Source organism: Silene latifolia, chromosome Y (assembly GCF_048544455.1).
Source record: "Silene latifolia isolate original U9 population chromosome Y, ASM4854445v1, whole genome shotgun sequence".
NCBI classification, from domain to species: Eukaryota; Viridiplantae; Streptophyta; class Magnoliopsida; order Caryophyllales; family Caryophyllaceae; genus Silene; species Silene latifolia.
Genome location: NC_133538.1, coordinates 285,993,074 through 286,065,162, shown reverse-complemented (window position 1 = coordinate 286,065,162; position 72,089 = coordinate 285,993,074).

The window sequence follows — 72,089 nt, the reverse complement described above, 5'->3', positions numbered from 1 at the left end:
TCCACGACTTAACTAATGAACTGAATGAGATTAAAACTCGAACAATCGACCTATACATTCGTAACAAACTTTCTGCAGAAAATGAAATTTTAGTCAACAAGATCCGCAACTTAACTAATGAACTAAATAAGATTGAAGCTGTACATGCTACAAGTTCAACCACCTACTCTGAGATTTGTTCCAAGTTCGACAGACTTAATTCAGATTATGATGCTCTCCTCATCAAAAACAAAGATTTGCTATCTCGAGTAAGTAACTTGGAAGTTGATTTGAAAACTGCTCGTAATGTGGCTGCTAAATGGGGAGGAAGTGGAGTGGTGTTAGATTTTCTAGTGAGTCAGTCTAAAAACAACAACAAGCTTGGATTAGGCTATGACTTATGTTCCGATTCCACGCAATACGATCATCAACATCGTACTGTTTGGGTCCCTGAACAGAAAGTAGACACTCCTCGTGACTGTTTAGAACAGTATGACTCCTGTTTCGCTAGCATCAAAAGACCTAAACCATATGAACGAGACTTTCGCAAACGTAAATATGTGGGCCTGCCTGAATATATTCTTTGCAAATTTTGTGGTAAGACGGGACACGTATTTAATGCTTGCGAAAAACGATGGCATTATTTAGATCAGAACTTTAGAGTCGTAAAGAAGATATGGATTAGGAAAGATGTCTTGGATTTGGTTCGTCACAAGAAGGGACCCAAACTTGTTAGGGTTCCTAAAACCTCTAACTAATTTCTCTTGTACGGCCCTAAGAGAGGAAGCAATGTTGGTATCTAGATAGTGGTTGTTCACGTCACATGACAGGTAATAGAAACCAATTTCTCTCTTTATCGGCCTATGACGGTGGAAATGTGGCTTTTGGAGACAACAAAAAGGGTGAGGTTATTGGTATTGGCAAAGTCGGTAAGTCTCTTTCACTTTCCATTGATGATGTGCTGCTTGTTAGAGGTCTAAAACACAATTTAATTAGTATTTCCCAATTATGTGACAAAGGCAATAAAGTTGAATTTCATACAAACCTTTGTTATGTAATCAAAGAAAGTACTAATGAAATTGTTCTTCAAGGTAAGAGAGAAAATAACATTTATGTGGCTGAGTTAGGAAGCACTCCTAGGGAAACCATTAAATGTTTGTCGGTATTGCAAAACGACCCTAATTTATGGCATAAACGATTTGGACATATTCGCTTTTCATCTCTAAACAAACTTTGCAAACTCGATTTAGTGGAAAGCCTACCTTCTATGAAGTTTGAAATTGACGGAGTTTGTGATGTTTGTGCTCGATGCAAACATGTCCGAAGTTCTTTTAAATCTAAAAGGTTCGTTAGCACCACCAAGCCTCTAGAACTCATTCACATGGATTTGTGTGGACCAATGAGAATTAGAAGCCGAGGTGGAAGTCTTTATGTATGTGTTCTAGTGGACGATTATTCACGGTTTGTTTGGACTTTATTTTTACATGCTAAAAGTGAAACTTTTGAAGAATTCCAAGTTTTGATTAAGAAACTCCAAAACAAACTCGGTCACAAATTGATCTCCATTAGAACTGACCATGGAAGAGAATTTGAGAAAGATTCGTTTATATCTTTTTGCAGGGAACATGGTATTGATCATAACTTTTCTGCTGCTAGAACACCGCAACAAAATGGTGTAGTGGAAAGAATGAATAGAACTTTGGAGGATATGACCAGATCCATGTTACTTTGTAGCGAGCTACCTAGAAACTTTTGGGCCGAAGCTGTGAACGCAGCTTGTTATATTCGTAATCGTGTTGCTATTAGATCTATCCATAAGAAAACGCCTTATGAGCTTCTATATGGGCGAAAGCCAAACATTTCACATTTCCGCTGCTTTGGATCAAAATGTTATGTTCACAACAATGGCAAAAATAATTTGAGAAAATTTGATCCAAGAAGCGATGAGGCGGTTTTCATTAGATATTCAAACGAAAGCAAGGCCTATAAAGTTTACAATAAAAGAACTATGTGTTTTGAGGAAAGTGTACATGTAATTTTCGATGAAACTAATGTCCTTAACGTTGAATTGCAGGATGATGATGACTTTGAGATTGGATTTATAAGAGATGATCCACCTGAATTAGGGAGAATCCCACGTCGTTGGAAGGAACAGTGCGAATGTCCCACGAATTCGGGGAAATGAACAGAACAAAGAACTGTCCGATCCGGAAAATCACTAAGTTCAGCGTCTCGAGCAGAAGCTGCACGGTCTAATGAGACAAATCAGGCCTCCAGAGCTCAAATACGTCGAGAAAGACAATTACGGATGTTGAGCGAGAATCGAAGCAGAACCCGATCTTGTTTCGAGAAATGACATCTGAACGTCGAGCGAATCAAACAACCCCGATCTTTGTTTAATCTACACCAAAAGCAAAACATTTGTTCCTCGACGTTGGAAGCATCAAAGTTCACATCCAATGGATAACATTTTGACTGACATTCATGAGGGAGTCAAAACTAGATCCTCTTTAAGAAATTTTTGTACCCATTATTCATTCTTATCAGAATTAGATCCCTCTAACATTAATGATGCTTTAACTGATCCTGATTGGGTTATTGCTATGCAGGAGGAGCTTAACCAATTTGAATGAAGCAAGGTGTGGCACTTAGAACCACGTCCAAGGGATCGTTCCGTCATACGAACGAAATGGGTATTTCGAAATAAATTGGATGATGCAGGTGTGATTGTGAGAAACAAGGCTAGACTTGTAGTGCAAGGATACAATCAACAGGAGGGGATTGATTACGATGAAACCTTTGCACCAGTGGCGAGACTTGAAGCCATTCGTCTCCTTATTGCTTTTGCCGCTCATATGGGTATCAAACTCTTTCAAATGGATGTTAAGACCGCGTTTCTTAATGGCTATTTGCAAGAGGAAGTGTATGTTGAACAACCTCCCGGTTTTTAGATAGTAATTTTCCTAATCATGTTTATAAATTAGATAAGGCACTTTATGGTCTTAAACAAGCACCCAGGTCTTGGTATGATAGACTATCAAAGTTCCTTATTGAAAATGGCTTTCAAAGAGGTTCAGTTGACAAAACACTATTTCTAAAACCGGTGAAGGAGGACTTATTAGTTGTTCAAATTTATGTAGATGATATCATTTTTGGAGCAACTAATGATGTTTTATGTGCATATTTTTCAAATCTTATGCAATCGGAGTTCGAGATGAGCATGATGGGCGAGCTAGGATTCTTTTTGGGTCTCCAGATAAAGCAAACCACACATGGCATAATGATCCATCAAAGAAAATATATCAAGGAGATGCTAAAGAAATTTGGTATGACTACAGCTAATCCATTCCCTACACCTATGTGCTCTACACTCAAGCTTGACAGAAACGAAAAAGGTAAAAGTGTAGATGAAAAGGTGTATCGAGGTATGATAGGTTCACTTTTATATCTCACAGCTAGTCGTCCAGATATTCTTTATAGTGTTGGTTTGTGTGCCCGGTTTCAATCAAATCCCAAAGAATCACATTTAACAGCTGTAAAGCGTATTCTTCGATATTTGATTGGAACTCAGGACTTGACTTATATTTATGGTATCCTATGGATTGCAATTTCACTCTCACGGGGTATTCAGATGCAGATTATGCAGGTTGCTCAGTTGAAAGAAAAAGTACATCTAGTATTGCCACCTTTGTAGGACCGTGTCTCATCTCTTGGGCTTCCAAGAAACAAAATACGGTTGCTCTATCTATTGCCGAGAGTGAATATGTTGCTGCTGCCCAATGTTGTGCTCAAATCTTATGGTTAAGACAACAGCTGCGGGATTACAGTATGATAATTAATTGTGTTCCTATTCTTTGTGAAAACACGAGTGCAATTAATATTTCTAAAAATCCCGTTCAGCACTCCAAGACAAAACATATTGACATTCGTCATCATTTTCTTTGTGATAACGTAGAAAAAGGGAACATAAGCTTAAAATTTTGTAAAACTGAAGATCAGTTGTCCGATATTTTTACTAAACCATTGGCTCGAGAACAATTTGAGAAAATCCGATTTGAATTAGGTCTTTTGAATAGCAGCTCGTAGTATCTTTGGTCCCAAAAATTAATACCTCAATGATTGACTAGGTTGGAGATGTCGTGATTATTTGTCAATAATTCAACTCATGATATTTTAAGTTGACGTGCATTCTGCTTACTCTAGTCGGTTTCTTTCATATAGACTAGTTATAAGTTGATTATCTATGAATTGTTACTGTCTTACGTAATCAAGCTTTTTTTTTCCTGGCAAAAGATAAACTCAACAATTCCCAAACCTATCATAAATCTACCCAACAAGCCAAGCCCATATGATCAAAACCCAAATAAACCCAAATAAAGTCCATATAATCCCCACACCCGTCAAATACCCTCTAACCCAAATCAAAATCCCCAAATTTAAACCTAAACTCCAAAAATCCCCAACTTAAACCTAAACCCCAAAAATCCCAAATCACTCCCCTTGTTCCGCGGCGACTATGGCGAAAAAGAAAACCAAAGCCGCCTCCAACCACTCCAAGCTTCCTTCTTCAACCATTCCCACCTCACCGGAAACCACACCCACCACCTTAACCCAGCCGGAAACAACCCCTATACCCACATCAACTCCACCTAAATCAAAAGCCCCAACAACTCAACCAAATAATCCCTCTACCACCATATCCACTCGTTCTAAAACAGTGCATGCAACCGGTTTTGCGCCGCCAGCTACGGAATTTGAGGAATCGCCATCTCCATCTGAAGCACCTAAAGCTTCCAATCGTTCCACAAGGCTTAGAAAAGGGGTCCGGATATGTGAACCCGAGAATGGCAATCGGGTTGTTCCCGTGTGTGTGTCCGGGAAAGGTAAAGGGAAGATGGTGTATGGGGATGATGAAGGATCTGAGGAAGAAGAGTGGACTACTGATCTTTATAAGAGCTTGAAACCTTTGGACCAGTTGAAAAAGGGAAAGGGGCGGTCTCTTAAAAGAAAATGCCCGGATTCTCCGGACGATGATGCTACGGCAGATGGTGCTCCCGTCCTGAAAGCTACACTGCTGTCTGCCACAGATAATGATAAGGTTCTTGATTTTCTTCCGTCTGTGGATATGTCTGACACGGAGTTCAGTATGTGTCAAAGATTACTTGCTCATTCTATTCTCTCAGGCCGTTACTACCCGCTTCCATGGTTAGACTCTAAACTCGCCTTTTCTTTTTTTCTTGATCTCCTTAATGCCCAAAAGTGGACTTCCATGTTTACTGCTCATTCCGTAGTATTTATCCCGGAAATTCTGCAATTTTATCAATCAGTGGCGGTGAATAACCAGGGTACTCTCCTATCTGCTAAAATAAATGGTAGGACTTTTGTCTTAAGAGCCGCTGAGCTTCCTCAAATGTTTAACATTCCCTTTATTGGTTTGGATATCCTTCCTCAAAATTGTTGGCCGGGGTTGGCTGAGCTGGATGCCCTCATGATTCTTCAATATTTTGATCCCACTGCTACTATAGACGGTCACATTAGACCGAGCATTCTTGATGCTCCTCATCAGTTTCTATATAATGTTATCCGTCGAACCGTCACTCCCCATCCTCATTCACGTGGTTATTGTCAGATCTCTGACCTGCTGCTTATGTATCATCTTATGATGAAGAAACCCGTCAATTTGGCTGTTATTATGTTTCATTATATCCGTGAGATTGCAGCTGAAGTTCAGAAAACAAACAGCAAGAAGGCATGGGAATTGCCCTATGGGATGTGGTTGAGCCATGTGTTTTGGCAGTTAAAACTTTTGTCAGATGATAGTTTCTGTGTTGCTTTGGATGATCGTATGGGAGATGGGCTGATGGGTCAAATGCACATTCGGGTTGTTGATGATCAGCTACATGGGTTGCGTAGTAACGCTTCGAGTGCTGCTGGGACTAGTACAGGTGGTTTTCGTGCTCTTGGATTGAAGATGGATGATCTTTCGGATACCATGGCTGGTGGCTTGGGCACGCTTTTAGATGAATTGGTGGCTCTCAGAGAACTCCTTGAACAGCTCACCGTTATTCCTAACCTCCTCAAACAACTCTTAGCCCGTCTTCCCAACTAGACCCCCCTGCCCCACCCTTCTTTTACTTCCTTCTTATTGCTGGTTATGTATTATTCGTACTTTTCTTGGTGGTCTGTACTTATTTCGATGATGTCTTTTGACTGTGTCCGGTAGGTGCACTGACACTTAACTGACCGTGGGGCGATGCGTTGACATATTTTGACCGTCCTTCTCCTTTTGATGATGTCAAGAGGGGGAAAGATTTAGGGACTCTAGTGTACTTAGTAGCTGCTGATATTAGACCTATGCCTATGATAATCTCGACTATGTTTCATGAACTTTGGTTTAGTAGTTATTTTACTGATCGTATTGTTTCCTATTTCTATTCATTATTACTGTCTTGGATTTTCTTGAAGGAGTATTCTATTGTTGAGGGGGAATGTTTTTATAGCGACTTGCCATCATCAAAGGGGGAATTTGTTGCACTTTGAATATTGATGATGACAAGTCCCTCACTTATTTAATCTCCCTTTACTTGTGATGTTTGCTAGATTGTGCATGACAGGTTTACATGAACAACGTTTGACGCATGGAGCTTGTTTCGAGTTGGTTCAAGTTGGTCCAAGTCTAGCAAAGTGTAAGGGTATAAGATTTGTATTCACTCTTTTGTTCGATCTATAATACACGGCTTATTCTTTCCTGACTAAAAGATTTTGGAGAAAATCTTTTCAAAACTTTTTTGGCAAAAAATAGTTGGTTAAAGATACTCCTTATTTTATGCAAGATCACATCTTTTATTTATGAGAAGGAGTTTGGTGGAAAGTGGAAAACAAGTTGGAATAAGTTACACGGTTAATTTGTTTTGAAGAAAAATATAATTGTGAGGATTTTGTTTCTTAACCAAAAAGATTTGGATTTGGTCAACCTGAGAAAGTATAAAAGGTGGGCTCTTGATTTCATTGAGGATACGACACAAGGAATAAACAGAGTCTTCTCAAAAGTTTTAAGAAAGTTTTTTGCAGTCAGATGTGTGCCTTCAATCCTCTTTTTTTTGCAAATTGATTTTGAACGAGTCCTTAATTTTATTTTTCAAAATCTATAAGCCGTGTTTGTAAGATCGTGTTTGAGCATACAAGTTCTTATATTCATAAGACTATATTTGTTCTCCATTGTTCTAAATTATTGAACCATATAAGGAGACAAAGTGTGTTGTAATCTTTCTTTTGTGAGATAGTGTTTTTGGGGTACGGGGTTGTACTCGAGTCGCACGATCGGGGTTGATCGTGGGGGTTTTCTTTGTAATCGAGTTTGGTTATAAAAGAAATAATAATAAGAGAGAGGGTGGACGTAGACCTTTAGAGAGTAGGTCGAACCACGTTAAAAATCGTGTGTCTCTTGCTTTCTTTATTTCGTTTGCCTTTGTTTTTATTTGTTTTTTCCTTTTTGATTCACGTATTCACTCAAACGAACAATACAGCACAACTCTGATTGTTTGAACAGTCACCGAGACTGTTCAATTAGCCTGTGTATTGTTTCAGAAGGAAATTCGTCAACGACCTAGTGCTTTAATTTCGCATTTATTTTTAAAAGGGTACTTGATTCACCCCCTCCCCCTCTTAAGTACCGGATCGATAAACTCAACAATTGGTATCAGAGCCTCATGCTCTTGATTGCCTTTCGGCAAAGAGTTTGATCCTTTTTGAGTTTATTTTTTTGTACTTTATTTATTCATGAATTCCAAATCTGTCAAATGTCCTGTTTTTGTTGGCACGGACTATGGCTGGTGGAAAAATCGCATGATGCACTTCATTCAAGGAACAGACTATGAATGTTGGGTAATCATTCAGAATGGTCCTCTTTCCATCACTACCACTAGTGCTACCAATGTGGTCAGTGCAAAGGATCCAAAGGATTACACTTCTGATGACTATAAGAAAGCAGAGAAAAATTCAAGAGCTATATCACTTCTGCAATCCGGTATCGGCGAATCCGAGATTAGCCGGATTACGGGGTGTAAAACAGCCAAAGAAATTTGGGATAGTTTAGAATTAGCATATGAAGGAACTGATAAGGTCAAGAAACAACGCATTGACATTCTTATGACAAAATATGAGTCATTAAAAATGAATCCAAATGAGTCTATAAACAGTATGTCTTCACGCTTTTCAAGCATTCGTAATGAACTTGCAAATCTTGGTAAGACTTTTGAAACTGAGGAAATTATTAGAAAAATATTAAGAAGTCTTTCACATAAATGGTTGCAAAAGGTCACGGCCATTGAGGAGGGAAGAGAATCGAGTTATGAAGCATTGATGGGGAATCTTATGGCACACGAGTTAAAACTCGAAGGACATGCCGATGAGGAACCTAAAGCTAAGGGAATGGCCCTCAATGCCTTCTCAAGTGATAACGAAAGTTATCCTGAGGAGGAAGTAGTCTTGTTGTCAAAACGAATTGCTAGAATTATTAGAAAACAAAATCAAGGAAAGGTTGACAATTTTAAATCAAGAAAGTCTGGCTCTTCAAATTTTTCAAATTCTTCATCTTCTTCTACCTCACGATCTGTTTCTAGAATGGGTTGTTTTAAATGTGGCGATCGTGATCACCAGATCCGAAATTGTCCAAAATGGGATGAAGAAAAATCTAGAGACAAACGTGAGAGAACTAAGCAGGAGTACAAACGTGCTATGATTGCTGCTGTTTGGGGTGAGTCCGATTATGAGGACGATGAACCTCCCAAAGAAAAAAAAGAAGATAAGTTTTGCCTCAGGACTACATACAAGCCGAGATCACAAAGAAAGACTCAAAATGACTCTCTAAGATGTCTAATGGCTAATTCAGAAGCATCAGACAGTGAATCAGATGATGAGGTAAGTCTTTCAAATCTTAAAGTTCAAATTAGGACCTTGTCTAGAAATCAAATTATAAAATTATTAGATGAGACACTAGACACTAATTATGAACAAAGTAGACGTCTTGATGCTATGCAAAATGAAATAGAGAGTATTGCGAGTGAGAACATTGATTTAAAATACGATCTGAAGAGTATGTCGAATCAAACAGTTGACCAGTCTGTCCATGATAAGCTTTCTGCAGAGAACGAAATGTGAGTCAACAGAATCCACGACTTAACTAATGAACTGAATGAGATTAAAACTCGAACATCGACACAATACCCATTGAACAAACTTTCTGCAGAAAATGAAATTTTAACCAACAAGATCCGCAACTTAACTAATGAACTAAATAAGATTAAAGTCATACATGCTACAAGTTCAACCACCTACTCTGACGAGATTTGTTCCAAGTTCGAATGACTTAATTGATTATGATGCTCTCCTCATCAAAAACAAAGATTTGCTATCTCGAGTAAGTAACTTGGAAGTTGATTTGAAAAATGCTCAAAATGTGGCTGCTAAATGGGAAGGAAGTGGAGTGGTGTTAGATTTTCTAGTGAGTCAGTCTAAAACAACAACAAGCTTGGATTAGGCTATGACTTATGTTCCGATTCCACGCAATACGATCATCAACATCGTACTGTTTGGGTCCCTGAACAGAAAGTAAACACTCCTCGTGGATTTAGAAACAGAATGACTCTGTTTCGCTAGCATCAAAAGACCTAAACCATATGAACGAGACTTTCGCAAACGTAAATATGTGGGCTGCTGAATATATTCTTTGCAAATTTTGTGGTAAGACGGGACACGTATTTAATGCTTGCGAAAAACGATGGCATTATTTAGATCAGAACTTTAGAGTCGTAAAGAAGATATGGATTAGGAAAGATGTCTTGGATTTGGTTCGTCACAAGAAGGGACCCAAACTTGTTTGGGTTCCTAAAACCTCTAACTAATTTCTCTTGTAGGGCCCTAAGAGAGGAAGCAGCCGTTGGTATCTAGATAGTGGTTGTTCACGTCACATGATAGGTAATAGAAACCAATTTCTCTCTTTATCGGCATATGACGGTGGAAATGTGACTTTTGGAGACAACAAAAAGAGTGAGGTTATTGGTATTGGCAAAGTCGGTAAGTCTCTTTCACTTTCCATTGATGATGTGCTGCTTGTTAGAGGTCTAAAACACAATTTAATTAGTATTTCCCAATTATGTGACAAAGGCAATAAAGTTGAATTTCATGCAAACCTTTTTTATGTAATCAAAGAAAGTACTAATGAAATTGTTCTTCAAGGTAAGAGAGAAAATAACATTTATGTGGTTGAGTTAGGAAGCACTCCTAGGGAAACCATTAAATGTTTGTCGGTATTGCAAAACGACCCTAAATTATGGCATAAAAGATTTGGACATGTTGGCTTTTCATCTCTAAACAAACTTTGCATACTCGATTTAGTGGAAGGCCTACCTTCTATGAAGTTTGAAATTGACGAAGTTTGTGATGTTTGTGCTCGATGCAAACATGTCCGAAGTTCTTTTAAATCTAAAATGTTCGTTAGCACCACCAAGCCTCTAGAACTCATTTACATGGATTTGTGTGGACCAATGAGAATTAGAAGCCGAGGTGGAAGTCTTTATGTATGTGTTCTAGTGGACGATTATTCACGGTTTGTTTGGACTTTATTTTTACATGCTAAAAGTGAAACTTTTGAAGAATTCCAAGTTTTGATTAAGAAACTCCAAAACAAACTCGGTCACAAATTGATCTCCATTAGAACCGACCATGGAAGAGAATTTGAGAATGATTCGTTTATATCTTTTTGCAGGGAACATGGTATTGATCATAACTTTTCTGCTCCTAAAACACCGCAACAAAATGGTGTAGTGGAAAGAATGAATAGAATGTTGGAGGATATGAACAGATCCATGTTACTTTGTAGCGAGCTACCTAGAAACTTTTGCACCGAAGCTGTGAACACAGCTTGTTATATTCGTAATCGTGTTGCTATTAGATCTATCCATAAGAAAACGCCTTATGAGCTTCTATATGGGCGAAAGCCAAACATTTCACATTTCCGCTGCTTTGGATCAAAATGTTATGTTCACAACAATGGCAAAAATAATTTGGGAAAATTTGATCCAAGAAGCGATGAGGCGGTTTTCATTGGATATTCAAACGAAAGCAAGGCCTATAAAGTTTACAATAAAAGAACTATGTGTTTTGAGGAAAGTGTACATGTAATTTTCGATGAAACTAATATGCTTAACGCTGAATTGTAGGATGATGATGACTTTGAGATTGGATTTATAAGAGATGATCCACCTGAATTAGAGGAGAATCCCACGTCGTTGGAAGGAACAGGTGCAGAACAGTCCACGTATTCAGGGGAAATGAACAGAACACATAACTGTCCAGTCCTGGAAAATCACTAAGTTCAGGCGTCTCTGAACAGACCGTTGCACGGTCTAATGAGACAAATCAGGCCTCCAGTAGCTCAAATACGTCGAGAAAGACAATTACAGATGTTGAGCAGAATCGAACAGAACCCAGTACTGTTCAGTCAACATATACGAACGTCGAGCAGAATAAAACAGAACCCAGTACTGTTCAATCTACACCAAAAACAGAAACATTTGTTCCTCGACGTTGGAAGCATCAAAGTTCACATCCAATGGATAACATTTTGACTGACATTCATGAGGGAGTCAAAACTAGATCCTCTTTAAGAAATTTTTGTGCCCATTATTCATTCTTATCAGAATTAGAACCCTCTAACATTAATGATGCTTTAACTGATCCTGATTGGGTTATTGCTATGCAGGAGGAGCTTAACCAATTTGAACGAAGCAAGGTGTGGCACTTGGAACCACGTCCAAGGGATCGTTCCGTCATACGAACGAAATGGGTATTTCGAAATAAATTGGATGATGCAGGTGTGATTGTGAGAAACAAGGCTAGACTTGTAGTGCAAGGATACAATCAACAGGAGGGGATTGATTACGATGAAACCTTTGCACCAGTGGCGAGACTTGAAGCCATTCGTCTCCTTATTGCTTTTGCCGCTCATATGGGTATCAAACTCTTTCAAATGGATGTTAAGACCGTGTTTCTTAATGGCTATTTGCAAGAGGAAGTGTATGTTGAACAACCTCCCGGTTTTTTAGATAGTAATTTTCCTAATCATGTTTATAAATTAGATAAGGCACTTTATGGTCTTAAACAAGCACCCAGGTCTTGGTATGATAGACTATCAAAGTTCCTTATTGAAAATGGCTTTCAAAGAGGTTCAGTTGACAAAACACTATTTCTAAAACCGGTGAAGGAGGACTTATTAGTTGTTCAAATTTATGTAGATGATATCATTTTTGGAGCAACTAATGTTGTTTTATGCGCATATTTTTCAAATCTTATGCAATCGGAGTTCGAGATGAGCATGATGGGCGAGCTAGGATTCTTTTTGGGTCTCCAGATAAAGCAAACCACTCATGGCATAATGATCCATCAAAGAAAATATATCAAGGAGATGCTAAAGAAATTTGGTATGACTACAGCTAATCCATTCCCTACACCTATGTGCCCTACACTCAAGCTTGACAGAGACGAAAAAGGTAAAAGTGTAGATGAAAAGGTGTATCGAGGTATGATAGGTTCACTTTTATATCTCACAGCTAGTCGTCCAGATATTCTTTATAGTGTTTGTTTGTGTGCCCGGTTTCAATCAAATCCCAAAGAATCACATTTAACAGCTGTAAAGCGTATTCTTCGATATTTGATTGGAACTCAGGACTTATATTTATGGTATCCTATGGATTGAAATTTCACTCTCACGGGGTATTCAGATGCAGATTATGCAGGTTGCTCAGTTGAAAGAAAAAGTACATCTGGTATTGCCACCTTTGTAGGACCGTGTCTCATCTCTTGGGCTTCCAAGAAACAAAATACGATTGCTCTATCTACTGCCGAGAGTGAATATGTTGCTGCTGCCCAATGTTGTGCTCAAATCTTATGGGTAAGACAACAGCTGCGGGATTACGGTATGATAATTAATTGTGTTCCTATTATTTGTGATAACACGAGTGCAATTAATATTTCTAAAAATCCCGTTCAGCACTCCAAGACAAAACATATTGACATTCTTCATCATTTTCTTCGTGATAACGTAGAAAAAGGGAACATAAGCTTAAAATTTTGTAAAACTGAAGATCCGTTATCCGATATTTTTACTAATTGGCTCGAGAACAATTTGAGAAAATCCGATTAGAATTAGGTCTTTTGAATAGCAGCTCGTAGTATCTTTGGTCCCAAAAATTAATACCTCAATGATTGACTAGATTGGAGATGTCGTGATTATGTGCCAATAATTCAACTCATGAGATTTTAAGTTGACGTGCATTCTGCTTACTCTAGTCGGTTTCTTTCATATAGACTAGTTATAAGTTGATTATCTATGAATTGTTACTGTCTTACGTAATCAAGCTTTTTTTTCCTGGCAAAAGATAAACTCAACAATTCCCAAACCTAAAATAAATCTACCCAACAAGCCAATCCCATATGATCAAAACCCAAATAAACCCAAATAAAGTCCATATAATCCCCACACCCGTCAAATACCCTCTAACCCAAATCAAAATCCCCAAATTTAAACCTAAACTCCAAAAATCCCCAACTTAAACCTAAACCCCAAAAATCCCAAATCACTCCCCTTGTTCCGCGGCGACTATGGCGAAAAAGAAAACCAAAGCCGCCTCCAACCGCTCCAAGCTTCCTTCTTCAACCATTCCCACCTCACCGGAAACCACACCCACCACCTTAACCCAGCCGGAAACAACCCCTATACCCAAATCAACTCCACCTAAATCAAAAGCCCCAACAACTCAACCAATTAATCCCTCTGCCACCATATCCACTCGTTCTAAAACAGTGCATGCAACCGGTTTTGCGCCGCCAGCTACGGAATTCGAGGAATCGCCTTCTCCATCTGAAGCACCTAAAGCTTCCAATCGTTCCACAAGGCTTAGAAAAGGGGTCCGGATATGTGAAGCACCTAAAGCTTCCAATCGCCTTCTCCATCTGAAGCACCTAAAGCTTCCAATCGTTCCATAAGCACCTAAATCCCAAATCACTCCCCTTGTTCCGGGAAAGGTAAAGGGAAGATGGTGTATGGGGATGACGAAGGATTTGAGGATGAAGAGTGGACTGCTGATCTTTATAAGGGCTTGAAACCTTTGGAGCAGTTGAAAAAGGGAAAGGGGCGGTCTCTTAAAAGAAAATGCCCGGATTCTCCGGGCGATGATGCTACGGCAGATGGTGCTCCCGTCCTGAAAGCTACACTGCTGTCTGCCATGGATAATGATAAGGTTCTTGATTTTCTTCGGTCTGTGGATATGTCTGACACGGAGTTCAGTATGTGTCAAAGATTATTTGCTAATTCTATTCTCCCAGGCCGTTACTACCCGCTTCCATGGTTAGACTCTAAACCCGCCTTTTCTTTTTTTCTTGATCTCTTTAATGCCCAAAAGTGGACTTCCATGTTTACTGCTCATTCCGTAGTATTTATCCCGGAAATTCTGCAATTTTATCAATCAGTGGCGGTGAATAACCATGGTACTCTCCTATCTGCTAAAATAAATGGTAGGACTTTTGTCTTAAGAGCCGCTGAGCTTGCTCACATGTTTAACATTCCCTTTACTGGTTTGGATATCCTTCCTCAAAATTGTTGGCCGGGGTTGGCTGAGCTGGATGCCCTCATGATTCTTCAATATTTTGATCCCACTGCTACTATAGACGGTCACATTAGACCGAGCATTCTTGATGCTCCTCATCAGTTTCTATATAATGTTATCCGTCGAACCGTCACTTGTCATCCTCATTCACGTGGTTATTGTCAGATATCTGACCTACTGCTTATGTATCATCTTATGATGAAGAAACCCGTCAATTTGGCTGTTATTATGTTTCATTATATCCGTGAGATTGCAGCTGAAGTTCAGAAAATAAACAGCAAGAAGGCACGGGAATTGCTCTATGGGATGTGGTTGAGCCATGTGTTTTGGCAGTTGAAACTTTTGTCAGATGATATTTTCTGTGTTGCTTTGGATGATCGTATGGGAGATGGGCTGATGGGTCAAATGCACATTCGGGTTGTTGATGATCAGCTACATGGGTTGCGTAGTAACGCTTCGAGTGCTGCTGGGACTAGTACAGGTGGTTTTGGTGCTCTTGGATTGAAGATGGATGATCTTTCGGATACCATGGTTGGTGGCTTGGGCACGCTTTTAGATGAATTGGTGGCTATCAGAGAACTCCTTGAACAGCTCACCGTTATTCCTGACCTCCTCAAACAACTCTTAGCCCGCCTTCCCAACTAGACCCCCCTGCCCCACCTTTCTTTTGCTTCCTTCTTATTGCTGGTTATGTATTATTCGTACTTTTCTTGGTGGTCTGTACTTATTTCGATGATGTCTTTTGACTGTGTCCGGTAGGTGCACTGACACTTAAATGACCGTGGGGCGATGCGTTGACATATTTTGACCGTCCTTCTCCTTTTGATGATGTCAAGAGGGGGAAAGATTTAGGGACTCTAGTGTACTTAGTAGCTGCTGATATTAGACCTATGCCTATGATAATCTCGACTATGTTTCATGAACTTTGGTTTAGTAGTTATTTTACTGATCGTATTGTTTCCTATTTCTATTCGTTATTACTGTCTTGGATTTTCTTGAAGGAGTATTCTATTGTTGAGGGGGAATGTTTTTATATGGACTTGCCATCATCAAAGGGGGAATTTGTTGCACTTTGAATATTGATGATGACAAGTCCCTCACTTATTTAATCTCCCTTTACTTGTGATGTTTGCTAGATTGTGCATGACAGGTTTACATGAACAATGTTTGACGCATGGAGCTTGTTTCGAGTTGGTTCAAGTTGGTCCAAGTCTAGCAAAGTGTAAGGGTATAAGATTTGTATTCACTCTTTTGTTCGATCTATAATACACGGCTTATTCTTTCCTGACTAAAAGATTTTGGAGAAAATCTTTTCAAAACTTTTTTGGCAAAAAATAGTTTGTTAAAGATACTCCTTATTTTATGCAAGATCACATCTTTTATTTATGGGAAGGAGTTTGGTGGAAAGTGGAAAACAAGTTGGAATAAGTTACACGGTTAATTTGTTTTGAAGAAAAATATAATTGTGAGGATTTTGTTTCTTAACCAAAAAAATTTGGATTTGGTCAACCTGAGAAAGTATAAAAGGTGGGCTCTTGATTTCATTGAGGATACGACACAAGGAATAAACAGAGTCTTCTCAAAAGTTTTAAGAAAGTTTTTTGCAGTCAGACGTGTGCCTTCAATCCTCTTTTTTTTGCAAATTGATTTTGAACGAGTCCTTAATTTTATTTTGCAAAATCTATAAGCCGTGTTTGTAAGATCGTCTTTGAGCATACAAGTTCTTATATTCATAAGACTATATTTGTTCTCCATTGTTCTAAATTATTGAACCATATAAGGAGACAAAGTGTGTTGTAATCTTTCTTTTGTGAGATAGTGTTTTTGGGGTACGGGGTTGTACTCGAGTCGCACGATCGGGGTTGATCGTGGGGGTTTTCTTTGTAATCGAGTTTGGTTATAAAGGAAATAATAATAAGAGAGAGGGTGGCCGTAGACCTTTAGAGAGTAGGTCGAACCACGTTAATAATCGTCTGTCTCTTGCTTTCTTTATTTCGTTTGCCTTTGTTTTTATTTGTTTTTTCCTTTTTTATTCACGTATTCACTCAAACGAACAATACAGCACAACTCTGATTGTTTGAACAGTCACCGAGACTATTCAATTAGCCTGTGTATTGTTTCAGAAGGAAATTCGTGAACGACCTAGTGCTTTAATTTCGCATTTATTTTTAAAAGGGTACTTAATTTACCCCCTCCCCCTCTTAAGTACCGGATCGATAAACTCAACACTATGATAAAGAGAATGATCTTGAGGTTGAAAACCCTCCTCCCCTTGATACGAGCTACTCTTATAAAGGGTATTGTTTTTGGGATGATGGGAAGGATGCTTATGTTTTCACCACACTTACATGCCACTCCCCCGTTGTGCTATCTACCTACACCTTATGCACTAGTGATGATGGTTCCTCGAGTAATAGTCATGTTGATGAGAACAACTCCTCGGTCCTTAGTGGCCTTGGTGAGGGGCTGTCTTGTGAAGAGTCATTGGGTCAAATTGTTGAAAAAGATGAACATGAGGGAACTAAGGTTGAGGAAGAGGTTGTTTGCACTTTTGACAACTCTTATTTTGAGGGTCTATTTGATGAGGGAGATGATATGTGTGACTTGAAACCTTCTTTGGCTTTACCATCCATTGAGATCCCTATTCACATTCCTTGTAACGAAGTTGATGCCTCACATCTTGGTAACAACTCCTTGGTTCATAGTAACTCTTGTCCGAAATTGACCTTTAAAGAATCAAGGAGTGAGGTGTTTGAGAGGAATGAGGAAGGACCAATGATTTGTGACGTGGTTGTGATAGAAAAAGAGAAGGTGGTAGCTCTTGAAGATGTTTGTGACCCTTCAAAAATTATGAAACTTACAAGTGTGGGGGTCAAGGAATATGCAAAAGAGGGAATGGAAAATGAGTTTGTAGAGGTTTACCCCCTCAAGGAGGAACCACCTCAAATTTGTTTTGAAAAGCCATCAAGCTTATCACCCAAAGATGCTCATGAGTCCCCTTATTCTTACTTGGTCTTCACCAAGTCCATTCCATCATTCAAAGAGCCTTATCGTGACAAGAAACCGTTCCTTGGGTATGAAAAATTGAGACACTTATCTTGTGTTTACTATTTCCTTACTTATGCTTGCTATGTGGGTGATCTATGCTATGGTCATGCCTCTTGTTTATGGGCTAGTGTGTATGACAATTTACTAAGGGCGATGCGTTGTTCCGCTCTTAATTCGTGAAGAAGAAAAATGTTGAAAAGGCGTCGAGCAAACGACGAAAACCAAAAGTGCTTTACGGGAGGCAACCCGTACTGCTTTCACATTTCTTTACTCTCCTTTGCATTTCTAGTACTCTCCTCCACATTGAGGACAATGTGGAAACTAAGTGTGGGAGAGGAGTTTAGTTGTAACATATGTAAGCTTTATTTCATGTTTTTGATGCATTATTTAAAATAAATAAAAAATTAAAAATTCCGGCTAGGTGAAAACCCACAAGGGTGGGCACCTAAGGCAAGATTGGGAAGATGGCCGAGGACGGAATGAAAACCCGAAAGGGCGTTCAGGGCAAAATGAAAAATTGAGTTGCGAGCCACCATGAAAGGAAAGGAAAAGCTAAGGTGAAAATCCGAAAGGGCACCTTAGGCAAAATGAGGAATTTTCAACAAAAAAATCAAAAAATTGAAAAATGCACCACCAAAAAGATGGAGGGACAAGAAGGGAGTGATAAGGAGGGTCTTGAAAGGAGGCTAGCTTTAAGATTTAATTTCTTTTTGTGTCACAAAAATTTGCTTCAAATTTGTGGTTTTTCATGTTGGCTACTAGGTTGTTGATGTTTATTGGTGTTTGGCTAACTTAATAGCATAACTTTCATTGCTTGGAGTGATAAGGGAGTGATATAAGGGGAGTATGAATGATTTGAAGGATTGTGTAGGTCACTTTGCTATTGCCTTGGGATAAGGCAATAGTGACCATCTTTGCTTTGGAGTGATAAGTAGGGTGGTTGTGAAGTTGATGAGTCGGAGTTGGAGGTGTGTTGTGTCTTGTTTAGAGGGATGATATAAGGAGGGCGTGTGAGAAAAGAGAGTGTGTCAACTTTGAGTCTATATTTTCCTTTTTATCGGTGGTTGTCAATGAGGAAGTTATAAGAAGGTTGTAGTGAGGGAAGAGTGATCGGATTCTCCTACACTCACTTGATGGACTTGTGTACCTTCCTACTTAGTCCTGAGTTTTACTCGGGACTAGTAAAGTCCAAGTGTGGGGGAATTTGATAGTGTCAAATTGTGACGAGTCAATAGGTTAATGTTATCACAATAAACATGCTTGATACCGTGTTTTAGTTGGACTTGTTGTAATATACCGGTTTGCACTTTTGGTTGTAATTTTAGAGTCTTAACTTATAACTTACCAAGGTGAAGAAGGAGAGCAAAAGGTAAGCCAATGGGAATAAGTTCAAAGTCAAGAAAAGTAAGCTAATGTAAGATTTGATGCCTTGGCATAGACAAACAAGAGCCAAAATGAAGAATTGAAAACTCGGTTTCACAAGGGTCAACTTCAAATGGATATATCTCGAGTTCTAGAGCTCGTATTGACGCAAGGCCAATTGGATATGAAATCGTGTGATCTTAGCTTTCCAATGGTAGGTCACACGCCTCGTTTGTCTAAGAAACGAGGAAGATATGGCCTTCGCAAGTTGCTGCTGTCAGTTTGAAGCGCAGCCTGCGCAATTGTTTGCGCAGCCTGCGCAAATACGCTGCTATCGCAACTCTAGTTCCGTGTTTTGGGCTTTCTTAAGGGACTTAACCTAGATTCTCGTGCCTCCCTATATATATCTAGAATTTTGAGATCTAAAGGGACTCCTACTCACATCATACAACCTCCTTACCATTAAGATCTCATGCTTGGCTTTAATCTTGTAATAATTAAAACTTAATCTTTCCTTAATTCATGTTAATCTTTCTTCATTTTATGGGTTGTAAGCAAACTATGGAAGGCTAATCTTTCTTTACTTGGTGTAATTTGATCAAAGTATCCAACTTTGATGTTGTAAGACTCCTAAATCTCTCTCAATTTATCTATTGTTCTTTCCTTTGTTCTTAAATACTTATGTTGAGTAGATGAATGTATGAATTGATCACTCTTGCATCTTATTTACCCAACTATTGCAAATTCTAGAGAAATGGTTTAATCTATCTAGAATTGTTTGGAGCAAACTTGTTGTATGTTGATTTGGTTTAAAGGATTCATATTTCAAGTAGGAAATTACATGTCTTTTCTTGCTAGCATGGTTTAATCTAGTAGGATTTGATTCTAGCTTACATCTCTTGGCAAAAGCTTCATGCTCAATTCTAATTTTCATTCATGGTTTAATGAGTTGTGGTTGGAATTGAAGGACTCACATATATGGTTTAATTGTGTGTGTCAATTTTCTGAGATGATAGTATTGGATAGATAACAATAGAGAGAAAAGAGTCAAACTTTGTCATTGTTGGATTACTAAGAGAGAATCACACCAAGTCTTTCTCATATTTGATTGTTGCATATCTAGTGTTTGTTGCTTTGCTTCTATGATAAAAATTGCATCTTTACTTTTCCTTATGCTACTTCAAAACCAAACTTTCTCCATTTATGTCAGTTATCTCTAAAGTAATTATCATTATCATTATCATTATCGCTGCAATGTTTGTGCTATATGACTATTCCTTAATCATTACTCCGTATTACGGAGTAATATTTATAGTTTGGTTTTGTCGAATATTAGTTTCTCAATTGTTATACATAGTATGATAACGAATGAGGGTCGAAGCCCTGAAATTAACTACTGACTATTACAAGGGGAATAGCTACCCCAAAGATGTCCTCCCGAAGGATGGGTAGTAAATAATTAAGAAACATCTAAATGCGTATGAATATTACTCCCTCCTATTCACTAAGTTCTTCCACATTAGTTTTTGGGTAGAATTTAGTGGTAGAATGATATGTGAATGTAAATAAAAGTAAGAGAGAGAGAGATAGAGAGAGAGAGAGAGAGAGAGAGAGAGAGAGAATGTGGGGTCATAAGTTATTATAACCACAAATAATAGACAAATAAGAAAAGTGGAAGATCTTACCGTTTTAAGAAATGTGGAAAATCTTAAAGAATAGGAGGGAGTACTAGATAAAACTCCAACGATTCGTGATAGGCTATCACACACCTATGCAAAAATAATATTTATACCCTAGACACAAATTAATGTAGTACGTAGGGGTCGAACCACAAAGAGACGGGAGTTGTTAATTAGTTGTTATGGAGTGAATTTTATCTTGGTAGATTAAGGTTTGTTGATTGGTTGGTTGGATTATGGAAGAAAACAATAATGACAAAGAAATAATCTAGGGAGGTCGGGTCACACATGCAAATTATGTAAATGCTCAAATTAAACATAGGAGTTGATAAATGTTAATTGTTTAGGCTTAGAGACACCCATCTTACGGCATTAGTGTCAACCATAGACCGGGTCCTAGAGAAACTCTCGTCCATGACTAGGTCGTCCTACTACACATGCTTAGTCTAATTCAATTCCGTGCCTCTCGACTTATAGAACGAATGAACAAACTTAATCGATGAATAAGGCCTTTAAACAAAGATTAAACATTAAGGTGCAAACATGTGATAGAAACAATTTAGACAATATTATATCAACCTAATTTAATGTTTTACAAATACTTTTTATGCATGGCTCCCTTCATTCCCTAGACAAAAGAAACTACTCTAACATGATGGAAATGTAAACTAAACTAATGCTAAATGATATGATAAATAACATAATGAAAATAGAATAAGAATTACCTTGAATGGAAATGGAAATAGAAATAGAAGAACAATGAAACTAGAACAAACTTGAAATATAACTTGGAATTAAACTTGAAATGGAATTCTAATGTAATTGCTAAAATGAAATGTAAACAAACTAAACTAAACTAAGCTAACCTAAACTAACTACTAAAATTTAGAGAGAATTTAGATGGAAAAATATGTGTAGAAAGATGGTCTAGAGGTGTGTGATTAGCACCCCTTATATAGGAAATAAGAGAGCAAAGTTTGTAGAGGAATCCAAAATGGCATCCTAAGTCCACTCTTAATTTTCTCTTAAATTCTTGGTTTAATGCTCAAGGTATCCAAAGTTGGTGCTTTAATGCCTTGTTTATGAGTGTGGTTAAGAGCATTAAGGAGAGCATCTTAAGTATTTTGGCATCCTAAGCTCTTCTTTAGCATCCAAATTTTCCACCATATTTTGGACTTGAATTCTTGGGCTTTGACTTGCACAATGACTTTGCTTGCATTTTCATTTTGATCCAACACTTTCTTAATGCAAAATCCATGCACTTCCAACACTTAGTCCAATCTTGCTCTCATACTTAGCCGCGTTCTACAGAATTAGTGTTATTGCATGATTGTTTTGCATTAACAACACTATCATGTATTGGTTCTGTCAAGTCGTACTGTTAACGGGTCAAGTAGGTTCCATTCTAAAACCAATTGGCGATAGAGGGAGTAGCCCTTGCCTTATAAAGTGATAACTCCTCTCCTCTTTTATCAATGTGGGACACTCAGATGTGGGATTTAAATCGGTCTGGGGGGCAGTTAGGCCTCTCTTCCAGCAGTCAAAACAAATCGTGTTATTTTCCAACGGTTGCGAATAATAGGCCCAATTAATTCATCATACCCGGGATAATAACCGTGGGTTCTGATACCATGTTAAATCATGCAACGGGCCTGGGCCGCACCCAAATGGAGGAGAGAGAGTCCGCTTCATAAGGTCAAGAGGGTTCCACTCTAAAATCAATTGGCGATAGAGGGAGTAGCCCTTGCCTTATAAAGTGGTAACTCCTCTCCTCTTTTATTAATGTGGGACACTTACATGTGAGAATATATGAGTGGTTTTTCTTCACACGTACAATTAAGATAGTATTCTCGAATTGAGATTAGAAAAATCACTTGAGTTGATCTCTAGCCGATATTCCAACGATGTGACCAATTACATGCACGAGGAAGTTTAAATAAATCGACAACCATCATAACGGTAAAGAATGTCATAATGTAAAGGGTCAACACTGAGGACAAGACAGATCTGTATCCAATTCCCACTTTCGTCAATTGTTATTTACAAAGTATGTAATTTGAGAGTAATTATTTGTGAATGACATAAAGTTGGAGATTTTTTTATATTTAATTATGTGTTTATTGCCTTATTTTGAAACTATTGGAATGTTGTTTAGGAGATGAGATTTTCCGCTTTAGCGGACTTTTTAATAATGTACGAGAGATGAGATTTCTTACTTTAGCGGACTTTGTAGTAGTGTACGAATCATAACTTTGATTATACTGAGTATACGGAATAGTAAATTGTTGGATTTGTTATTTTAAATAATTAACCATGGTATTCAAGTTCATATCATAACTGCTCAGAACTTTCATGCCAAAGTATCATAGACACGGTCTTATGGTTTATAGGCTTATAGCTCGCTAATTTGGTTTTGTAGTATGGTGGCGAGGGAGTATATTTTATCTACCTATTCGTATGTGAAAGTGTTGGTATAAATCGTAGTTCAGTTGAAGATAGTTTATCTTCAACTGTTAGTATATTGGGCATTTGGTCCGAAAATTGCAATGTTTATTTGTAGATTAATTGTCTAATGTTTGTAAATGTATCTTTATCAATGGTTTTGGGTGTTATTACTTAGAAAATTTCTGATATTATTCAGTTAGCAAAGGTTAATGGATGGGAACGTGTATTTTCTTAAAGTCAGAGGCGCGATGATGATAACACCTCAGTTGATTGACGATTGTCTCTTATTCACTCATGATTTTGGGTAATAATATTGTCATTTTTTATTTCTCAAGCTAAAAGAGTTCATTTTATGGAAGAGCAGAAACAATAAATCGAAGATTGGAGCATTGAGTTAATTGCGTCAATGAGCTAGCAATAGAATTTGGCCCTCGAATTTTGTTTTAACATGTGAAGCTTTTGATCTATATTATGTAATCACATTGACAAATAAGTTAATCTAAATATAGTTTAAATTTCTTATTAGAATATGCTCAAATTAAATTATTTAACGATGATGTTATCGTAAGACCTTTGACATAATAAGTTGTGACTTCTCATATTTTGCCAACAGTAGAATGACATTATAATAGCAAGCATCAATTTTACCCTTAAATTTAGTGTTTATCAATTTCAATTACAAGGAATAGAATGCAAACATGTTACATATACTACATTGCTACGGCCAAGCAAGCTTTTAAGACAACGGTCAAGAAAGCTCTTTAAGCTCTTTATAGTTGGACTTTGCAAATTTGTGATAGGATTGGCAGCGATGTCTTCCTTCTTCATTTGATCCACATGCCTTTTTCTAATTCTTAAAACGGCTTTTACCACCAACTAAAATAGAGGCAAAAATAATAAGAGGGGGTGTGAGAGGTCTTAAACTTATAGCAATGATAACACCACAAATACTATCCTACAACCAATTGTATACTAGCATTATACAACCAGCTCAAGCCAACTCAATATTAAAAAAAAAAACAGCAAACTAAAACCTACCAAAATCAAACGTTAAACCTCTCACACACTTCTCTTAAAAAAAAACATTCATTACTCTCCTATTTATCGTATGATGGAAAAATATAAGAAATTGATAATTCCCTCAAGAAGAAAAAATGCTTCTAACAATATTTTGCGGTAAATTTCGATATTAATTTGTATATTGACATGTATTTTTTGGGCATATTTTGAGATTTCGAGTTTTGTATGATTCATTCTGAGCTTTCGAGTAAATTTCTCGAGCTATGTAAATTTTTTAGCCTTGTATTTTTTTGAGTTTACAAGTAAAGATTTTGAGCTTTTTAAGATATATTCCGAGCTTGCGAGTAACTCTTTCGAGCTATGTAAGAAACTTTACGGGCTTTGTAAGAAATTGTATGAGCTTATAAACAAAGTTTTCGAGTTTTGTATGTATCTACTTTAACTTTGTGAGTTATTAATAAAATCTAAGTTCAGACAAACTTGAATTCGTGAATTGACTATGATTTATGATTTCTGGAATCCATTTTATGAAAAAATCCTAACTAACATAATAGTTTCGGCGTTTCAGAAAACGTAATGATTTGGAGCTTTTATGATATACTCCCTGCGTACCAGACCAAAGGTAACACTTACTATAAACGAACGTACCACACCAAAGGTAACATTCCTTATTTGGCCTACAATATTACCAAGTTATCCTTATACTCATTTGATATTTACACAAAATGTCATTACATACCCCACCTACCAACCCACAATTAAACCCACAATTACATACCCCACCTATTTTTTCCCTCTTTACCCTTACTTTTTCCACTTTTTCTTAAATACTCCAATTTTCCCTAGGTTACCTTTGGTGTGGTACGGAGGGAGTATATTCTAAGCTAGAGAGCAAAGTTTTCGAGCTCTATAAGAAATATTTTGCATTAAGTTCTAGAGCCACGTAAATTTGATGTATCTTGCTTTGTCCACCACAAATTGTAATTATTGATTAAATCTTTGAATTTTTTTAGAGAGGGAGAATAAAAAATAAAAATAGTTGAAAAAATGATATTGAGGGAGAAGATGATTGAGTAATTAAAGTATCAGTTAGAAAAATATGGAGAGAATTAGAGGGAGGAGGAGAGTTACGTTGAATTTGTTTTGTAGGTTATAACAATTATAAGGGGAAAAAGACTAAATAATCCTTGGTTGTATAATCATTATCATTAATATTATTAAAGCAAAAGCCACTATACTTAAATTAGCTGACGTGTCACGTTCTTAACGTTCATACGGTATACTTATACGTATGACTGCAACAAAACAAAGGTATACATATAATAACATTTGTAAAAACTGCCCACTATCCTCTCCAACTCCCTAGTTCCACCCATCCTAACTTCATCCCAACTTTATTAACTTCCATTACCCTTTTCTTCATCCCGACTTCATCTCTCCAACTCCTCAATTTAGCAAAAATTTCAATTCCTTCACTAATTTTGTCAATTAACGGCAAGAAATTGTACCTCCAAAATAAAAAACGAATGCTGCTCTGATGGATTGTGTTATAGTTAGGAAACCTTGTGCCATTTTAAGCTTTATTTCGATGATCAAGGGATCATTGCTCATGTATGAGTTTAATTTTCTTATTTAATTATATTTATTAATCATCTTTGATCTATTGCAAGTATTTGCAACTGACGGATCATCTCATGGAAGCACGAATCGTCTTAGGTAAGTTTTTCGGGCCATATATTATCTTGCTACAGTTTCAGATCATTTCATTTATCATCTCCTAAAATTTAACTTAGAGGGACTTATAATATACTGATGTTACTAAGAAAAATAAGAAGAAGAAGAAGAAGAAGAAGAAGAAGAAGAAGAAGAAGAATGATTAACACCAGTATCGTTTCCCATTAGTTTGCTAAGTTTGTGTTTATTTCTTACCTGATTCTTAAAAAAGGTTTAATCTTTAGTGCGCTTTAGCTATATATTGTTGTGTGTTAATATGTAGATTTATGGAATTTTTTTGGTTGCAGATTACAATATCAAAGGACAACAAATTGATCAAATCCCAGCAAAGCAAGTTGAGGAGATTGGAGGTAGTTGATTTTGTTTTACCTTTTAGCTTCGACTAGTAAATCTTTCGAGAGACCATCTCATGCTAATATATATAATTGGAGACACAGTCTATGACAGTTTGACATCCAATAAGCTACTCCCTTCGTTCTAATCATTTGTTTCACTTTTTTATTCATTGTGAGGGGTGTATTAATTAAATGTAAGCTAATGATTGAAATGAAGTGAGTAACATAAAGTAAAAGAAAAAATATGGAATAAAAGTTAAGTAAGTTTATCATTATTTGGGTTTGAATTTTTGGTGGGTTTGTGCAGGAAGAGAAAGAAAGGAAAAACTATTGGCGAGAAGCGTATAGGAAAATTCATTCATTGAGAAAGGGTGGCACTTAAGGGGAATATGTCTTTGCACTTGGATAATCAACTTACCAATACATGATAAGTTTGCTTAAATTTGTGTACATATTTTAAGTCATTTTCGTACTACTGCCCTTTTACAATATCTGCTCTATTTGGGGTTTTATGAGAATTAAGATGTATTTGGGGTTTTCTGAGAATTAAGATGCAGGGTGGATGTCTACATTGTGTATGGATTAGCTTCTTAACTGTAATTTGCAAAGGTAATGTCTTACTATAGTGTTATGCTCATCTAATCACCTGAACATTAGGGGAGTTTTTGTCTCATCTTTCAATGGAAAAAAGGAAGAGGGCCTAAATGAAACTTTGACAAAAGAATATGTACATTTAATTTTAATTTTTTCTTTGCTAAAGTTAGTCTTATCTCATAGTTTTAAAGTTTTCATAAACAAGGAGGAATTTATCACATCGATTAAATTTTCGTTTTCTGAAGTTTTTAGGCATTACAGTTTGTTACCTCTTATAATTAGTTTCTGTTTTGTAGGAACTTGCTGATAAGAGTCGAGACCATTCCAAACCTAAACCGTGCATAAAAAATGAGTATTGAATCCTATTTGAAGAATTTGAGAATTTCACAATGTTTTTCTATAATAGAAGTGTAGAACGGAAGTATAAGGAGTATATGGTCTACTATGCCATTCTTATTAAGATAATTCTCTCACTCCCTTATTCATATTCTTGGTGAATTATACCATTCTTCAAAGTGAAAGAAACTCCGAACACTGTTGAATGTGTAATAGTGCCTTTTGCTGCTAATTATGAATGATACAGGTCGTTTGTTGTGTCACTGTGTTGATTTTGGGATATAATTGAGTTTTTTATACAACTGTCTGGTGGTTTAACTTGCGTCAATAGAATGACAATATAGATGGGTTGCTAGATGGGTTAAACTTGAGCAATTTAGATGGGTTGTTAGATTTTTAGGGTCCGTTACTTTTATGAAATTAATTGATTATAATTTTGTTAATGATTAGTTTTTGTTGTAAATAATATCTTTACTGAGATCGCGGCCGCAGCTAGAATCATTCGATATATAAAATGTGGGTTCAAGGCTAAATATTTGTTTGGAGAGTTTTCATAACTGCAAAGTCAGACATTGGAGGTAACACCCCATTTCCTATATATTTCTTTACGTCATTATTTTGTACATTTGATTTTACGTTTAATCATTTGTTTGATTTCGTGTGACATTTGTACAACTTTCGTATGAAAACAGAATTACAAAACAGTTGTTCTTTTTCGCCTATAAACTATGTTTTGATGTATTCATCTAATTTTTTTCCCTTCTTAGACTTCATATCTTCGGGAAATTGACAAGTATTAGATTAGTAGTATTGCAGAATCATTGGTTTAAATTGGGTTTTGAATGTCTTACGGAGACCAGTCACTACTACAAATCCAGGCAACTACAACGCCCCTTTAACAACGCTTATTCACGAAAATCACCATAGACGTTGTAGAACGTATGGCACGAATTTTACTAAAATTAATTACAATGGTTATGGTTATATAACCGTTGTTATAAGTTTTAACAACGGGTCAAACATGCACAACCGTTGTTAATAATTTGGTGCAAAATTGGCGCAAAGTTAGTGAAAAGTAATCACAACGGTTATTTTTTTAACCCGTTGTTAAAACTTTTTAACAACGTTTTTTGTTTAACAACCGTTGTCAATACTTTCCATACTATAAACCACACAAACACAGATCAGCTACAGCCACAAAACACAAACCTTAACACAAACACAAACACAAACACAGACAAACACAAACACAAACACAAACACACACTTTCTCATCGTCTCTTTCTCTCTTTCTCATCGTCGCTTTATCATCTCGCCGTCACTGTTGATTTCATCGTCTCTTACTTTCTCTAATTATCAGGTAAATCTCGTCGTCACTGTTGGTTTCATCGTCTTTTCCCGTCATTATTTTCTTTTTCTAATTATTTCATTTGCATGTATGTGTTTTTATCGATCATTATGTTATTTCTCTAAGTATTATTCGCTTAATTAGCTAGTAAAACAAATTAAATAAAATAAAACAAAGAAGAAGCAAGATGATAGAGAGGAATGCATGATAAACTTAATTAATTAATTAATTAATATATATATATATATATATATATATATATATATATATATACATAAATACATAAATTAAAAAAAGAATTACATTGATAAAAATGCAATTCTTATATTTTCATAGAGAGTCTTATTCTCTTCAATGATATTCATACTCTCCTCCTTAGCTATTTGGAGGTTTCGTTCAGCAGTTGCTATATCGTCATATAGCTGCAACAATTGCTGCTCTGTCAAGCCATTTTTTTTTGGCGTCCTTGAGTGCGGATCGAGCATCCACAAGGTAGCTCCTGAAACTGTCCCCAATGTGGAGCAACCGGCGGATGAAACTGTTGTTGTTCTCGGTCATAGTAAGAGTCTTAAGGATGGTATCATTCATTTTGTTGATGAAGTTTGGAGTTTGTTTGAAAGATTAATTAGGGTTTGGAGTTTTTTTTAGCAGTTAGGGTTTGGAGATAGTGAGATAATGAAATGGTGGTTGAGATAATGCATGTATTTATACTAAGTAATTTGTCGTTTGAGTTGTTTTTTAATTAATATATGTTTAGGAAGTTGTGCCATAACCATCATTATATCTCTCTCTGCTGCTTCAAATCTTATTATAACCCTTCTCATTCCATATATTGTCCATTCATATGCAGGGATGGCAGGAATAATGCATGCATCGGAATTATAACGGGCCGTAATTATGCATGCATCTAGTACTATTTAATTTATTTATTTTTTATTTTTTAAAAATAAACAACAACGGTTATTGAGAAACAACCCGTTGTCTTTAGTTATAACAACGATTTTTTATATTACAACCGTTGTTATAACTTTCCCACCAAAATTGAGTCACACTTTCCACAACGGGTTTTTATACTTAAAATCGTTGTTAATAGTTTTAACAACGGGTTCTTTAAGAAAACCAACCGTTGTTAAAACCTTTTACAATGGGCGCTTTAACAACATCCGCTTTTTTATATAACAACGGTTTTTAACCGTTGTTATAGCCTGTATCTGTAGTAGTGAGTAAATCACTAATATGCATTGGTGGACATTCAAGACAATCACCAATAAGGCCTTTAGACATCCAACAGTAACTGCTACAGAGAACAACCGTCTAGAGTGTTAAGAATCTTCGGGTCGATGGAAATACAGCTTCCATTTCATGCTATCATACCTCAACTCCATCCAATATGTCAGAGCCGTGACCCACACAATTCTGCATTGCCATAATACTCCTAATTTGCCAACCACCTACATCGCTGACTATATAAGCGTGACTGAGTTTTCCATTTTCATTTCAGTAGTTGTTTGCTATCATGATATTTTTCCTTTTTCAGAAATCCTTCCTAAAAACTTCTGAATTAAGATTACTTAAATGTTTTCAGAGTCTATCTCATCGGAAACAAGATTGGGGTACATTGTAGAATGTAAACTCCCTGAATATAGGGCTGAAGGGGGTAATTGGACATGCCTTGAATATGGGGTTGCTAAAACATTCAGATTGGTCTTTGTATATGAGTTGTTCACGCACTGTCTTACGTCGATATGCACTTGATTTCTAAATTTAAATGCTCAAAGCAATGAACTGACGTTTAGCCCCAACTATCTAACGACTTTGTTGTGCTTGATTTCAGGTTTAAAGGCAGTGATTTTGAGGTCAATAAGCAGTTATATATCTACCAGTCTTCAAAGAATTTAGCCGGAAGGTGACTGTACAAGAGGTAGTGTACATGAGCTTGGAAATGTCATACTCCGTACCATAATGCTCCTTATTTTGATGCAATTTTGGGTGTAATCATTTTTTTTGTCAATAACCAATTAAGTGAAATTAAAGTAGTAGTTGTGTTTTACATCCGCTCCCTTTTGTATGTTTCGACTTTCATGTCAATTAAGAGCACTTTTATTTGAAACATTTCATGGATTCCGCCTTGCCGGATATTTTATATCATTAATTATAACAACCCTTTTGTTCATGTTATACCGCAAGAGTGCGGGCGTTAGCTTCCAGAGTCCAAACTCTCATACATGAAGAACCTAAAGGATTGTTTCTTACTCAGACTCTCATACATGAAGAACTTAAGGGACTGTTTCTTACACGCATACCACTTAATAACTTAATAATGTTTAATCGCTTAAGTTTGTTATCGCACAATAAATTTGCTATTTAAAATATGCTTTTATTTTGTTTTAGTTGAAACATCCATTTGATCTATAAACATGGAAATACGCGTCAAATCAACAAAAAACAGACACTAGCCAACATGATTAAGTTTTTTTTTTTTTTTTTACAGAGGGGAGGAAAACCCACAACTATCTAGCATTTTTAGCTATGTTGTGAGGAATCCTATTCAAATCTAGGACAAAAGCTTATCGTGAAACAATGGCAATCTAAGAGTAAGCTAGAAATATAGTACAAAATAGTCTTGATCTCTTGATGCAAATCATAAATCCCAGCAACTTGATAAACAAGATTCAAGCAATCAGTTGTATCAATATGCCTGAAACCCCGTTTCAATCCATCCGAAATGGCATTAAAAAGAGCTAAAGCTTCGGTTTGAAACATTTAATACGCATTAATCATATGAATAAAATGAAACATTTAATACGCCCAAAAGAGCCAACTTTTGGAATTGAACTTTCCACTTGAAAAAAAAGCTTATAATTACAATTATAAACGTTATCCAAAAGAAATTTGGGAAACAAAGTCACGAAGTATGGGAATAAATGGCATTCGAGAAACATTCTAATCACCGTACCAAAAAAAAAAAACATTCTAATCAATCCGTTATTGTCTTCATATCCTATTAAGTTCGAAAGACAATAATTTGAAGTGAATTTGTGACCGTATCTTTAACAATCTTTATTTCATAATTAGTCCATATCTACTGTTCAATTATGGCCAATTTTATGTGGCTATTTCTAGGGTCAACAGATGGACCGGTTTGAAAATTATAAGTTAGAACCACAAAACGGATAGATGTAATATTATTACAATGCAAATTTTAAATATTTATATTAATCATTATAATGACATAGGCTCTGTTTGGTAAAACTAGCTGAAAAGGTAGCTGAAACCTGAAAAGGTACCTGAAAACTGAAAAGTGAAAAAAGTGTTTTGCAAATTAACTGAAAAGGTAGCTTATTTGGATGAAATGACGAAAAAAGATATAATATCTATTTAATATTATAGATTGAAGAGGCAAAAAAGGAATATAAATTAGAATCAGGTACCTGAAATCCCAAATGCTACTCTAAGTAACATTTCATTGCAGGTAGCTTTTTTGGACAAATAAACTACTTGCCAAACACTTGCAAAAATATAAGCTACCAGAAATTTTGGTCAAATAAGCTACTTTTACCAAATAAGGTACCTGAAATGCTCTGCCAAACAGAGCCTTAGGTAACTTTTCAAGCACGAATTTGTATTAACTATACTAACTAAGACCGGTTTGCATGAACTGTGCTCTAAAAAATTTCTCTAACATTGCTAAATGTTATCATGAATCATGAAATTGGATTGAAGATAGGTGTTTAAGACTTTTTAGTAATAATTTTAAGGATATTGATTAGTGAGGTGGATTGTATATTGTCACAGCGCCAGTATAACAAACCTACTGTTAAGGCTACTATTTTAGCATGGGGCATGCCATATTATATTCTTTTCGAGTGAAAAGAGTCGAACTAAATTTAATGGAGTTGAACGGAACTAAACTGAAATGAATAGATCCAAACTGAACTAAATGAGCTGAAATTATGTCTTTTAGACCAGGGCCTGATAAGAGATATTGTCTTCGCCCCCAATTATTTGTTTGTTTTTCTAAATCTTTTTAGGAGTATTTTAATTAATGGCAAACAAATGATTGGAATGGAGGGACTAATTCATAAGGCTCAAATCACACTCTCCTCTTTATATTTAAGAAACTTTATGGTCAGGTTTGAGTTAAGTTGTTTTCAGTGACAATATTTTTACGATGAAAGCCCACAATAGTTATTGTAACACCCCCGCACACCAGGACGCCTTACCAAGGACCATTCCAGTGTATGACGGTGTCACCATCTCGGTTTCCCGAGGAAGTAGATCAAATTAGACAATAAAAAAAATGATAAAATATTAATGTACCTTATACAATACGACTCAATACAAACTCTTTATACCAAAGATAAAACTACAACACTCATGACACAGCACTTCTAGACTGGTAGCATGATGACTCGATCCCTCCAATCCTTGCAGCCACAATCAACAGTACCTGCTAAGCCAACTTCTCACCATCCCCGAATGGATCACCGCAGGTACCACAAAACAACACGGGGTCAGTACCAACTAATCAAATGTAAAACAGGAAAACAATGTAACCAGCTGATCATCCTCTAACCCAGTCTCCCGATCTCGCACAGTAACCGACTACACACCGAAGTGTGTAGCCCTGCCAGATTACCCATCGCAACAGGTAATCCTCGCCGCCAGTAGGTGACCGCAGCCCATCCCACCTAGTCCAGCTCATCAACGAGAGACTAACATTCCATGTCCCTTAATGTGCACATCCCCTCCCGTGACGGGTTCCACGGAGGGCGAACTAGGGTGTGAAGCCACTCCCGCAAGTGACTCCACCGCAATCACAACACACACAGCACCCCAGCTATCACTACACCTCCACACCAACATCGTCACCACAACGCTCAAACAACGATGATCAGCAGATAACAAAAGATATGAAACAATAACAGTCACAATCAATTAACGGTACTGAGTAGGAAAACCTACCTCGACACAACCATGGGAAACATCTATAACAGCCAAGCAAGACTCCAGTACGCATCCTACAATGATAACCATTCCTATTACACAACTATCCTCAACGAACTACCCAAAATAAGCACAAGGCAGAAACTTACCTATCACACGCCCCGACGGCGACACAGACGACAACCACGCACGCCATCCTTCCTAAGTGAATCTCGTCCTTCCCTTGGTGAAGGTTTAGCCTATACTCATGAGAGTGTGTAGAAATGGGTGATAGGAGAGGGAGGCAGGCTAGGGTTAGAGAAAGAGGAACTGTCGAGAAAATGGGAAAATGAAATAAATCTCGCGAACTTGCGTTTTATATTAACGCGTCAACAAAGAAATGACATACTCGGTCCGAGTACCGCAGTACTCGGCCGAGTAGGCTCTACTCGGTCGAGTATTGAAGATACTCGGCCGAGTAGCCTCTGCTAGGTCGAGTAAGTCATCCTATCAAATATGTGTTGTAAGTCTGGTCCTTCCCCCATTCCTCCCCTAGGTCGGTCTTGGTCAACAGAGTCAGTCAACAAGGTCCTTAAATACCCTGGGTATTACAGTCTTCCCCCCTTAAAAAGAACTTCGTCCCCGAAGTTCCGTCTCCACGACATCAACAACAAGGCCACGAAACACAATCCACACACACAAAGACATACGAACTCCGGCCGTACTCGATACTACCACCACATCACATTATTCAACCAACAATCATACCACCACAGTTACCACGTACAAAATATACGGAAAGGATACTCCATCATAGACTCACAGCAAGGTACGTTCAAATCCCATACCACATGTTTTTCGTATACTAATCCGGTGAAAGCAACACAACGACTACCAAAAGTACACATCCTACACACCCATACAGGATTGCACGTTCAAGCTACCTACAATATACATAGATACAACTTCAAAGAAACGTAATGAACATCAAAAACGTCTAACACAGTGTGATTCCAAATACCAACGTAGGAGTGGTTCAAGTAGTTCAAGTATTATGGGCATAATTTCATCATTTGTCCTCGCGACATTACTCTTTCCCCCTTAAAAAGAACTTCGTCCCCGAAGTTCACCGCTAGCTACTTCCCGTACCCAAAGCCAACGCACACATCATGACTGTGACATTACCCATAAACTCTTGTTGCACAACTTACTTTATGACATACACGCTTGTGACTCATAGAGACAGAATGTTTCCGCAATTAAGTAGTGTATATAAATCCAAATATGGGGTTAGCAAATGATAGCAGCTTTATTTATAAGCTTTTAGGTTAGACATGTACCGACCACTAGTTTCACTCATCCAGTTGGAGCGATTATAACTGTAACCAAACATATACACGTATAAGACTGGTGACAGCTACAACATCGTCTGGGTATAGTGTTACATTCCTATATTGTTTAAAGGCTCATGTATCACCTTGAACAATTTAAGTTCCTGGATATTAACCAATGCTATATAACTAAACTCACAAATTAATATGTTATCCAAGCAATCGCATACCTGGGACATGATCATAGTCCATCTTTTGGACAATTGATTACACAAACGACAATATAAGGCACCTACAGACTCATTCATACAAGTATTCACATAACTCTTGCGATTCGTAACTATCACACGTCATGGTCTCTATATCAGCAATAATCGGCCGAGTATGAATGGCTACTCGGTCGAGTAAGCTCTACTCGGTCGAGTATATTTGTATATCGGCCGAGTAAGCTCTACTCGGTCGAGTAGTGGCTATATTCAGTCGAGTTATGACAGGCAGAGGGCTTTTGACGCCATCACGTAGAGCATTCACAAATTAACCTACAACCAAACTCTCCACAACGATACCAAACATAACTAATTCCTACAATAATGAAATCCAACACGTCTCCACATGATAAGTTAAGTGAATAACGGCCTTATGGCAGAGTACAGTCATCCAACAGTAAATAATAAATCCCGAAAGTGAACATCCAACGCAAAAGTAATAATCCAACACAAAAGAAATAAATCTGACACCAAAGAAGTCAATCCAAACAATATAACAACACAAGATCAATAACCAGGACCCTCCTCCATGTCATCGTCACCACCACGCACTTTAAGTACCGCACTCGAACGCCCGCTCCCGGAAAGCCTGCTGCTGGTGAGTAATCCCCTCCGAGCCGGGCTGCCGTAGTTGGCTCCCACGGTCCCCGCGAGGCGGCAAACTCGTCTCCTCCGGTGGCCTCCGAAGAACTCGGATCAACTCCGTAGGCCGTGGAATACTCCCGTGTCCACTCCCGGTCCTCTCCACCGGATAGGTGCTAGCTGTGTCCCTATGCCCTGGTTATGGGCCATCTCATGCATGTTGCGGAGCACCAAAGTAGTGGAGATCCGCTCGGCCCGGTCACTCGGCCGCATCCCGGGGTCGTGCACTTGTGGGGCGGGCGAGTGCGGTAAGGGTAGAAGTCGGGGGAGTAAGAGGGCTCAGGTACAACTGGGTCTGCCCTAGACTGCCTCACCCTACGGCGCTCTCGAGGTGGGGGAGGTGCCTGCTGCTGTCCCTCAGGCACGGTGACAGGCTCAGGTAAGTCCAAGAGAATCCTTGGGTCAATCAGGTAGGTCTGGGGCTCAGGCCTAGGAATGGCACAAGGCTCCCACTCAGCCAAGTGGTCAACAACAAGGAGATGGGCTGGGTCTGGAAGCATCATCCGTATAGATCCCCTCACCCTCCAGGCATAAGACCTGTCATCCATCTTCCTCAACCATCTGTTCTGACGCCACTACTGAGCGTCCATGGTAGGCACAATCTCTACACACTCATCCCCCTCAGGAGGTGGGGCCTCAAAATCCGTTAGGCGCTGAGCTAGGCGGGTCACTATGGCCCTGCAAGCAATGTGTCGGGTATCGGACTGTGCCATGCGCTCAAGACTAGAGCACACCACCCCTAGAGCACTGTAATAGAACGGTTTCTGACGGTGTAGGTTAAGGTAAGACATAAGCAACATGACCTCGTGAGAATTAAGCTTACTCATGTCGTCCCTCACATACAATAGGCAGGTCATCATCCTCAAGAACATACGGAGAAAAACATGTTGAACATTGTTAATTAGCATGGAACTGGCGCTAGGAGTAGGTTGGCCAGTCAAGTATGGAAGGTAAAGAGGGGCACCGCTGTTCTTGGCCACATCACTAAGGTACCCTTCCCCCTCGGCCTCTAGACCCAAATGGTCGGCAAACTCGTCTAGGGTAAGCTCATGATCCTCATTCATGAGGGGAAAAGAGACGGTCTTTCCCTTCTTGTCATAAACATAGGAGCTCAAAAACTCCAAGGTCAAGTGGGGGTAAGATTTCTTCCTCAGGTGATATAACCCCTCCATACCCAGAATCCAAAAGATATGAAATATGTCCTCTTTGATCCCTAAAGTCTCAAGAATACCAGGATTAATACATCGAGTGGGACGGAAAGGACGACGCATAAGGGCCACAAAAGCCTTACGTTGATTGAAATCAGAGAAAATTACCGATGGATGTGCCTCCACTGGTGGAACTACAGGTTCACTGCTTGACTGACCCGTCTCAAGCTGGACATTAGCACGAGTTCTTTTGTTGGGTAGGCCTATGGTTTTCACCATGCTGCAAAAGAGCAAGCTTTAACAGGGGATTGACACACCAACTCTTATCGCAAAAAGACGGACTGTTTTCAATTGTATACAGATTTTGAAACGATCTTTTAAGACAAATTTTATCAGAAAATCACCAAATACCTTACAAATTATATGGTTACGAACTTCAAGTTGTCTCAAACCAAAGGATAAACAACAAACAAAAAGTGTTTCGTTTTTAGCAACCCTAGAATACAGAAATCAAATTTTAAACCATGAAATTTCTTAAACAATGGCATACACGAGGTTTATATACGATTAAATCCAAGAAATAACAAGATAAAGACTCAATTTCAGTTGCCCAAAATGCAAATTCGAAGTATAGCTGAAATCATACCATAACTTTGAAAACAAAGAGAGAAATCGAATTAAAACCTTACCTTGGATTGGTTTATAGCAAGGGAGAATGAATTAATCACCAAGGATTGACCCAAAAAGCTTGAGAAAGGTAGGGTATGGAGTTTTAGAGAGAGAGGAATGTGAAGATGGGAGGCGGAAATAAGAAAGAATGGGACGAGAATAGGGTTTTTGTATAACCCACTTAAGTCCCGATAAAGCAATACTCGGTCGAGTGTTGGGCATACTCGGTCGAGTATCCTTCTTGCTCGGTCGAGTTTTCAAGGACAGTAGCGATTTTAATTTTCACCAAACGGACACTCGGTCGAGCAGCTTTATACTTGGCCGAGTATGGTCTACTCGGTCGAGTACAGTTATCTACTCGGTCGAGTTTCCAAAAGTGAAGACGAAATCATATTTTTCATTGTTCCTGCAAAATAAATAACATCGTTCGGAGTTCCGTGCAACCGGCTCGTCACTATTAGAGCTTACTTCTACCATATTAACACACACCAACACAAATTCTTTTGCACATACATCATCAACTTGTCGTTACTTCTACCTACATACCTTACTTTTACTTTAGCACAATCCACATGTCACCTTAAACATATGTAACTATTTAACCACAGTACCCACAAGGTTTAACTTATGTATTACATTTACATGTTCCGCTAATCATAATATACTTACCTTTAAGCAACATTTACAAGACAACCATTATCACATACGCAACCATTGTGGAACAATTAATTGGCTTACCTCTGATCACTCATCGCCACAATTTATTCACCAACTCTAGACTTTTCCATACACATTGATACGCATCACATAAACACATATCCACACAACGACCACCACTAAGCAACCAACGACTCTTACTAGCTACCCTTATTCCCGTGTCTGGCTTAAGTTCGATGGGGCCATGATTTTGAAATGAGGGCGCCTTCTTACCCAAAATCTAGCAATGGCTGGGGCTCCCAATGCACATACACCAGGTTCATTTTAGTTGACACCCTACATTCATTAGATTCATTGGTTCAGGTTCCAAAATCGTCGGCTCTAATACCACTTTGTAACACCCCCGCACACCAGGACGCCTTACCAAGGACCATTCCAGTGTATGACGGTGTCACCATCTCGGTTTCCCGAGGAAGTAGATCAAATCAGACAATAAAAGAACAATTATAAAATATTAATGTACCTTATACAATAGGACTCAATACAAACTCTTTATACCAAAGAGAAAACTACAACACTCATGACACAGCACTTCTAGACTGGTAGCGTGATGACTCGATCCCTCCAATCACAGCAGCCACAATCAACAGTACCTGCTAAGCAAACTGCTCACCATCCCCGAATGGATCACCGCGGATACCACAAAACAACACGGGGTCAGTACCGACTAATTAAATGTAAAACAGGTAAATAATGTAACCAGCTGATCATCCTCTAACCCAGTCTCCTGATCTCGCACAATAACCGACTACACACCAAAGTGTGTAGCCCTGCCAGATTACCCATCGCAACAGGAAATCCTCGCCGCCAGTGGGTGACCGCAGCCCATCCCACCTATTCCAGCTCATCAACGAGCGACTATCATTCCCTGTCCCTTAATGTGCACATCCCCTCCCGTGACGGATTCTACGGAGGGCGAACTAGGGTGTGAAGCCACTCCCGCAAGTGACTCCACCGCAATCACAAAACACACAGCACCCCAGCTGTCACTACACCTCCACACCAACATCGTCACCACAACGCTCAAACACCAATGATCAGTAGATAACAAAAGATATGAAATAATAACAGACACAATCAATTAACGGTACTGAGTAGGAAAACCTACCTCGACACAACCATGGGAGACATCTATAACAGCCAAGCAGGACTCCAGTACGCATCCTACAACGATAACCATTCCTATTACACAACTATCCTCAACGAACTACCCAAAAGAAGCACAAGGCAGAAACTTACCTATCACACGCCCCGACGGCGACACAGATGACAACCACGCACGCCATCCTTCCTAAGTGAATCTCGTCCTTCCCTTGGTGAAGGTTTAGCCTATACTCATGAGAGTGTATAGAAATGGGTGATAGGAGAGGGAGGCAGGCTAGGGTTAGAGAAAGAGGAACTGTCGAGAAAATGGGAAAATGAAATAAATCTCGCGAACTTGCGTTTTATATTAACGCGTCAATAGCAGCCATACTCGATCGAGTACCATAGTACTTGACCGAGTAGGCTCTACTCGGTCGAGTATTGAAGATACTCGGCCGAGTAGCCTCTGCTAGGTCGAGTAAGTCATCCTATCAAATATGTGTTGTAAGTCTGGTCCTTCCCCCATTCCTCCCCAAGGTCGGTCTTAGTCAAGAGAGTCAGTCAACAAGGTCCTTAAATACCCTGGGTATTACAGTTATACATCTAATTATTTGAAGATTCATATAGCTACCTGTTTGTATAAAATAGTGCTCATACATCCAATTTATTGAATAATCATATAGCTACCTATTTGTATAAAATAACGCTTATAAAATTTCTATTATTTTGCTAAATATAAATATAATGTTATACATAAAAATATATTATACTCGTGCATTTTTGCACGGGTTACACACTAGTAGCATTATACAACAGGATGTATAGTCTATTAACTGTGATAACACCACGACACTTTTGTTTAATGCAACTCAAATATAAACTAATTATATATGTAATACTATGGATTTTATAGGCTAGTATTCGACCGAGTATGGCCTACTCGGTTCGTGTAAAGTGTGTTGGGTATTCTGTTTGGCTTCGCCGAATACTCAAATTTAGGTAGAGTATGGGTAATACTCGACCGAGTAGAGGGTACTCGGCCGAGTATACTTTATACTCGACCGAGTATCCGGTCTGATAGGTTTAATTCCGCGATTTGGTTAAGGTGATTAGAGATTATTATAAATTATACTTTTACGGTTTCTGAATCATTTTACCAAAACTAAACGACGCTCACTTCTCTCTCTAATCACCCTAACCATTCTCAAGGCTAATTGATCGGTCGCAAGTCTACACTTCCGTCTCTTGTCTCAATTTAATGGATAAGTCTCCAGTTCGTTGTAATCTGCTAATAGGTTGTCTTTTAGGGTTTTCCCCCAATTTGTGATTTTGGGGTTTAGGGTTTGTTCATCATATGTGTGTTGATTGTGGATTATAATTGTTGTAGGTGACGATGTGGTAATTGTTGTGCAACTATATGATTGATTGCAGCATAGCGGATTGCGAAAAGGTAGGGTTTCTCCTACTCATTAATGTTAATTGATTGAGATTGCATATGTTTTATAATTGTTGTTATCTGCTGATCATCGGAGGTTGGGTGTTGTGGTGACGATGTTGGTGTGGTTGTGTTGTGACGGTTGTGGTGGTGTGACAACTGTGATGTTGTGTGTGTGTGATTTTGGTGGAGTCACTTACGGGAGTGGCTTCACACCCTAGTTCGCCCTCCGTGGAACCCGTCACGGGAGGGTATGTGCACATTAAGGGACAGGAATTGTTAGTCGCTCGTTGAAGAGTTGGACTAGGTGGGGATGGGCTGCGGTCACCCACTGGCGGCGAGGATTACCTGTTGCGATGGGTAATCTGGCAGGGCTACACACTTTTTTGTGTAGTCGGTTAGTGTGTGAGATCGAGAGACCGGGGATGGAGTATGATTAGCCGGTTACATTATGTGTTTATCTTATCTTGATTGAACGGTACTGATCCCGTGTTGTTGTTTTGTAAAACTTGTGGTGATCCATTCGGGGATGGTGAGCAGATTATGACAGGTAACGCAGATGTTTAGCTATGGGACAGTCATGGAGAGTCATCACTTGAGTCTAGCTTCCGCTGTTACAAGTTAAGCTGTCTTTGATTTCAGTTGTATTGAGACCTTATACTTTTATTTTTGAGTCGACCGAGTTTTATGTAATCGCTAACTCTTTATACTTTAATAAATGTGTTTTTGGATTGTTGTTTTTAATATATACTTACCTCGGGCAACCGAGATGGTAACAGCCTTTCATGTTAGGGTAGTCCTTGGTAAGGTACCTTGGTATGAGGGGGTGTTACAATATAGGTATCTTACTTTTCATTCTCTCACCACTTGAGTCACATTAATAAAAATGGTATGAGGGTGTGTTACAAGTGGTATCAGAGCCAACGATTCCGGCACCTAAAACTAATGAACCCAATGAACTTAGGTAGTCTGAATAAAATGATCTCGGGGAGAGTTGTTTGGAGCTACCGCAAGGACTTGGGAGATGTCCCGGAGTCGCATAAGGCCCTTACGATCTCAAGCCGGTCACATGGGGGTAAACTGTTGTATGTTTGAGTCATGTGTGTTTGATACCTATAGTTTGAATCTTGTGCATGATTGGATGGAATGATGAAAGAAGTGGAATGTGATAGTGGTTGAAAGATGTATTCAGGATTGTTGATATTAAACTTTGAGCATGGAATATGTTGGCATGTTAAGTGTTGGAACATGATAAAACATGAAAGGTGAACTACGAATTCGTATACGATAGATCTTGAGCATGAAATATGTTGAGCATGTTACCTGTTTAATATGTGGCTTTCAAAAGGGTAGTGGTACATGTGTATAAAATTATGATGATGTTAATGTTTGGTTGTTGGTAGTAGCATGTGATTAAGGTCATGCCTATATATATATATATATAAGAATTATGTGTTTAATTTTCATGTGAGTATGATAAGAGTTCAATTATGTACCGCTTTCTTCAAGTATTGAGTTGTTGTTGTTGCCTTATGCATGTTCAAAATGTTTGGGTTTAGAAAATTTGATTTGTACGAAGATCGATTACGGAAGGGTTGTCTTAAAACTATCATAAGTCGAGTTCTAGAAACGATATGGCTGTGATTCCAAGTTGAGGTGATATCTTGTTTTCTTACGATTCTAACGATAGGTCACACGCCCAAAACGAGCAAGTAACGAGTGAGATATGACTGTTTTACGAAAACTGGACGATGTTGAGAATCGTGTTGGTACTCGACCGAGTAAAGTAATACTCGACCGAGTAAGGGCTACTCGGCCGAGTATTCCCAATACTCGACCGAGTAATCCTCTGTAATAATTACGTTCGCTTCTGGAGTCGAAAACTCAGCCGAGTCATATAGTTACTCGACCGAGTATCCTGTACTCAACCTAGTATGATATGTACTCGACCGAGTACCTCAGTGGGCAGCTATTTTGAGTCGGTGGCTATATTTTCACCTTAATTATTAAGTCGGTGGCTATGTTCTTACATTTGTTTTGAGTCGTGGGGTATGTGCACACGTATGTTTTGAGTCTTAATGCATTCTTTTATATATGTGACGGTCTTGATACGTAAGTTACCAAATGCTATGATAGGGAGGATCCCGGTGTATGAGGGATAGGTGTTGGATATAAAGGACATGAGTTATATGTGGTTGTGAGGGATAGTGGAACAAGAAAAGAGTATATTGATGAGCTAATCGACACAAGGAGCATGTTTTGTGAGATATAATGAGTGATATAGTCGTGGGTTGAGTAATATAAATGTAAGTGTATATGGGCAAGGGTGATGTAAGTGTAAAGAAACGTGAGAATGAAAGATTGAGATGAGGGATACGAATAGTGGCATATTGGGATGTGTAAGGATTTATGGAGGGAGACGGTTTGGATTGAGTTACTTAAGGATATAGGTGATAAAAGGTCGCTATAGAGAGATGAAAACGAATAGTGTATAGTGAGGTCAAGTTATGTCGCGATGAGTAGAGAGTGGTTGATTTGGGAATTTGGAATATCAAGAGGTGAGCCTAGTGTGTAATTCTTTGGGCAATTAACGGTATGAGATGAATTTTTGGTTTCCTAGGGATACAAAATGGAGATACATCTTATTGAAGAATAATCGTTAGTTTGTAGACTTGATGGTAACAAGTGCGGGTGAATAGTATGATGGGAGGAGATAAGTGATAAGAAATAAAGAGAAGATATCGATATGAATTACTGGAATTTGGGTTGTGGAGTAACAAGAAGGTACTCGGATTACTAAAGACTTAGGTAGAAAGAGAAAGGAGATGAATTATTAATTGGTGTTATTGAGTAAAAGGGGAAAGAGGGATGGAAGTAAGTTGAGAGAACGTTGACCGGAGTTAAGGAGCATGAAGGTAGGAAATTATGGATATGTACGATAGCCTCACTAGAGGGTGTGAGTTAATAGTTATATAGGAGAGCAGGACGACATGTTAGCCGTGAGTTTCGAGGTATTAAGGGAATAAGAAGCTGGTAGAGTGTTTGCACGATCTGAGATTTTGGTGGAGAGTTAGGTAACGATATGATAAAGGATAGAATTGGGAACAATGTTGAGGTAGATTTTGTTGATGGATTGAATGTTCGTTATTTGGGATGATAACCAAAGGGAGGAAACGGATTGTTATATTAAGAAGTGATAGTAAGAGAGTAATCACATGAAGGATGTTGGCGTCATAGTATTGTCACTAGTGGTTGAGGATGATGTTAGCTGTCTTAACGAGGTTGATCTTGTGGAGGTGATTAGTATGTTTGGTTGTGAGGGAGTATAAGATGTAGATATATGAGGTGCTCACTGGAAGTTGAGCAATAATGTTATGGCTACACTTGCCGGAGGGGTGATAATTGCGTGTATGAGAGGATATGTGATGAAAGGCACCTGAGTTAAGTCGGGATGAAAGGTATTCATTGTCAAGTGGTAACTTACGTGGTCAGGATTGGCTAGTTAGATTCGATTATGGGTCCATGAGGTGTGTAAAACTTTGTGTGAGGTCCTGGCCTCATGAGTAATGGTGTGGCGTGATAGTTACGAGTTGTTATGTGTGTATTCCGCGTCATATGTTATACTTATATGTGTATGTATGATATCTGTAAGTGATGGTATGAGGTTCCGGCCTCAAGAGTCATGGTATGGATAATATTCATAAGGTTGTTATTTGTGATCCCGTCTAATGTGCTACGTCGTGATCTGGTAGAGCAGTTTTAAGATGGTCTTGTGGTCAAGGAAGTTGTGATGAGTCAGTATTATAAGATTGTAAGAGTTGCAATGACTATTGATGTGGTGTTGTGCACTGGGCACGGTAATTCGTGTTGTGATACGAGTATTTTCGTGTTGTCATCAATCGTTGTTTGTTTACTGCTATTTCTTGTCAGTGCCGGTCGGGGCATATAGACCGTTGTGTTGTTTCCTGATGTTTCTTACCATGTCAGCTTAGGAGTGAGAATAGAGTATGGTATGAGAGAGAGTTGGGTATGGTTCTGTTGATGTCATGGTATATTAATATTCAGTTAATGGGACACCGTTGTGAGAGGTTGTTGGAGTGCTTTTGATCTTGTGTTAGATGAGGCATTGGTGGACATAGTTGTGAAAAGAAATTGTGGAACATGTGTGGTATTGAACTTGAAACTACAAGTGGTTTAGCACCTTTCCTTGGGACAGGGAGTACGGAGTTTTAGGACTTAGTATCGCGTCAAGTTAAGGGAGTAGTGATAATAAAGAAGATGAACTTGAGAAACTAATGTAAGTAAATAAGTTTTTACGAAATAAAACACTCATGGGCTAATTTAAAGCCCATAACAGCAATAACCACTCGATCGAGTGGAATAAAACCACTCGATCGAGCAAACCTCAGCGCAATCTACTCGATCGAGTAGATAGTTACTCGATCGAGTAACTCAACTTTCAGCAACTTTGGATCGAGTAGAAAACTACTCGATCGACCAATAGGAGACGTAAAAACCACTCGATCGAGTGGTAAAACTGCTCGATCGAGTCTTTTATCTTCAAATCAGCTCAAGTCCATGCCCGACTACCTCGTAATCCGTGCCTTGACGCTTCCCAATGCAGTATCTCACTCTGGAAAATCCCGTCTCCTATAAATGCATGCAAAAAGGACGAAAAAGGGTACGATTCCACTACTTTCGCGTTCATTTCTACAAAATGGACAAAACGAAACAAAGTAGCCAATTCGGGGCAAAATACAATAAAAACAGTATAAAAATGCATAGAAATACGTGCTGAAATAGGCTAAAAAGACTATATATTATGCACGTATCAAATCTCCCCAAACCGAACCTTTACTCGTCCTCGAGTAAACTAAAATGCAACTAATGGAACCGAAATGATAACTCAGAGCTAGCTTAACTTGTCTACTTGAACCAATTTAATGCAACAAAAACTAACAGTTAAAGCTAAGCAGTCAATACGCAAACGAGTTATAAGCTGTTTAGAAATATAGCCAACCTATCGACCTTGCAAGACCAACAAAATCGGACTCTCTCGTGGTCACTCTTCTCTCATGAAGCAAAGGGTGAATGTTATATGTAAAAGAGAGAAGAAAAGACAGTCACTCACCTAACTGCGACCTACATAGCATGCATGCAACAAAAATGAAAGACAATTCAAGTACTAATGCACACACTCCAACCAATAGTGTCCGTCACAGCCAAGGGCTTACAAATAATATGGGAATAGTGAGGTTTAGGTGAGAAGAGGCAAAACATGTTAAGGAAATGTGGAGGTAAAAGCGTCAAGCTAGTTCCAAACAGGACCATAATAAACCATCCGAATCTCAACTGACTGAAAAACTAAGTACAAGTACCCTTCATTTGGCACACAACTCACTAAACTCAAACACAATCTCCTCAAAAATATAGAATAAGAATGGAGGAGTCAAACGGACACAAACTTCCCTTTTTTAATACCGTCTGAATGAACTAACTGAAACAAAACAATTTTTTTTCAAACTTTTTTCTTTTTCTTTCTTTCTCACGTGATCCAGCTTTCTTTTTTCCATTTTTTTTTTCTTTTCCACGTTTTTCCTGTTTCTTTTTTTTTCTTTTTCAATTTTTTTTTCAATTCCTTCTTTTCTTTTTCCTCCTTCCTCTATACTTACACCAACTCTAAACAAAAGAGATACGGGCCAAACTGCAGACGGAAAATCATACCACAAAAGACATACTAACTAGCTTGACTAGGCAGGCTTAGTTTGGGATGTAGCTAATGGGTCAAAAAGGCAAGTTTTGGCTTATGTGGAGCTAAATGGGTGAAAAATATAAGGAAATAGAGATTTGCAAGCACCTCCCTGCATGTGACACCAACCACAAACCGAATATGTGCATTTGACAAGAAATTGAATGTCCTAAATGTGCAAAAATGATGAACATGCTATGCAAGGAGTACTACTCTCAATTCCTAATAAACTGGTCATGAATGTCACCAGTTATGGCTCTAAAACTCAGAATTTATCAAGTAGTTTGCCAATTTATCAGGTCAAGTCTAAACAGTCAGCTATATTTGAACAGAAACTCGTAGACTATGCGCAAGACTAAACTAATAACTGTCAAAAGAAGTGCAAGGCTCAAGTAAAATGACAAGTTATAGTGCATTATCATCACGGAAATCTACCGTTCCGACTCAACCTATATGCAAAAATAAACGTGAATATTTTGGATTTTTTGAAATTTTTCTAATTTTTTTTTTGAATTTTATGATTTTTAATGAAATAAATAAACAATGCAAAGCTGAAAAATAAACGTGAATGCAAAAAAAAATGCAAATGCAGACTCAATAGGATGCAAAACACCCCCCCCCCCCCTCCCCTCCCCCAAACCAAAACGGACAACGCCCTCGTTGTCCTCCACCATACACCAGTAGATATATACAGGGGAACGGGAATATACAACCAAAAAGAAAATAAAAACAATAAATAAAAAGGAGACAAAAATAAAAGAGTAAGAGATACATACAAAACGCGAGCTTCCCCAAACCAGCCAGAAAACTGGGGAAGTGAGTAGACCAGTAACTACCCATCAGCGTCGTCGTCCACCACCGTGTACTCCGGATCTCTCTCCTCCTCTCTCCTCCTCCGCTCCATAGCTCGATCTCTCTCCACAACCACCTCAGGGTCCTCGTCCTCGTCCTCCTCCTCCTCAGCAGACTCCGGGTACCCCTCAGCTGGGTACCGGTAGAAGGAAGGGTGTGGCCAACCCCCTGGGATCGGACGGTGTCGCCTCAAGTGGTACTCGTACATAGGGTGCAAGGCTAGGGTGTAACACCCTCATATTCAGAGGAGCCTTAACTAGGCCTTCCTTAGCATATAAGGGCGTTACCATCTCGGTTGCCCGAGGATAGTAATAATCAAATGTCGATAATAGAACTATTATATTGTATTACAAGCAATTTAAACCAACAAACGATATGAAAGATACAACTCAAAGACTACTCGCTATGACTATTTGTAGATACCCGTATCCGTCGATATTGGAATTTATAGAGAACCCGACACACCCGATGATAATAGGACACATGTATTTATTAGTTGTCATTGTCATTATTTGCGTTCGTTTTACGATGTAGAATGAGCGTTGTCGACGGAGTATTTTATTAATTTAAATGATATTTAAATTAAACCTTTTTTAAGGAGAATTCATTTTATTTTATTTTGAATTTATTTTCTCAAGTTTATTTTATTGAAAATAAAATAAATAATTGGTTTGAAAAATCATTTTATGAGTGTATTTGATTTGAAAAATCATTGATTTTAATGTGATAATTTGATTTGAAAAATCGAATTTGAAAATCGAAAACTCGTTTTAACCACACGTTTTTGAGCTCGATTATAGCTCGGTTTTTGAGCCCGTTTTCTTTACGAGTTGACACGAATCTCGAGTACACTAACCATCCTAGGCTTCTACCCATCCAAGCCCAGTTCGAACCCCCATATCCACACCCAAATCTCGTCCTAATTTGACCCCCAACACAGCCCAATTCCTTCCTTTACTCGTGTTTGTATAGCCCATCGAAAGCCCTTCTAAACCGACTCAAACTTGGTCCAAACCCGCAACCCATCACCACCAACCCATGCTCCACATTACCCAAAACAACCCAGCACCTAGAACACCACAAAACCCATCCAATTCCCGTCCCAAATACTCCCCAAACAGCCCGCAACACAAGCAGCCCCCCCCCCTGTTTTGCGTGCTCAAACCCGAGCCCAAAACCCGCTCCAAACACCACCTAAACCCGTGCCCATTAACCCTAAACCATACCCTAATATCCTACCCATATTACCTTAGCTTAACCACCAAGAAAACCCCCCATACAAACCCTAAAAACCCCACGAATAGCTGATGGGCAGCAGCTATGCGAAACAGGCCCGACTGCTTGTTGCCCTATTTCTACCCTTCGAAACTCCTTATAAATACGCCTCCTTCACCATACATTGATTCCTCTAATTTCTGCATACATACTACCGTCACTTACAAGCTTTAAACTCCAGAAACAAACCCTAATTGCCTCTCAAAAACCCTCGACAAAACCGACATACAAAACTGAGAATCAGTTTGTGTGTCCTCTTTGGAACCCTTCGTTCAACCCTCAAACCTCCATCAAAATTCGAGTTTCTTGTTCCAAATTAACCACAAAACATCCATCTACATCTTAGACAAAGATTCACGAGCCAAATTGCCCTTGAGAGTACAGGTATCCCCTCGAAAAACAGAGTGACATACACTCTATTTTCGCGGCTTTTCCTGTCTGTCCAGGTTCTGTTTGTGCTCGTTTTTCGTGCCCAATAATTCAAAACGAGCAGGGATTGTTTTAATATCTTTGTTCTCCTCTCTTTTTAGTTTTCAAAACATCTTTTAAATCTAATTTTCACCGTGAAACGAGTGAGAAATTGCAGTTTGAAAGTTGCTGTCCAGATTTGCAAAAAAACATGTTATTGCTTTGTTCCTTCGTCGACGACGGCCTCTCGAGATAAAATCTACGATCGATTACGACCCAAGACGGTGTCAACGATACATGTAGGTTGAGGGTGCATCAAATCCTCCTCTTCTGCCTTTTATTTCGTTCTTTTTATGTTTTTTTTTTATTGTTTCGTTTTACATTGTTTATCGTTTTGTTTATCGTTTGATATCGTTAACTATGAAACTAGTTTAGTCCGAGTATGAGTTAAAGTACCACCATGAACACCCGCGTTGACTTGAGATGGGAAAGAAATCCGCCACATCGGTCGGTCGTATCCCCCGTCTCATTTACATATCCTCGTGTTCAAGGTAGGGCATTAATAAAACGAATTCTAACTTTGTTCCTCGTTTTTGACCCCTCGTTTGTTTCGACCAATTCGACCTACCCTAGGACCCTTCGCATGTTAGTTCGACCTCTGATTGTTAACATATGACTCATTTAGACGACATTAGATCAATTTAATAACCTAATTAGACATGTTAGGTGGCTTCGACACAAGCATTAAAATCGGTTAACAATTCTCTAACCTAATTGAATGCATCTCTCTTTTCACCCGATTTCTCGCTAGTATAAGAGTGCGTGATTAGCACCTTCTTATTAACACTCGACGAGTTAATTTAATTAGCGAACTTGATCTAATTTGACCCCTTAGGCCGTGTATAACACTCGGTTTTAGGCGAAGCCTTCTGACCTCTTTTATCATCGTTTTCTAATGTACATCCCGCATCGCTTTGCAAATCTATCTAACCTAATGAATCTAACCTAAGGATTAGGGTAGGCTAGGATATGTAGGTCGTGTTTGGCCGTGTTTTTGTAGTCCTTTTCTCGCTCTTTCTTATCTTTATCTCGTTATTTCGTATCTTGTAATTGTTTTTGTTTACCGAGTCGTGTTTTGTAATTTGTTTGTAATTAGTTTTCTGTCATCGAGTCAAATGATTTCTAAAAAACCTTAGTCTTGTTTGGTTAGATGGTTGTGCTCCAATTCATGTAAGAGCGTAGTAAATCGCATGTTGTTTAAAGCGACATGGCCCGATTTATGCTAACGCATGCTTTGGTGTGTGGCCCTATGTCTAATTCGATAAGATTAAGTGAAAGCACGTATTACGGGGAGTGACCTAAGGCCGTGAGGCATGTAAGCCGTGGGCCACCCCCCTTGTGCACGTTTCCCTAGGCCGAATTGGCCGTGTAGTGTGTCGTGTGTGGTTTTGTGTATAGCGTTGTATTTTAGATCGAGTTGTATCTTTAATTTCTCGTTGTGTCGGCATGAAATGCCTGGGTTGTAATAGGGTAGATCCCAACGGCTCCCCTATTCCCATCAAGCCTTGTTTGTTTCGTTTATTTGTTGTTAGATCAATCAACCCACATGCTAAATTACAACTTTGACAAAGTTAGTCTAGTTGCATCTAAATCGACATAGAAACTTCACATGTTAGGGTTTTAAAAACGATGTTTGCATATCATATATCGTAGTAGCTATGACCTTGTTTGAAATCCGATACTTGACTTAGTAGAGGCCGTTATTGACGGGCGGGGTTAGGTGTCCTTATGGGCTTCCTAACACGTACCCTCACCCCTTACTCAAGATCTATGGTTTGTGGATCCGTCTAAATATCATTGGATTACGAGAGTCATTCAAATCGAGTGATATAGGGTACAAGTCTTTATCTTTAATCACTCGTAGTCGATTGGCTTTATGCATTTCGATGAAAGGTGTAAAGTTGACTTGAACGGTTCCAAGTTCCCATAAAACTTGGTGGCGACTCTAATTTGTCTTAATTCGATTCGAAGAAACCTCGAGTCGATTATGCCTAGTGTGGATCCCGCGGACGCAGTTCCCGAGGGCCTTGTCCACAGTTTGGCGACTCCGCTGGGGAAAAGAGGACTAGTTACACTTTGTTTCTAGGATCTTTTCCTTCGAGGTGAAACTTGAAAAGAAAATATTGGAAAGTAAAACATTACTCATAGTGCTACGATTCATGCATAAACCTTTAAGAACTTTCTCGGGCCGTCCCAGCATTTCTTTGTGATGCGTGGGGGGCGACGTCCCACTATGCCAGGAACTCGCACATTGCTTGCTTCCACTCCGCCTCATCGTGGTTCTTGATGGTGGGGATGCTCTTCTAGGTACTCTACCTAAAGGCCCTTGCTCTATAAGACCCAAAAAGGATGGAGGGCATAGACCTTCTTGTAGAAGACTTGCCGAGACTTAGAGATGTCTAGGAGCATACATCCTTCTAACATGAGAATGACAATGTGCGAAATGAATTTCCCGAGTCTTTTCAAATTTTCCGTATCGATTTCAAAACCGAACTTTTGAACAACTTACTTTCAAAATAGCATGGTTTTAAAAACGCGGAATGCTGCTCAAGTAGGACTAGATTTTTCGGCCCAAAATAAGCTTTTATAGCCGGCATGCTGCCCATTTCAAATCACATTTTCAAATCGATTATTTCGTTTTTTTTAAATTCAATCCAAAATATTTCTCGAGCCTTAACCAAGCATGAAATGCGTCGAGTCATGTCCGGGTCCTGGCCGTGTTTGGCTAGGCATGTTTCGTTCTAAGAGTCTAGAACCCGACCTTGTTGGGTCGCCCAAGCTCACCTCTTGGGATTTGAGTCATGTAGGTCGACCAATTGGTCTAGGATAGTCCACAGAAACGTCCAAGCTAGGCCATTTAGGGCGTTTCACTCGAACCTAAGGACTATGTTAGTCCAATCACGGGTTTAGTCACACCGAGTCCAGTTTAGAATCGTGCTATGACAACTTGAGTCATGTCGTCTTGTCGAGTCTGAAATGAATCGAGGTCTAAATCCAACTGTGAGTCGAACCTTTTGGTTAGTCAGTCTTAAGTCGAGTCTTTGCTTGAGTCAAGTTGGTGTCGTGTCCTTAAGTGTGCAGGGGCTCTTACATTTGAATATTGACTCGGTTCGTGGTTTTCTTGTAGAAAGGCCGCCAAAAACCCGACTTCAAGCAATGGAAGATGCTGTTAACAAACTCACTGAGGCCGTGAACCTCATGATGACCAGAATGGATGCGATCGAATCAAGGCGGGTGAAGATTCCTCTTCATCTACCCCACCTCGGATCGATCCGGAGAAACGGTTCAAATTCATTGAAGACCGTCTGAAACTCTCCCAGGGGAAGAACATCCACTATGAAAATGCTAGGGCCTATGCCCCAGTTCAGGATAAGTTGCCCACAAACATGGTACTCACTGATATCCCAAAGTTTAAGGGCACAGAAGATCCGGTCCATCATGTTAAGGCCTATAAGGGGTACTTAGCACTGAAAGGAATACCTGCTGAAATGCTCTCTGAAATTTTCGCTCAATCTCTGGATGAATACCCGAAGGCGTGGTTCTACAATCTTGACCTTAAGAACTTCCCCACTTTCGAAGATATTACGGTGGAGTTCTGCAAGCACTATGCTGATAATGTCGAGATTCAAACCAACATAAGAACATTGGAGGTGATGACACGAAAAAAAAAGAAGGCTTTATTGAATTCCTTGCAAGATGGCGCGCTGAAAGCGTGAAGTTAGCCAAGAAGCCCGACGAAGTTGAAATGGTAGATAAGTTTGTAAAGAATCTACGACCTGTTTATCGCAATGCTCTTAAATACCAGAATTTTGGCTCTTTCAAAGAATTGATAAGAATCGGGATAAAGGTAGAAGATGATGTCATATGGGCTGAGGCTTAAAAGCCGAAAGGGTACCAAGGGGCCTCATCGTCTAGGACCAAAGCCCCAGCAACGACCCATTTAGATGAAGGCATCAATGTCTTAGAAGGGCAATCGAAGAAGCCGCAGCGCCAAACACCTAGGGCATTCACCGATATCGGGTGTACTTATACATACGCTCTCCAAAGGCTCATAGCCCAAGGAAAGCTGAAGCCTATTGGTCCAACTCCGGACCCTCCCGCTGATCAACAAGGTAAATGGTATAAACCAAATGCCTACTGTGCCTTTCATCAAGGGAAAGGCCATGATACTGAAAGGTGCTATCGACTGAAGCACGAAATACAAGACATGATCGAGAATGGAACACTCCCGATCCCAACTGTTAAACCCAATAACATCACCAATCCATTCGGCAATCACACTAACTTTGTTTCTGTCGAAGACAATGTCGATTCCCATCTTATCCGCCCATGTCACTTGAAAGAGGTGTTTATCGGGAAAACATTTGTGGATTGCTGTGAATTCTTGCCAAACCCGAAGAATGAAATTCAAATCGGGAGTCTCGCTCTAGAATGGACTCCTCTCATTAACGAAGTTAATAAAAGACAATTCGATTCATCAACCTTCATCACTGGCGTAGATCCTCAGAGGACTACCTCGGGATGGAGGCCGATCATCAAAGGGATCGTGGACAAGAGCCGAGCATCTAAGTTGACAACTGAACAAGGGAAAGCTCAAAACTAGATTTGAAAATTATGAGTCGGATCTGTTTTCTTATCTTAGTCGAGTCGAGTCTAGGACTTTCTTTTCTTGAAGTTGAGTCGTTTGTTCCGCGATGACCTAAGGTGTGTCCTAGGAATCGTTCTTTCGAGTCTGTTAAGCTTTTGCCATTCCAATAAAAGGTTGCAGTTTCGTTTCCTAATATGTCTTGTTTTCAATCCTCAATCATTCCGGAAACATGATAAAATGCACAACATACTCAAAGGCATCCCTGGGGTAGAAATATGTCTCGTTTCAAAATGTAAGGTACACTAGGATCCTGTGTTTGATTCCTTTACCTATTCCATGTCTGGCGGTAGAAAACCTCCATCAAAACCAATGCTTAACACAAGCCTTTAGATGATTCTATGATGAACCCGAACTAGCTCCTCGTTTCCCCTATCGATGATGGAAGGCAAGCCTTTTCCCCAACAAAATCATCCCATCTCGAAGAGAGAAGACATCAACCCGTTCTAACAAGGAATTGTTAGTTCTTACCCAAATTAGTTGGCGAAGCCCAGTTTTCAAGTTGTATCCATTTATGACTAAGAGAATGAATAGAAGATCATTTTCAAAGAGAGAAAAAAGATGAAAAAGAATGAAAAAAATGAGAAAAAGAGAAAAATTGGAAAAATGAAAAAAGGTGAAAGAAAAAGAAAAAAGGAAAAAAGATGTTGAAGTTATTCCAGAATGCTTCTGGTTGAATGTCGAAGTTACGGAAGCCAGAAGTCAAGTCAAGTACCCATAGTTGAGGTTCAATGGGCGAAGCCCAAAAGCGTAAGTAGTGACCGCTTTACCCTCTAAGTCCTTCCTGAGACAGTTACAAAGGGATAGTCGGGAATTTTGAGAATTATTCCGCTTGTGTTGTTACACCCAGCCTTTAGGGTCCAGACATGGAAATTTGAACCCATATCATTTTTCAACCCATTTGCACTCGTGGTTCATCAAACCCGAGACACCCATTCCAACCACATCAGCAGCCATAGCCCTTGGCCTTAGCACCACAAAACAAACCTTCAGAATGATGGTTTACCTTGCGAACCTATTTTTACCAAGCTCCACATCCCAAAGAACCACAGCCTTTTGTACCAACCCTAGACACGGGATTTAACAGTACCTTACAGGCTAGAATGGGATATGACATGATATCTCAGGTGAAACCTTTGAGTGTGTACACATAATCAAAATGCCATGTTTATGCACCATGATCGAACTACGTCGGATTTGATTTCGCTCCACGCGAATACGTAGGCAGTCCTTCTGAACAAGGGATTCAATCCACTCATCAACCAAGTTGTCATCTTGTCGGTTTCTTACGGGTCTTAACCAAGTCCAAATGAAGCCACCTTTGTTTGAGTCGGTCTTAGCACTCGATATAGGCTAGGATAAGGATATAGGTTCATATGAGTAGTGTCAAGTCTTGGAATGAGCTTTATCTAACGGTGTAGGCAAAGATGCTCAGTCAGATAGATGTGGGTTTGTGTTGGGAACAGAAAATATGAAAAACCCGCTGAAAATAAAGAAGGCGTGGAAGAAAAATAGTAAAAGCCCGCTGAAAAGAAAGAAGGCGGTGGCAAGAAATGATGAAAAATCGCTGAAAAGAAAGGAGGCGAGGAGAAGAGTGACAAGATGTTCCCAACAAAAGTCATGTGTGATGTCTAAGTGTTCTCATTAAACCAGTCTGTGTTTAGTGTCTGGGCGAAGCCAACGTTGTCGCTCCGTGAGTTTAATCCACCTTGTCAATGCCAAGTGATCTTGATTCCCATGTGCCCTCGGGAGCACGCCCATGCCATACGAAATCTTCGTCCCAAGTCCGACGACCTAGTGATTCCCATTTGCCATCTTTTGGCACCAGAATGGCCAATTTACATTTCTACCCCCAGCAAGTCCATAATTGAATTAAAACCCGTGCACACTTAGAGTTTTATTTTCCTTTTTTGTTTTACGGTAGCGGGCTACGCCCACGTTATTTACGGGTCATACAGAGTGCCTGAGTCGTGTTTCATGCTCACCCATCAAGGTTCGATTTCAAAAATTTCAAAATTTCAAAATTCCAAAAACTTTTGCGAATTGTGGATAGATGATCCAAGTAGTAGAATCTTTTCGGGTCGATGGCCCAATCATTCAAAATTTTCCAATTCAATTTTTGAAGGGTCGATGGCCCAACATACCAAGTGATGTCAAATTTAAACTTCGGGTCGATGGCCCAATTATTCAAAACTTTCAAATTTAATTTTCGAGTCGATGACCCAATCTTTCAAATAATCCAATTTTAAGATCGATGATCCAAATGTGCTTATGTGATGATTATTGCTAGTACGTTTTTGTGTTTCAAATATAGCAGGATATGCTTCAACTGGGGGGTCTAAAGTCTTCGACTTTAGAGCCATTACAAATCGGGGAGCTCGGCCGTTGGCTTCGAGACCATTATCAAGATGTAAAGGATGACATCCACCAAGAATTCAATTCAATTACAAGAGTAAGAAATGGAAGAATTCCGTAGCTGAAAGCAAATGATGAAAGCGGCGGCAACCTCCTCGGAAAGTCCCGTCCCATTCGGACAAGCGCCAGCAGATGATAAATTTTGGGCAAATGTCAACAGATGATGAATTTTGGACAAATGCCAGCAGATGATAAACTTTGGGCATGTGTCAGCAGTTGCCGAACTACGACGCGGGTTTGATTCCGTCAGAAATGGATACGTTTGCGCCTAAGGATAAGGCTCAATCCACCATATATGCAATTTATGGGTCGACGACCAATGACAATAATTTGAAACAACAGAAGCAAGAGTTAATCCCCGACGAAGTTTCAGGTATGATCTCTTCTTATGGCTGGCGAGCTTATATACGCAAGTCTAATGGACTATAAACGACCCGCAGAATCCTCAGGTCTAGAGGGACCTGGGGTATACTTTGACTTTCGCCTTGTCCAAGCCTCAGTCAAAGTGGGGGCTCTGTAGATACCCGTATCCGTCGATATTGGAATTTATAGAGAACCCGACAAACACCCGATGATGATAGGACACATGTATTTATTAGTTGTCATTGTCATTATTTGGGTTCGTTTTACGATGTAGAATGAGCGTTGTCGACGGAGTATTTTATAAATTTAAATGATATTTAAATTAAAGCTTTTTTAAGGAGAATTCATTTTATTTTATTTTGAATTTATTTTCTCAAGTTTATTTTATTGAAAATAAAATAAATAATTGTGTAGATCCGTATCTGTCGATATTGGAATTTATAGAGAACCCGACAAACACCCGATGATGATAGGACACATGTATTTACTAGTTGTCACTGTCATTATTTAGGTTCGTTTTACGATGTAGAATGAGCGTTGTCGACGAAGTATTTTATTAATTTAAATGATATTTAAATTAAAGCTTTTTTAAGGTGAATTCATTTTACTTTATTTTGAATTTATTTTCTCAAGTTTATTTTATTGAAAATAAAATAGATAATTGATTTGAAAAATCATTTTATGAGTGTATTTGATTTGAAAAATCATTTATTTTAATGTGTTAATTGATTTGAAAAATCGAATTTGAAAATCGAAAACTCGTTTTAACCACACGTTTTGGAGCTCGATTATAGCTCGGTTTTTAAGCCCGTTTTCTTTACGAGTTGGCACGAATCTCGAGTACACTAACCAACCTAGGCTTCTACCCATCCAACCCCAGTTCGAACCCCCTTATCCACATCCCAAATCTCGTCCCAAGCCCCCCAACATAGCCCAACTCCTTCCCAACCCGTGTTCAACATAGCCCGTTTGTTTGCTCCAAACTTGGTCCAAACCCGCAACCCATCACCACCAACCCGTACTCCACACTACCCACCATTCCCACGTCCAAACCCACCATGAAACCCCTCCACAAAACCCGTCTCCAACACTCCAAAACAGGCCCCAAACAACACGACACAAACAGCCCCTGTTTTCGTTCAGCTCAAACCCGAGTCCAAAACCCGCTCCAAACACCTGCAAAACCCGTGCCCATTAACCCTTAACCATACCCTAGTATCCTACCTATACTTCCCTAGCTTAACCACCAAGAAAACCCCTCACAAAGCCTCTCAAACCCTCACAAAAGCTGCTGGCCAGCAGCTATGCGCAAATGAGCCCGTCTGCCTCTCCCCTCTAAAACCCTACCTTAACTCTCTATAAATACCCCCCCTTCACCATACATTCAGCCCTCTAAGTTCTCCATACATACTACCGTCACTTACAAGCTTTAAACTCCAGAAACAAACCCTAATTGCCTCTCAAAAACCCTCGACAAAACCGACTTACAAACTGAGAATCAGTTTGTGTGTCCTCTTTGAAACCGTTCGTTCAACCATCAAACCTCCATTAAAATTCGAGTTTCTTGTTCCAAATTAATCACAGAACATCCATCTACGTCTTAGACAAAGATTTACGAGCCAAATTGCCCTTGAGAGTACACGAATCCCCTCGAAAAACAGAGTGTTATACACTCTGTTTTCGCGGCTTTTCCTGTCTGTCCAGTTCTGTTTGTGCTCGTTTTTCGTGCCCAATAACTCAAAACGAGCAGGGATTGTTTGAAGATCTCTGTTCTCCTCTCTTTCTAGTTTTCAAAACATCTTTTAAATCGAATTTTCACCGTGAAACGAGAGAGAAATCGCAGTTTGAAAGTTGCTGTCCAGATTTGCAAAAAACGTGTTTGTTGCTTTGTTCCTTCGTCGACGACGGCCTCTCGAGATAAAATCTACCATCGATTACGACCCAAGACGGTGTCAACAATACATGTAGGTTGAGGGTGCATCAAATCCTCCTCTTATCCCTTTTATTTCGTTATTTTATGTTTGTTTTTTTATAGTTCGTTTTTACTTTGTTTATCGTTTGTTTTCGTTAACTATGAAACTAGTTTAGTCCGAGTATGAGTTAAAGTACCACCACGAACACCCGCGTTGACTTGAGATGGGAAAGAAATCCGCTACATCAGTCGGTCGTATCCCCCGTCTCATTTACATATCCTCGTGTTCAAGGTAGGGCATTAATAAAACGAATTCTAACTTCGCTCTTCGCTTTTGACCCATCTCTTGTTTCGTTTAATTCGACCTGCCCAAGGACCATTCACATGTTAGTTCGACCTCTGATTGTTAACATATGACTCATTTAGATGACATTAGATAAATTTAATAACCTAATTAGACACGTTCTTATTAACACTCGATGAGTTAAATTAATTAGCGAACTTGACCTAATTCGACCCTTTAGGCCGTGTAGAGCACCCGGTTTTAGGCAAAGCTTTCTGACCTCTTTTATCATCGTTTTCTAATGTACATCCCGCATCGCTTCGCAAATCTATCTAACCTAATGAATTTAACCTAGGAACTAGGGTGGACGTGGCTTTAGGCCGTGAGGGTGGCCGCGCCTTTTCTTGTTTCGTTTGTTTTGTACCAATTGTTCTTTGTTGTTTCGTTGCTTGTAATTTATAATTTGTCCATCGAGTTGTAACTTTCAAGTTTGTTTTACTTTTATCGAGTCAAAAGCTTCTTCAAAAACCTTAGTCTCATTTGGTTAGATGGTTGTGTTCCAATTCGTGTAAGAGCGTAGTAAATCGCATGTTGTTTAAAGCGACATGGCCCGATTTATGCTAATGCATGCTTTGGTGTGTGACCTAATGTCTAATTCGATAAGATTATGCGAAAGCACGCATTACGAGGAGTGACCCAAGGCCGTGAGTTATGTAAACCGTGGGCCACCCCTTTGTGCACGTTTTCCTAGGCCGAATGGCCATGTGTCGTGTATGGTGTCGTATATAGCAATTGTATTTAGATCGAGTTGTATCTCTAATTTCTCGTTGTGTCGGCATGAAATGCCTGGGTTGTAATAGGGTAGATCCCAACGGCTCCCCCATTCCCCCTAAGCCTTGTTTGCTTTGTTTTGTATGTTGTTAGATCAATCAACCCACATGCTAAATTACAACTTTGACAAAGTTAGTTTAGTTGCATCTAAATCGACATAGAAACCTCACATGTTAGGGTTTTAAAACGATGTTTGCATATCATATATCGTAGTAGCTACGACCTTGTTTGAAATCCGATACTTGACTTAGTAGAGGCCGTTATTGACGGGCGGGGTTAGGTGTCCTTATGGGCTTCCTAACATGTACCCTCACCCCTTACTCAAGATCTATAGTTTGTGGATCCGTCTAAATACCATTGGATTACGAGAGTCATTCAAATCGAGTGATGTAGGGTACAAGTCTTTATCTTTAATCACTCGTAGTCGATTTGCTTTATGCTTTTCGATGAAAGGTGTAAAGTTGACTTGAACGGTTCAAAGTTCCCATAAAACTTGGTGGCGACTCTAATTTGTCTTAATTCGATTCGAAGGAACCTCGAGTCGATTATGCCTAGTGTGGATCCCGCGGACGCAGTTCCCGCGGGCGTTGTCCACAAATTGGTTTGAAAAATCATTTTATGAGTGTATTTGATTTGAAAAATCATTTTTTTTAAAGTGATAATTTGATTTGAAAAATCGAATTTGAAAATCGAAAACTCGTTTTAACCACACGTTTTGGAGCTCGATTATAGCTCGGTTTTTGAGCCCGTTTTTTTTTACGAGTTGGCACGAATCTCGAGTACACTAACCAACCTAGGCTTCTACCCATCCAAGCCCAGTTCGAACCCCCATATCCACACCCAAATCTCGTCCTAATTTGACCCCCAACACAGCCCAATTCCTTCCTTTACCCGTGTTTGTATAGCCCATCGAAAGCCCTTCTAAACCGACTCAAACTTGGTCCAAACCCGCAACCCATCACCACCAACCCGTGCTCCACATTACCCACAACAACCCAGCACCTATAACACCACAAAACCCATCCAATTCCCGTCCCAAATACTCCCCAAACAGCCCGCAACACAAGCAGCCCCCCCCCTCCCCTATTTTGCGTGCACAAACCCGAGCCCAAAACCCGCTCCAAACACCACCTAAACCCGTGACCATTAACCCTAAACCATACCCTAATATCCTACCCATATTACCTTAGCTTAACCACCAAGAAAACCCCCCATACAAACCCTAAAAACCCCACGAATAGCTGATGGGCAGCAGCTATGCGAAACAGGCCCGACTGCTTGTTGCCCTAATTTTACCCTTCGAAACTCCTTATAAATACGCCCCCTTCACCATACATTGATTCCACTAAGTTCTCCATACATACTACCGTCACTTATAAGCTTTAAACTCCAGAAAAAAAACCCTAATTGCCTCTCAAAAACCCTCGACAAAACCGACATACAAAACTGAGAATCAGTTTGTGTGTCCTCTTTGGAACCCTTCGTTCAACCTTCAAACCTCCATCAAAATTCGAGTTTCTTGTTCCTAATTAACCACACAACATCCATCTACATCTTAGATAAAGATTCACGAGCCAAATTGCCCTTGAGAGTACAGGAATCCCCTCGAAAAACAGAGTGACATACACTCTGTTTTCGCGGCTTTTCCTGTCTGTCCAGTTCTGTTTGTGCTCGTTTTTCGTGCCCAATAATTCAAAATGAGCAGGGATTGTTTTAATATCTTTGTTCTCCTCTCTTTCTAGTTTTCAAAACATCTTTTAAATCTAATTTTCACCGTGAAACGAGTGAGAAATTGCAGTTTGAAAGTTGATGTCCAGATTTGCAAAAAAACGTGTTATTGCTTTGTTCCTTCGTCGACGACGGCCTCTCAAGATAAAATCTACGATCGATTACGACCCAAGACGGTGTCAACGATACATGTAGGTTGAGGGTGCATCAAATCCTCCTCTTCTCCCTTTTATTTCGTTCTTTTTATGTTTGTTTTTTATTGTTTCGTTTTACATTGTTTATCGTTTGATATCGTTAACTATGAAACTAGTTTAGTCCGAGTATGAGTTAAAATACCACCATGAACACCCGCGTTGACTTGAGATGGGAAAGAAATCCGCCACATCGGTCGGTCGTATCCCCCGTCTCATTTACATATCCTCGTGTTCAAGGTAGGGCATTAATAAAACGAATTCTAACTTCGTTCCTCGTTTTTGACCCCTCGTTTGTTTCGACCAATTCGACCTACCCTAGGACCCTTCGCATGTTAGTTCGACCTCTGATTGTTAACATATGACTCATTTAGACGACATTATATCAATTTAATAACCTAATTAGACATGTTAGGTGGCTTCGACACAAGCATTAAAATCGGTTAACAATTCTCTAACCTAATTGAATGCATCTCTCTTTTCACCCGATTTCTCGCTAGTATAAGTGTGCGTGATTAGCACCTTCTTATTAACACTCGACGAGTTAATTTAATTAGCGAACTTGACCTAATTTGACCCCTTAGGCTGTGTAGAACACTCGATTTTAGGCGAAGCCTTCTGACCTCTTTTATCATCGTTTTCTAATGTACATCCCGCATCGCTTTGCAAATCTATCTAACCTAATAAATCTAACCTAAGGATTAGGGTAGGCTAGGATATGTAGGTCGTGTTTGGCCGTGTTTTTGTAGTCCTTTTCTCGCTCTTTCTTATCTTTATCTCGTTATTTCGTATCTTGTAATTGTTTTTGTTTACCGAGTCGTGTATTGTAATTTGTTTGTAATTAGTTTTCCGTCATCGAGTCAAATGATTTCTAAAAAACCTTAGTCTTGTTTGGTTAGATGGTTGTGCTCCAATTCATGTAAGAGCGTAGTAAATCGCATGTTATTTAAAGCGACATGGCCCGATTTATTCTAACGCATGCTTTGGTGTGTGGCCCTATGTCTAATTCGATAAGATTAAGTGAAAGCACGCATTACGGGGAGTGACCTAAGGCCGTGAGGCATGTAAGCCATGGGCCACCCCCCTTGTGCACGTTTCCCTAGGCCGAATTGGCCGTGTAGTGTGTCGTGTGTGGTTTTGTGTATAGCGTTGTATTTTAGATCGAGTTGTATCTTTAATTTCTCGTTGTGTCGGCATGAAATGCCTGGGTTGTAATAGGGTAGATCCCAACGGCTCCCCCATTCCCATCAAGCCTTGTTTGTTTCGTTTATATGTTGTTAGATCAATCAACCCACATGCTAAATTACAACTTTGACAAAGTTAGTTTAGTTGCATCTAAATCGACATAGAAACTTCACATGTTAGGGTTTTAAAAACGATGTTTGCATATCATATATCGTAGTAGCTATGACCTTGTTTGAAATCCGATACTTGACTTAGTAGAGGCCGTTATTGACGGGCGGGGTTAGGTGTCCTTATGGGCTTCCTAACACGTACCCTCACCCCTTACTCAAGATCTATGGTTTGTGGATCCGTCTAAATATCATTGGATTACGAGAGTCATTCAAATCGAGTGATATAGGGTACAAGTCTTTATCTTTAATCACTCGTAGTCGATTGGCTTTATGCATTTCGATGAAAGGTGTAAAGTTGACTTGAACGGTTCCAAGTTCCCATAAAACTTGGTGGCGACTCTAATTTGTCTTAATTCGATTCGAAGGAACCTCGAGTCGATTATGCCTAGTGTGCATCCCGCGGACGCAGTTCCCGAGGGCCTTGTCCACACTATCGAATCTCATGAAGACTCATCCCTGCCCGGACTCCAGCTATCAACAACATCAACACCTGCTAAGACCGACTGCTCACCATAAGGGATCGCGGCAGATACATAACAAACAAACAACCACACAAGGTAAGTACTGAGACAAGATACGACAACGGCAACTACAACTATCAACACAGTACAAAGCTATCAAACTCAAACACAAACACGATAACCCAACCAACTCTGTCACTGACCGTCCACTGGACCAGCCCTGTCGGTGGGGGACCGCAGCCGTTCCCACCAAATCCCCGCTCCTCATAATGAGCGATAACCATGTCCATTAATGTGCACATCCCTTCTGTGGCGGGTTCCACAGAAGGAGAAACTAGGGCGTGAAGCCACTCCCGCAAGTGACCCCACTCAGCCGAGGACACACCTCGAGAACCAGAAACAACCAACCACAATCGCTATCACAACCGTCACAATACAACTACGATACTAAGCAATCACAATACAACCACAACGACTGACATACTAGACCATCTACAGAAAATGAGTAGGCGAACCTACCTTTAAGCAACTGCAACCAATCCATGTCGACAAACAACACGTCCAGCGACCAACCAAAGCCTATAACCACAATACAATCATCTATTACTAACAAGCAAACCCTAACAGTAAAGAACAACGACACCGATGATGATTATGACATACCTATAGGGAGAAACTCAGCAAAAGACCGCTACCCGACTCAAGTGACGCTTTCCTAAGGCACAAGGATCTTCAAAAAGGCTTCCATGGAGGTTTTGAGGTGAAGGGAAGGGAAAGAGGCGACTGAAGGATAGAAGGAAAGTGGCGGAAGTGATATGTGGATTTAACAAAACGCGATATAAAACCCTCGCTGAAAACTCGGTACTCAATCGAGTACCCAACATACTCGATCGAGTGGCCCCCTACTCGATCGAGTAACCTAGCTACTCGATCGAGTAGCCTCTACTCTGTCGAGTACCACTCTTAACACGCAACCTAAGATGATTTTGGCACTCACTTCTAAGGCTATTCCCGCTCCCAAGGTCAGTCAACGCTGGTCAAAGGGTCTCAAAAAGGGCGGGTATTACAGTGTTCCCCCCTTAAAAGAACTTCGTCCCCGAAGTTCAACTCACCTATCTCCCGCACAAGACACGGAAAAACACGACATCCCAACCTTCCTACTCAAACCATTGCCCCCGGTAATATCGTCCCCCCCCCCCATGTCATCATCATCACCGTCTACGCTCTATACCTATCGACTCTTACAACTATCATGCAAGCATTATCCCCGCTAATTGGCACCCTACATGTATGCATCAATTCTTACCAATTATTATATATCAAACATCGACCTTGCCATACGGGCCAACACAACCGACCATCACTCATCTTATGATAACGACTATCAACCCGAATCGTATCTTATATCAACCTCATACTGCACAATTAACACCACTGTGTTACTCAATTCATTCTATTACGACGCACGAATTACTCAACAACTAAGATAACCAATTACACTTCATACAAGAAAAGTAACCAAGGTACTAGAAAATTTTGTAATTAGGCAAAACAATACATTATAGGCAAACAAATCATACTTTCGAAATCAGCCTTTTTTTTTTTTTTTTTTTTTGCGACATTACTCTTCCCCTCTAAAAAGGAACTTCGTCCCCGAAGTTCACCAGCGAGATTACAACACTCATTACTTATTACTTGATTCCTAACATGTAATGGGAACACATTATTTACCATGGACATTACTCGCTAAGCATACATTCGTTAAATTATGAATCATATACATACATTGGGACAACTCGCCGCTGACGATAGAGTACATCAATATCGTATGCACAAACGTATGAAGAAATGTAATTTTAATGAATGAATGATAATATGGCATATGTAACATTAAAACGACAAGAAACCGTCACCACTTCACTAATTGTGACAAATGTGCATATAAGACCGGAACTTGACTTCTAATATATAAAATTAACGGTTCATAGGTGTTACTACGTACTAATAACCACATTAAACATCAAACTTGCGATTATAAATCAATCGAACATTTTTAATTTTTCGAAAACCTCCTGTAACAGTGCTACTCGATCGAGTATATAGCGGCACTCGATCGAGTGCCATGCTACTCGATCGAGTGTCCTGGCTACTCGATCGAGTAGCCCACAGATCAGAATGCTTTACTTCATACATGCCTGTAGCTACTCGATAGAGTACGGGGTACTCTGTCGAGTACCTACAGGCCAAAGTGCCCTATAAAACTTGTCGTAACCCCACATCCGTAAACACAATTGTCATATAGCTTAAGTCGGGATGATTTCCCGACCCCCAAAACAATCCTGCAACATAGTTAAGTGACAAATCCGGCCTTATGGCCAACAATACAAGTCCAAAATCAAAGTCTCAACGAAAAAAACTACTAAAGTCTAACCACACTACTAATCACTAACATCAACTACCATCCAAAAAGATAAAACAAGGAGTTTCACTCCTCCTCCTGCTGCTGCTGCTGCTCCACCATCACCTCATCATCTCCACCACCGCCAGAAGTACCTGCTCCCGATGACCCAATCCCCGCATCCACTTCTGCTCCTGCTCCCGGGCCCACGTAACATGGAGTCAAGCCACCGTAGGCAAAGGACTGAGGTGTCCCCCACGTCGACTGATCCACCCCGTAGGAATGGAAAACCCATGTGTAGTCCCCAACTCCACTCCACCACACCGAATGCGGTCCCTCGGTCCATATCCCCTGAGCGTACGCCATCTCGTGCATGTTCCGGAGTGTCAAGGTAGATGGCACTCTCTCCGCCAAGTAGCTGGATCGCGTCTCCGGGGTGTCGAGGTAAGGGTAGCACGGAAAAGGCTGCTGCTGTGGTGCCACCGGTCGTGGCCTAGTCTCCGAGGTCGTCTCCCTCACTCGACGGGGTCCTCTCCCCAACCTAGGTCTCTCCACCGCCACGACCGACGCATTCTTGCCCTTCTTCGGCTCTGGCATCACCTCGAGAATCGTGTCGTCGATGAGATAGGTCTGCAGATGGCGGGGTCTATCATCATCCTCCTCCTCCTCCTCCTCGTCAACGGAGTCCACCGTCACTACCGTCGGCTCTAAGGGCTCCGTGGGTGGGAGGTTCTCAGGAGCTGGAATCTTCATCCAACTCACGCCCCACACCCTCCAAGCTAGGTTACCGTCAGCCAAAGTCCTCAACCATTTCAGGTCGAGATAGTAGTCACGGTCCATGGTGGGCACCGGGGCAACTAGAGGCACGTACTCCGAAGAAGCCTCGAAAGAGGTTAGCTTTTCAGCTAACCGAGTGGCGATGGCGCCACAACTCAAGTATCGGGAAGAGGCAGTGGCCATCAAGGCAAGGGCAGCGCAAACCATCGAAGGAGCATTAAAGACCACTTTCCTGGTCCGCTCCGGGTTCAAGTAAGACATCAGAAGTAACACCTCATGGTTGTTCAGCTTACTGATATCCGGTCCATCATAAAGGAGGTTCGAGAGAGAACGAAGAAAAATCCTCAATGTGACATGCTGAACGTCATTAATCAGCATGTTACTCGAGGTAGGAGCTGGTTTCCCGGTCAGACAAGGCATTAGGCGGCATACACCGCACTCAGCTGGGATATCGGTGATGGAGTCCTTGGGAGGCTTGGCCAACCCAAGGTGAGAAGCAAATTGGTCCATAGAAAGCAAGAAACTAGTGTTCATCAACCGAAATTCAACGGTCTGGCCAGCGGGGTCATAGATAAAGGAGCTCATAAACTCCAAGGTGAGAAAAGGATAAGAGTGTTTCCTCAGCCTATACAAACCCATAAGGCCCAAGGTCTCAAAAAATGTGACGGACATCCGTCTCTATCTCCAATTCCTCCAACAAAGTAGTGTCTATACACCTTGTAGGTCTCATTTTGCGTTTTTGTAAAGCTACAAAACGCTCTCTCTGCTTGAAATCAACAAAAACAACAGAAGGCTACTCTGGAACTGCGGGTACCACAGGTCCACTCCCTTCCCCCATCTCAGGTGGATTACCCCTCCCCCGTTTACTTTGACGGGTTCCTATGTTCAGTCTCGGCATCTGTTTCAGCATATGACTTAAGCAACTTGCACAAACACGTAAAGCATATACTTCATGTAACTTGAACTTAACATACTCAGTTAGGCACACCAATTCACCAACAAATTTCAACATGTGAAGCACATAATTCATGCCATTAACTTTGAATACTAAGCTAGATACACACGTTCACCAGTAGTTTCCCAAATTTGAGATATAAGCTCCGTTTACCACTACTTATAAGCCATAGTTGTGAAAGAAATTTATCATGGTGATTACCCATGCTCAACAAATTCGAATATCCTAGCATGATTCTAAAGGTTGTTCCAAACACACTTCTAATCACATGTGAGGCATTCTTACTAGTTCCTAGAAAAGATAAACTTAGAACATATTATCATCACCCTTCAATATTATGAACAACAACTCAGTTAAATTTTTCAGACGGTCTTTACAGCTGTAATTATTTTGACATGTTCTTCATCATTTAGCATTACTATTATCATATTGAAGCTCAAACTTTACTTAATCTTTCATATACAACACCAAATTCCACATATATATCACGAATTTCCATTTGAGGTACTTTTAAGACGGAGTTTTAAGGCAACTTTCTAAGGTAAAATCATCAAAATCTATCCTTCAACATGATATAAACAATACATAAGGCTCAATTCTACCATCTAATCTATGTGAATCAATCAAAAATCAATTTCAATTTTGTAAACCCTAGAAATTTCGGTTTCAAATTTTGCAATTTCTAATCTAATTTACAGCAATTAATCACCAACAAACATGGAAGGAGGGCATGTGGATCATCTTTCAACAATTAAAAGCAACAAATTGATCATAAGGATCGAAAATTTCAGTTGTTTTACTACTCTAACACATTCAAATCAATAAGCCATGTAGATTGGGAAGAAAAGCATACCTTGATTGAGTAGCAAAGTAAAGAAACGAAATTAAGCAAAGAAATCAACCCCAAGAATCACCACTAACCCAAGAGTATGAGAGATTTTGAGAGGATTGTAGCCGTAGGTTTCGAAATATAGAAGATGAATGGGAAGAAGTAGAAAGAATTGGGGTTTTAAGAAACCCGTAGAATTCACTCTGACAAGAACCTACTCGATCGAGTGCCTAGGGTACTCGAAGGAGTACCACCCTACTCGATCGAGTAGGAGCTAATTCGTCGAGTATCTGCAGGAATTTTTCCCACGTCCCGACGTCATAGCTTCCTAACTAGATCGAGTGAGGTCTACTCGGTCTAGTAAGCATTCGCACTCGGTCAAGTAAGGTTAAGTACTCGGTCAGAAGTACGAAGTAAATTGAAGATTCCTGCAAAACAACATTGTGTGTCGACTCCAAACTAAGTTCGGAATTCGGCACGAATTATCATACTCCATCACGTATTACAATCATTATCGCGCAAAATGCAATTCTCAACGAATAAGATGCACGTCACATTACGCTATACAGGTTACCCAACTCGGTTTACCTGCCACCGAATTATTTATAAACATAATCATGCCATCGTATTACACTTAAACTTACTTTACATGTTACTACTAAACTCGTATTCACTTCAATTTGAAGCGTATAATTAACTTCAATTCTTTTCAAATAATTAACTTCAATTCTTTCTTTCACACATCACATAAATGCATACTTTTCAAAACAATTAATCTATTAGGTTTTACGTTCTATCATAAGAAGATCATCTTGCACAATACAATATTACGCAGCGGAAAATTTCAACCAACAAATAAGGCATAAATGCATTACCATATGCTATGTCTCAAATTATAATTCAACTATACTATAACTATCATCATATTAATTACGGTAGGATTTATAAACTCGTATATGACTACCGTCATCATCAACTTATAGCAAACACCAACATGTTCCCTCTTCATGTCACGACATACTCTTCCACCCTTTCACGCATCTCAATCACGTAAACTTTTATCGCGTATCTCATAACCATCGTAATGGATCACTAACCATGCCAAAACTTTACTAAGCACGGCCCAAATACAGCTATCACATCCTTATTAACGATAACCAAAGCTCAACTACAAGTAGTTCCGACACACTTAGCATACACATCACACATAAACACACGGACTCCACATTCCCGTACCATGTGACTGGCTTAAGTATCATGGGGCCAAGATTTTGAAATGAGGGCGCCTACTCACCCAAAACCTAGCATCAGCTGGGGCTCCCATTACACATACACCAGGTTCATTTTATTAGACTCCCTACGTTCATTATGTTCATTTGTCTCAGGTTCCAAAATCGTCGCTCTGATACCACTTTGTAACACCCCCATATTCAGAGGAGCCTTAACTAGGCCTTCCTTAGCATATAAGGGCGTTACCATCTCGGTTGCCCGAGGATTGTAATAATCAAATGTCGATAAAAGAACTATTATATTATATTACAAGCAATTTAAACCAACAAACGATATGAACCATACAACTCAAAGACTACTCGCTATGACTATCGAATCTCATGAAGACTCATCCCTGCCCGGACTCCAGCTATCAACAACATCAACACCTGCTAAGACCGACTGCTCGCCATAAGGGATCACGGCAGACACATAACAAACAAACAACCACAAAAGGTCAGTACTGAGACAAGATAAGACAACGGCAACTACAACTATCAACACAGTACAAAGCTATCAAACTCAAACACAAACACGATAACCCAACCAACTCTGTCACTGACCGTCCACTGGACCAGCCCTGCCGGTGGGGGACCGCAGCCGTTCCCACCAAATCCCCGCTCCTCATAATGAGTGATAACCCTGTCCATTAATGTGCACATCCCTTCTGTGGCGGGTTCCACAGAAGGAGAAACTAGGGCGTGAAGCCACTCCCGCAAGTGACCCCACTCAGCCGAGGACACACCTCGAGAACCAGAAACAACCAACCACAATCGCTATCACAACCGTCACAATACAACTACGATACTAAGCAATCACAATACAACCACAACAACTGACATACTAGACCATCTACGAGAAACCGAGTAGGCGAACCTACCTTTAAGCAACTGCAACCAATCCATGTCGACAAACAACACGTCCAGCGACCAAGCAAAGCCTATAACCACAATACAATCATCTATTACTAACAAGCAAACCCTAACAGTAAAGAACAAAGACACCGATGATGATTATGACATACCTATAGGGAGAAACTCGGCAAAAGACCGCTTCCCGACTCAAGTGACGCTTTCCTAAGGCACAAGGATCTTCAAAAAGGCTTCCATGGAGGTTTTGAGGTGAAGGGAAGGGAAAGAGGCGACTGAAGGATAGGAGGAAAGTGGCGGAAGTGATATGCGGATTTAACAAAACGCGATATAAAACCCTCGCTGAAAACTCGGTACTCGATCGAGTACCCAACATACTCGATCGAGTGGCCCCCTACTCGATCGAGTAACCTAGCTACTCGATCGAGTAGCCTCTACTCTGTCGAGTACCACTCTTAACACGCAACCTAAGATGATTTTGGCACTCACTTCTAAGGCTATTCCCGCTCCCAAGGTCAGTCAACGCTGGTCAAAGGGTCTCAAAAAGGGCGGGTATTACAGTCTTCCCCCCTTAAAAGAACTTCGTCTCCGAAGTTCAACTCACCTATCTCCCGCACAAGACACGGAAATACACGACATCCCAACCTTCCTACTCAAACCATTTCCCCCGGTAATATCGTCCCCCCCCCCCATGTCATCATCATCACCGTCTACGCTCTATACCTATCGACTCTTACAACTATCATGCAAGCATTATCCCCGCTAATTGGCACCCTACATGTATGCATCAATTCTTACCAATTATTATATATCAAACATCGACCTTGCCATACGGGCCAACACAACCGACCATCACTCATCTTATGATAACGACTATCAACCCGAATCGTATCTTATATCAACCTCATACTGCACAATTAACACCACTGTGTTACTCAATTCATTCTATTACGACGCACGAATTACTCAACAACTAAGATAACCAATTACACTTCATACAAGTAAAGTAACCAAGGTACTAGAAAATTTTGCAATTAAGCAACAAAACATTATAGGCAAACAAATCATACTTTCGAAATCAGCCTTTTTTTTTTTTTTTTTTTGCGACATTACTCTTCCCCTCTAAAAAGGAACTTCGTCCCCGAAGTTCACCAGCGAGATTACAACACTCATTACTTATTACTTGATTCCTAACATGTAATGGGAACACATTATTTACCATGGACATTACTCGCTAAGCATACATTCGTTAAATTATGAATCATATACATACATTGGGACAACTCGCCGCTGACGATAGAGTACATCAATATCGTATGCACAAACGTATGAAGAAATGTAATTTTAATGAATGAATGATAATATGGCATATGTAACATTAAAACGACAAGAAACCGTCACCACTTCACTAATTGTGACAAATGTGCATATAAGACCGGAACTTGACTTCTAATATATAAAATTAACGGTTCATAGGTGTTACTACGTACTAATAACCACATTAAACATCAAACTTGCGATTATAAATCAATCGAACATTTTTAATTTTTCGAAAACCTCCTGTAACAGTGCTACTCGATCGAGTATATAGCGGCACTCGATCGAGTGCCATGCTACTCGATCGAGTGTCCTGGCTACTCGATCGAGTAGCCCACAGATCAGAATGCTTTACTTCATACATGCCTGTAGCTACTCGATAGAGTA